Source organism: Copadichromis virginalis, linkage group LG3 (assembly GCF_057382275.1).
Source record: "Copadichromis virginalis isolate Kocher_CV1m ecotype Utaka linkage group LG3, C_Virginalis_male_GT1.1, whole genome shotgun sequence".
Lineage (NCBI taxonomy): Eukaryota > Metazoa > Chordata > Actinopteri > Cichliformes > Cichlidae > Copadichromis > Copadichromis virginalis.
The window spans coordinates 14,085,407-14,157,495 of NC_140620.1; the positions used below are offsets into that span (position 1 = coordinate 14,085,407).

General features: G+C 42.9%; 3 protein-coding genes across 3 annotated transcripts; 1 reads left to right on the forward strand and 2 right to left on the reverse strand.

The window, feature by feature from the left end:
• Window positions 1–18,637: 18,637 nt before the first annotated feature.
• On the reverse strand, window positions 18,638–33,631 carry LOC146712947 (uncharacterized). The gene is made up of 4 exons (XM_085445936.1): window positions 33,407–33,631; window positions 22,178–22,283; window positions 20,370–21,722; window positions 18,638–20,123 (listed from the first exon to the last, which is right to left on the reverse strand). Exons 2-3 carry the CDS (start codon window positions 22,193–22,195, stop codon window positions 20,394–20,396), a joined length of 1,347 nt encoding a protein of 448 aa, XP_085302062.1. The 5' UTR covers window positions 22,196–22,283; window positions 33,407–33,631; the 3' UTR covers window positions 18,638–20,123; window positions 20,370–20,393.
• Window positions 33,632–38,492: 4,861 nt separating this feature from the next.
• LOC146712948 (uncharacterized) lies at window positions 38,493–41,369 on the forward strand. The gene is made up of 2 exons (XM_085437196.1): window positions 38,493–38,506; window positions 39,627–41,369. Exons 1-2 carry the CDS (start codon window positions 38,493–38,495, stop codon window positions 41,335–41,337), a joined length of 1,725 nt encoding a protein of 574 aa, XP_085293322.1. The 3' UTR covers window positions 41,338–41,369.
• Window positions 41,370–60,895: 19,526 nt separating this feature from the next.
• LOC146712949 (uncharacterized) lies at window positions 60,896–68,441 on the reverse strand. The gene is made up of 3 exons (XM_085445950.1): window positions 64,964–68,441; window positions 63,317–63,422; window positions 60,896–62,871 (listed from the first exon to the last, which is right to left on the reverse strand). Exons 2-3 carry the CDS (start codon window positions 63,332–63,334, stop codon window positions 61,705–61,707), a joined length of 1,185 nt encoding a protein of 394 aa, XP_085302076.1. The 5' UTR covers window positions 63,335–63,422; window positions 64,964–68,441; the 3' UTR covers window positions 60,896–61,704.
• Between the last annotated feature and the right edge of the window lie 3,648 nt (window positions 68,442–72,089).

Sequence of the window (72,089 nt, forward strand, 5' to 3'; positions counted from 1 at the left end):
CTATTCCCCCAGATGGAAATGTAATGTCAACCTCTTTCCGGTTGAGTGAACGCTGGCGCGACTGGCGGCCGCTACTCACCGGCCGCCACTCACCACTATCGCTAACGTTAACGCTACTGGACTCTGGACTTTTGGACTTCTGTCCTACTCCTGTTTCTAAGGCCCACCGGTGTCCCTGCCTGGCTGTTCCTGTCCATGATGTGGCCTTTCAGGATCTATGTACTCTCAGTGTGGGTCTGGATCCTTATGTCATCGACCTACCGACTCGGCACTGGACTTCATCAATATACAACTGATGAGCTCCTCCGGCTCCGCTTCTCTTTAGCTGCTCCGCCGTTGGCTGCTCTTCATTTCCACACGGACATTGCCTTCCTCCCTCGCCGAAAGTACGTACATCGAGGCTCCCGTCGGTATTTCCATCAGGATAATTCCAAACCAATTCAGTCCTTCTGGTCCACCTCTGGTCGCTCTCAACGGAACCCCTGCAGGTCTATTGACCACAATGTTCTGACTGGTCTGCCTAGGTCGGCTAACACTCTCATCCAGTCCGACAGTATTCCTGTCAACTTTGGCCTGCTTAATATCCGTTCGCTTACGAACAAAGGACATCTCATCCAGGATCTCCTAACAGACCGTAAGTTTGACTTTTTCTGCTTGACTGAGACATGGCAACAGCCCAATGACTTTTCGCAACTCAACGACTCCACCCCCCCGGGGTCCGGCCGTGGTGGTGGCCTCGCGATAATCTATCGCGAGAACTGGAAAGTCTCGCCGCTGTCCGCCCCTACGTACAGCTCCTTTGAATCTGTTGTTTGTCAACTTTCAGGACCTACCCCAACTGTAATAGCTGTCATCTACCGCCCCCCAAAATTTAATTCTGTTTTTATCAGTGACTTTGCCGATCTGCTGACCAATCTAGCTACTGTCTCCCCTAATATAATATTGCTGGGTGACTTTAACGTTCACGTGGATAATTGCGACCATCCTCTTACCAAGGACCTTCTATCCTGCCTTGACAGCTTCAGCCTTAAACAATACATAAACTTCCCTACCCACATTAAGGGCCACACTTTGGACTTAGTCTGCTGCTCTGGACTTACCCCCTCCATCTGTACAGCTGACGAACTGCCAATTTCGGACCATCTGCTTCTCTCCTTTAATGTTCACATGACCCTCTCTGTAATTAACAACCCCCGTATTATCTCTTTCCGGAATATCAAGAATATAAATCTTGATATCCTTTCCTCTGCTTTTTCTAGCTGCTTGTCTTCTAACAATTTAGCTATTCAAGAGGACCTGGTACTTTTTTATAATCATAGCCTTAGTAGTATTTTAAATTCCCTGGCTCCACAAAAAACCAGAACTGTACTTTTTTCTCGCTCTGCACCCTGGTACACCCCTGAACTCCGGCTACTGAAAGCTAAAGGCCGACAGCTTGAACGTCTCTATAAGAAAACTGGCCTTACTATTCATAAGGATATGTTTAATAACCACGTTCTGTTTTACCAGGAATGTATTAGTCAAACCAAATCTGCTTACTACTCTGCTATTGTCTGCTCAAGTGAGAACTCTACCAAGACCCTTTTCTCACTATTCAATTCTTTTAACAGGCCACCTGATTCTCTCCCTGCTCATCTCTATTCATCTAACTTCTGTGATGCTCTAATGCTATTCTTTATTGATAAAATTCATAAAATACACTTAGACCTGGACCCTAATGCTCAATGTAGCTTCTCTGTCCTAACTCCCCCCCCTTCTCACTTCCTCTCTGTTTTTCAACTTCCATCCTTAGCTGATATTGCTGATCTCATCCATAAATCAAAGCCTTCTACCTGCCAGCTCGATCCTATCCCCACTGTCCTCGTCAAAGCCTGCTTACTCCCTCTCCTTCCCCTCATATCTGCTATTATTCACTCTTCACTCACCACTGGAACTGTTCCTGCTTCCTTCAAAGTTGCTGCTATTACCCCAATCCTGAAAAAAACTGGTCTAGATCCCAACAACTTTAATAATTTTCGTCCTATCTCCAATCTACCATTTCTCTCAAAAATCCTTGAAAAAATAGTTGCTTCACAAGTCCATCTTCACCTAACTGATAATAACCTCTACGAACAGTTCCAGTCCGGCTTTCGTCCTTTACATAGCACTGAAACTGCTCTTATAAAAATAACAAACGACCTTCTTATAGCAGCTGATTCTGGTCTCCTCTCTATCCTTATTCTTCTTGATCTGAGTGCAGCTTTTGACACCATCTCTCATCCCATTCTCCTTAGCAGATTAGCTTCTATTGGTCTCTCTCACACTCCACTAGCCTGGTTTAAATCATATCTATCTGATCGCACTCAGTTCATTCAATTAAAATCCTTCACTTCTCAACTTTCTCCTTTATCCACTGGCGTGCCCCAGGGATCTGTCCTCGGGCCCCTTCTCTTCATCATCTACCTTCTTCCACTCGGATATATTTTTCGTAAATATAATATTCAGTTCCACTGCTACGCCGATGACACCCAGCTCTATCTCTCTACCAAACCTGACTCTACTCTTCCTCCACCCTCCCTTATCCTCTGTCTAGCTGAACTCAATTCTTGGTTCTCCTCCAACTTTCTTAAACTCAACAGCAATAAATCGGAACTTCTTCTGGTTGGCACCAAACGACTGCTATCCAGAATTAACAATTTCTCTCTCACCATCAATAACTCGCTGGTCCCTATCTCTCCTTCTGTGAAAAGCTTGGGTGTCATTCTCGATAGCACATTATCCTTTAACTCGCATATCAATAATATTACACGTGCAGCATATTTCCAACTCCGTAACATTAATCGCCTCCGCCCCTTCCTCACACCTTACGCCACTGCCATTCTCATCCATAATCTTGTTATCTCTAGAATTGACTACTGCAACTCATTATTATTTGGCCTCACACAAAAATCTATCAACAAGCTCCAACGTGTCCAGAACTCTGCTGCCCGTATTATTACTAGGACTTCTTCTACCCACCACATCTCCCCAATCCTGAAGCAACTTCACTGGCTCCCGGTCAAATTTCGCATCCATTTTAAAATAATTCTGTATACATTCAAGGCTATTCACTCTCTCTCTCCACCGTACCTCTCTGACTTATTACAGATGAAGCTCCCATCCCGCTGCCTCAGATCTTCATCTTCTCTTTCTCTCTCTGTTCCCTCTGCTCGTCTGATCACAATGGGAGGGAGGGCCTTTAGTTGCTCTGCCCCTCGACTTTGGAATCCCCTACCCCCGGACCTCAGAAATATTAGCTCATTCTCTCTTTTTAAGTCCACCCTTAAAACTCATTTGTTTAAAATTGCCTATTCTTAAATTTCTGTATGTTTTAACTTTTATCTTCTATTCTTATCATTGTGTATATTTCCAGTTTTTATCTGTTGTACAGTGTCCTTGGGTGCTTTGAAAGGCGCTATTTAAATAAAATGTATTATTATTATTATTATTAATATGCAGTGCCATGTGAAGGGCTCTTGCGCCTCCCCACAGACTGGGTTCTCTGAACAAAGCCTGATGATTAGCCTTCATAAGATCATCCGCTGAGACAGAGAAATAGTGTGTGTATTCATGTGCATGAGCTCAGTGTGAGTGTACAGTTGTTTGTTGGTTTAGTTGTGCATAACTCACTCGTCTCCTCTGTGCCACTCAAGATGCTGGCTGTGAGTGGATAACTACTTCATCTGGAGCTTCATTGGACCTGTTTCATTTGTTATTATGGTATTAGCTTTACTGTCAAGCTGTATTATTAGCCTCCATATTTCGATATCCCGCAGTCAGAAGTATTTCACCAGCATGCAATTTTCCAATGTTATTAACAATATGAAATCAGTAATTTTGGACTAGAGTGCTCACTGCGCATTTTTTTTATTTCTTCCTATCGTCTTTCCTTAGCTCAACCTCATTTTCCTCATGATCACTTTGTACAAGATGATACGCAACTCTTTGGCACTTAAACCTGACTCCAGCCACCCGATAATATTAAGTGAGTTTAAATTATTCAGTGAGACTCACACATTTTCCTTTTTGAAGAAAAAAGAAATTTCAAATTGTCTTAGTATATCTGTGCATTAACTCAGTGTTAGTGAATGCCTCGTTCTCCGCTTCGATCAGGTCCTGGGCACTAGGGCCCATCACTCTGCTCTTCCTACTTGGCTTGACATGGGCCTTTGGCCTCCTCTTCATTAACGAGAATACAGTCATCGTGGCCTACCTTTTCAGCACCTTCAACGCCTTCCAGGGCATGTTCATCTTTATCTTCCACTGTGCCCTGCAGAAGAAGGTAACAATTCCAAACTACATCTTAAACAAACTTTATATAAATTGAATTAATTACGACTAAGCATCTGAAATGTTGTGTAGATGAACAAATGGATGGATGTGCCAGTCTAACTGAAATTCAGTAGACGTGCTCAGAAATATTGGATTTTGTTTCACTTCGCTGTGGCTGTGCGATAAAAGGCTCTGTTGCTCCACATTCAGTTTATATATATATATATATATGTATATATGTATATATATATATATATATATATATATATATATATATATATATATATATATATATATGACCAGTTCTGGGTCCCCAGGCCCCCAATAGAACCGGTCAGTATCTGGTGTGACCACCATTTGCCTCATGCAGTGCAACACATCGTCGCATGGAGTCTATCAGATTGTCAATTGTGGCCTCTGGAATGTTGGTCCACTCCACTTCAATGGCTGTGCGAGGTTGTTGGATATTCGTGGGAACTGGTACACGCTGTCGTATACGCCGGTCAAGCACATCCCGAACATGCTCAATGGGTGACATGTCCGGTGAGTATGCTGGCCATGCAAGAACTGGGACATTCTCAGCTGCCATCTGCCCTGAACAATGTGAACCATGATTCATCCGTGAAGCGCACACCTCTCCAACGTGCCAGACGCCATCGAATGTGAGCATTTGCCCACACAAGTCTGTTACGGCGACGAGCTGGAGTCAGGTCAAGACCCCGATGAGGACGACGGGCATGCAGTTGAGCGTCCCTGAGACGGTTTCTGACAGTTTGTGCAGAAATTGTTTGGTTGTGCAAACCAATTGTTCCAGCAGCTGTCTGGGTGGCTGGTCTCAGACGATCTTGGAGGTGAACCTGCTGGATGTGGAGGTCCTGGGCTGGTGTGGTTACACGAGGTCTGCGGTTGTGAGGCCGGTTGGATGTGCTGCCATATTCTCTGAAACGCCTGTGGAGACGGCTTATGGTTGAGAAATGAACATTCAATGCACGGGCGACAGATCTGGTTGACATTCCTGCTGTCAGCATGCCAATTGCACGCTCCCTCATTGCTTGTGGCATCTGTGGCATTTTGCTGTGAGACAAAACTGCACATTCCAGGGTGGCCTTTTGTTGTGGGCAGTCTGAGGTACACCTGTGCACTACTCATGATGTCAGATCAGCATCCTGATGTGGCACACCTGTGAGGTGGGATGGATTATCTCAATATAGCAGATGTGCCCACTACCACACATTTGGACTGATTTGTGACCACTGTTTGGGAGGGATGGTTATATTGTGTATCTGGAATGAATTTTAGGTCTCTACGTCCATCCCATGGGGAATGGGAGCAGTAACAAAGGTGTTGCGTTTATATTTTTGTTGAGTGTATATATATATATATATAGGTGCGGCTGCAGCAATAGGAGTGACTCAGACATTTACTGTACTCCTTATGGACCTGTAAAGAAAATAACACCACCGGCACAGTGGGCAGGTTTGAGAGTCACTCATAAACACAAACACTTTCGTTTCTATAGGCTAAACTGAATGGCAAATGGCCTGTATTTATATAGCGCTTTGTATATATGTTTATGGACAGGTAGTGTAGTGACAAGGATTGACAAGAACTAATACTGCATAATACTGCACATAAAAACTACTACTAATATGGTGTATTGTAGGCTGCAGGTACTTTGTTGTTGAGTCTGACAACGATTGGAAGGAAAGACCTTCTCCTGGTTCTCTCCTGTCTCCTGAATCTCTCCTGGTTGGGGGTTTGGGGGAGGGTATGTTTGCACAGCAAAAGCAGGAGAACAATGGAGCTTAAGGCCTCTCAGCGGGGTGCTAGGAGGTGTTAGGTTCAGGGGAATTTGCGCAAATTTGAGCAGGGCTAGTAAATGTAGTAGTAGGGACTTGCACCAGGAAAAAAAAGGGGTCAGTAATTCTAGTGTTAAACGCGTCGCTCTCATTGTTCTACATTCTTATGTTTTGTTTTTCTTTACACACACTGAAATTGTGGACTTTGTTTTTGAAAATCTTCAATCCATCTTCCACTATCCTCTATTTGCTGTATCCTTTTTGTCTCTGTTATCTGTTATCACCTTTCACTGCAAACAGCTCTACAATAAAGCAGGTCACCAGTAGAGAAAGAACTTGACCTCATGTCCAAGTCCAATAACTAAAAGTATTAATTTGCTCACAGATTTTGTTTTTCAAGAAAAAAAAAAGCAAAGTTAAGTAAAACTTAACTTAAAATAAAATTTGAATTTTGAATTTGAAAACAAAACACCCACAAATAACCCACCACTCTGACATTTTGCAGCTGTTTTCAATGCTGATTCTGTTCTCTGTCTTTAATCCTGCCCAGAAACAAACAATCTTACATTTGCACTGTAGCCCTAAACCCTTCTACATCTCATAGAGGTTCATATGAAAATATAATCCAACTTTAACCTGCCATCCCCATAGTACAGTATCTATGCTACTGAATTAGCAGATAGCAGTGTGGTGAACAAGTGTGTGTGTTTGTGTGATGTATTTCCAGTAGTCTGAACACATGTGAGGGACTGTTTCTTGCTGTGTTTATACATACGGGAAAGATCAACTGATCAAATGTCCCAACTTGTCCAAAGGTCACATGTGAATGTGTAACGGAGCGGAAAGGCTGAGTTTTATCTTTCTCTTATCTTCTTTCCACAGGTGATTTGTGTTTTTTAAAAGGAAGGAAACCTTCCTCCAAACGGACAGAGCAGTGGAGCCGCCAAGGGAAAGCACACGATTAAAAACTGTATAATTAAAATATAATTTATTATATTTAAATAGTTAAAAATGCAAAATGAATTAAAACAACCTTGGCCAAGGGATAACACAATAAAAATCAATAAAACACAACATTAAAAGTCCAGTGGGATCCACCACAGCATAAAAGTCCCAGGGAGTTAAGAAATCCAGCGAAGTAAAAGGGAAACCCAGCGGAGTCCTCTCCTTCCTTTCCGCATTCGCGTCTTGATATGCTAGAGAAAGGGAGGAGCGGCAGTCACTATTCTTCCGGCAGTTTTTATTCAATAAAAGGGGATAAGTCGAAGACTTACCCCGGGTGGGCAGAGCTCTCAACTCCGCCCGCCGCTTCTTTAAAACTGCAAAGCCACACAGCCGTCCCGAGCCTTCCGCTGGTGCTGTCTCCGCTCTCCCCGCTGGTACTGTCACTCTCTGCACTGGTGCCCTGTGCGCTGGTGCCCTGTGCGCTGGTGCTGTCCGTCCTGTCCTAACGCCCAGCTCCACCAGCCCCTTCGGCTTGCAGGCGCTGCCGCCTGGCACCACTTACTCCTGACCGTCTCTCAAGCCTCTCGGTCGAACCCCTTCCTTTGGTCTGCCAGGCCCTCTTATTGGCCACTCTGGGATCTCTCGCAGGTGTGATCAGTTTATTATCAGGTAGGGGCGGAGTCTTTCCAGGACAATTTGACAGTATAACGAAAACATGCAACAACATAACCACTGCACAAAACATGACCAATACATGCAATATAAAAACCAAGTAAATACACTTCCTATTAAAATATTAAAAAGGTAAAACAACAAAACATGCAAAACTTAAATAACTTGTCCTTTTCCACCCCGTGACAAATGTCCACAGTTTACTCCGTCAACCGTGCATAGAAATTACTCCTCTGCACAGTCTTATTCCTGTCTTATGATAAAATGTTAATTTATCATGTGTATAGAGATTGACAGACCACGTGACTTTCGCGCATTGCTTTGTGGGTACCCGTGGCAACAAAATCAAAACACTGCATCAACCGCTAGCATTTCCAACACCGGTAATCATTAATTCTGCGGTTTTAATCCCTACTTACATTTTATTTGCCCCAAAAACAGTGATGTACAAAACGACGGAGAACACGGCAGGTCCGTACAAAGACAGACTTGATGAAAAGGCAAACAAAAGGACGAGGAAAAAAATCAAAGGATTGAAAGGGTCAGACCCATACGAACATACAGAGTGGAGTAAGGACGTTAGCGTGCTGCCCAACTTTCATAACGCACATATTTATTATTATATGGTCCTAAGTGTGAGTGCATACACTCACAAAATGTTTAGTAACTTCACATCCCTGCAACAAGCCCAGGTCCAGTTTACTTTGGTGATTTGGACTATTCCACTTCACAGCTGTTGTTCCTTTTTTCTTTTATCTCCTGTACAGGCAAACGCATCTATTTGTCGTTTCAGGTTGTAGTATTACACAACATTTTCAGATCTAATAGAAATAGAATGAGTGTTTTGTAATTCATTCAATGTATTGTCTTTATTTATAACTGGCATTATTGTTTCATTCTATTATAGAGTCTTACAAGAAAGAGGCAAAATTGTATTTGATTATGCTTTATCAGCTGCTTTGGTGAAAGACAAATCAACAATGCAACAAAAAAAAAAACATTGCAAAACAACATACTGGAAAACAGTTATTCATCACTTGATTGCTTCAGTACAACACTTGGGCACATATATGTGGGACTTTTCGTGGCTGTTTTGATATCGCTCTCTCTCTTAACCGATCAAATCTCGCTGTTGTAGCAGCTTTAAACTCGGTATGACCCAGGTTGATAGAGGGGGCCCAGTCTGGATCGCATTCCAGCATTTTGTAGGCTGGTTTTCCTACAAAACTCAACAAACTTTAGCCCGCAAAGCCACAGTGAACAAAGCAGCACAGCGCAATGAATTCAATTCAAATTAAGACTTATTTATAACCTACATCAACAATTATGTTATGATAAATTACGTAATAACTACAACAGAAGACTTACCTTTGTGGAAATGCTTGGAGCAGACTAACATGTGAGCTGGAGTGTTCTGAGACGTTATATTTGGTCTTTGAATGGCTGCAATTGAGGCCATTGAGGCTATTTGTTATTTTGGAAACATGGCTTAAACCAGGGGTGTCAAACTCAAATACACAGTGGGCCAAAATTCAAAACTGGAACAAAGTCGCGGGCTAACGTTAATATTTATTGAAATATATTTATTCCTCCAGATATAAGAATGAATCTTTTCTTATGGACTCAAACACGTTTTGCTGAAAAACTGGATATGGAACAAGCAAAGCTTAATACTAAACAATATATATATTAGCCGTATAATACCAGTAGGCCAGCTCTAATAATAATTTGGTATGGCTTCGCGGGCCAAATGTAATTAGGCTGCGGGCCAAATTTGGCCCGCGGGCCAGAGTTTGACACCTATGGCTTAAACAATTTCTCTTCCACGACGGAATCCGATAACAATCTCTTTACCCGTCGGCTTCCCATGGCTGTCATGTGACTATTGCAGTTAATAATACAACAGCTTCTTGCCATTTTTTGTGTTTCTTTTTATCGCTGTGTGACTGTTTTCACGTGAAAGCCTGCGTGCTCTAGTACCGCTTGCCACTTGTACCTACAATTCTTTGTAGTTTTACCCCTGAATGACGTCACATTTTCAATCTCTACAGGCCACTGAACAGAGCATCTGTGGTAGGATGATGGAGTGTTGCCATGGTAATGCACGGGGGGGGGGGGGGGGGGGGCGTCAAACAAAGCACTAAAGGTGGACTTTGTGTGGATGCATATATGCATTCATGTATGCCGAGAGGCCGGGGGCACCCCACCTCCGAAGTGGCCCGAGCGAGCCCCAGGCTCCAGGCCCCGATAAGCGGCCGCCAAGGAGTGAGCCGGCGTGTACCTGGACGCCCATCCCCAGACACAAAGAACCACCAACGCACCGATGTCTGAGGGAGTCCGCCACTGGCAGGGGAAGTGGTGGTGGGGGGAGATAGGCCTCCAAACCTTGGAGGGCCTGAGATGTCCCCAGAGAGGTGGCGTCTGATACCCAACCTGACATATGGACACAGACATACAGGCACACACAGATACAAACATCCATTCCCCCCCTCATGCTCTCATATGCACTTACTCCACACTCAACCAACGTGGAGACAGACATAAAGAGACGCTGTATACACGATCACACTCCCCAAGCGTACTCTACGAACCGGGTCTAGGCACCCTTGCCCCTGGAGGGGGGAACTGCACCCAGACCCAGGTGGTGTTACCCTTTTCCCTGCGGTGGGGAGAGGCAGACTGCCCCGCTGGAAGTCTTTCCAAACACAGGAAACAGATCAGGGAGCAGAGACCCACGTGGTTCACGCTGATCTCAGCTACAATCCAGGAGAGGGTGTGCAGATCGATGCAGACATCGATCCAAACGTTGGTAGTGGTATATGTTCCTGTAAGTTCACTACTTTACTCCCGTTTCATGAAAAAGCAGCTCTCTCTGCTCAACTCTCCTCTCCTGCACAGACACTTTGCGCCGCCTCCTTTTCCGGCTCTGCTGTGATTTGTTGCTGCGAGGTCACGTGACTCAGCGTCACAAGGTAACCACGTGGGGTGTTATTTCAAAAGTAGCGCCTATCTCCTTTTCCTAAACTCTTTTCCTTGGCCTCGATGAAAACTTCATCGTGGGAAGGATATTTGTTAAGGACTCAGGGAAAGAGAGGAGCGATGTGACACCGGATGTCCGCCTGTTGAAACTACATTGTGCAGAAGATGGACTACAAAACAAACATCTTACTTCGTCACAATGTGTTCTAACCCTGTTGTTTTATGGAGGTCATATAAACGAGAACAGCCTGTTAAAAATATCCTTTCATTACAAAGTTTTGAAGAAAATTTTAAAGAAGAAGGAACCTTTAGGGTCAGATTTACTAACATCTGCAGCAGCTCAAAGACATCTTTTGATGTTAAAAAGCTGCTGGATTTACTGAAGAGACTCAGTGTCAGTTTGTGACTCAAAGTTATGACAAATGTGTTTGTAAGAGTTTCACTTCCAAGAGAAGAAGATTTAAATGAGTGACACAAATGTAAATTACAAAGTCTGTGGCGCACAATTTACTACAAATTGCACAAAATCTACCACAGAATCCTGTCTTGTTCCTGCTGTGGTTGTGATAGTGAGGACAGTTTATTGTTTTAGGGGGAGATGTTATCAAAACAAGTCTCTGATCCGCTCAAAGTTGTTATTTCAGTTCCAACAGTTTGGCTCTGTCCTAAAACTCTCCAGTCAGATCTTATACTGATAGTTTTGAGGTGAGCCCCACTTATTGTTCCTTAATAATACAGTTTATGTGAAACCAAGCAGAAATGAATTACGCTTCTTAATTTTTTATAGTGCACACAGCTAACTCTTTCTGCTGAATATGTAAAAAATAAAAGTGTTACTGTGTTACATGCCTGAATGTTGCTCATGGTCTGATGGGAAATAATGTTTTCTGTTCTTTAGCACATCGAACAGTCAACTGTTCACAGAGTTTAGGTTTAAAGGATGAAACAGTTTGCACTGATGCATCTCTCCTCTCCTATCTGAAGAGTATGTAAATATCTGGTTTCAACTGTATATTTGATGATGTTGGTGTTTGGCTTGATTGTCAGAACAAAGAGGGAGAAAGAGGAACAGCGAGAGAGAGAGAGAAACAGAGAGGGAGAGTGTACTTTGGTAGAATTAAAAAAAAGGTGCAGTGCAGGTCTATGATGATTTTTAGTGCTACTATCATCTAGTTCTGATTCTGGTTCTGTCTTGGTTAAATCCTAAGTAGTCCTGATTTTAAACTGTTGCAGTCCAGTTTTAATTCCAGATCAGTTCTGGGTCTGGTTGAATTGGGGTTTAGTCCTCGTGTCTTGATACAGCCCCGACTTTGACCCGAGCAGCACCAATTAGTAGCTGAACGACAGAGTTGTCTATGAAGACTATGAGTGTCTTCATAGTTTTATTTTTGATATTCACCAATTTTTATATACTGCAAAAAAAACAAACAACGAAAATAAGTATTATAATGCAAATTTGCAAAAATAAACAGCATATGCATCAAAATAAACTATTTCCAGCAGTGCAATATGTATCCTAAGCATCCCAGAAACGACACAGAAAGTCATAAAGTCAAACATAACTTTTAAAAACACCAGTATAGGCTTACAAGGCCCTGATGGTAAAGAACTAAATTTCTGTGAAAATGACGTCACTTCCGGTTTTGGGCAGGTCATGGCGCATATGTGATAGTTCGCGCTGATGGACGTAGGAAGTGTTACGAAAAGCTGATCGGATCGGCAAAGCCTGTTTCTGGAATATTATGTTTTTGTTGCTGCAAGTGCTTTTTATGCAATTTTTGCAAAGCTTTATGTGGAAGGAAACTGTGACCGAGGACAAGCTGATGGCATAAGATGTAAGTACAACTCCTCCGGTTTCATATGCAAAAAAAATTATTGCGCTAACTTTCATGGTTCCAGTGCTACTGGGATTTAAAAATAGTTATGCAAAAGGGAGCGTGCCCGCTCCGACCGGCTTTAAAGGGTTAAGGGAGACTGTTGATCGTTTTAAGCCTTCAGGGTCTCCAAATGATGCTGTCCCTCCTCGACTCTTATAAGAGGTGTTACCTACAGTTGGACCTTTGGTTCTCAAGCTGGTAAACCATAGTTTGATGTCAGGTGTAGTCCCTAAAGATTGTAAACATGCTGTAGTCAAACTCCTGATTAAAAACATGTTCTTGATCCTACGAATCTTGCAAATTACAGGCCTATCTTCTAACTACCTTTTCTTTCCAAAATTCTTGAAAAGAGAGTTCACAGTCAATGAATGACCTTCCTGGAAAAGCAAAATGTTTTACAGGTTTTCCAATCTATTTTTAAACCCTTTCATAGCACTGAATCAGCCCTTTTAAAAGTGTTTACTGACATATTGCAGTAATGACACCTGGTTACGCCAATCGGAGGTCACTAAAATCAATATTGAATCGGTATGTAACTTTGCCAAAACAATGTTGGACTCTGTCGTTTTCTCTGGTCCCCTCCCCAGTCAGACCAGGAATGACATGTTTAGCCGCATGTTCTCCTTAAATTGCTGGCTGTCTGAGTGGTGTCCCAGAAACGATGTGGTCTTCATAGATAATTGGCAAACCTTCTGGAGGAAACCTGGTCTTGTTAGGAGAGACGGCATCCGTCCCACTTTGGATGGAGCAGCTCTCATTTCTAGAAATATGGACAAATTTATTAAATCCCCCAAAATATGACTATCCAGAGTTGGGACCAGGAAGCAGAGTTGCAGTCTTACACGCCTCTGCAGCTTCTCTGTTCCTGGATACTGTAGCTCCGGTGAAAACTAAGGTCTCTAATCAGAAGTACCTGACTCTGTGGTATAATTCTCAAACACGTACCCTAAAGCAGATGACTCGTAATCTGGAGAGGAAATGGCGTGTCACAAATTTAGAGGATCATCATTTAGCCTGGAGAAATAGTTTGCTGCTTTATAAGAAAGCCCTCCGCAAAGCCAGAACATCTTACTATTCATCACTGATTGAAGAAAATAAAAACAACCCCAGGTTTCTCTTCAGCACTGTAGCCAGGCTTACAAAAAGTCAGAGCTCTGTTGAGCCAACCATCCCTTTAACGTTAACTAGTAATGACTTCATGAACTTCACAAATAAAATTTTTATCATTAGAGAAAAAATGACCAATAACCATCCCACAGATGTAATATTATCTACAGCTACTCTTAATACCATTGATATTAAGTTTGACTGTTTTTCTCCAATTGATCTTTCTGAGTTAACTTCAATAATTACTTCCTCCAAACCATCAATGTGTCTTTTAGACCCCATTCCTACAAAACTGCTCAAAGAAGTCCTGCCATTAATTAATTCTTCGATCTTAAATATGATCAACCTATCTCTAATAATCAGCTATGTACCACAGGCCTTCAAGCTGGTTGTAGTTAAACCTTTACTTAAAAAGCATCTCTAGACCCAGCAATCTTAGCTAATTATAGGCCAATCTCCAACCTTCCTTTCATATCAAAAATCCTTGAAAGAGTAGTTGTCAAACAGCTAACAGATCATCTGCAGAGGAATGGTTTATTTGAAGAGTTTCAGTCAGGTTTCAGAGCTCAGCACAGCACAGAAACAGCTTTAGTGAAGGTTACAAATGATTTTCTTATAGCCTCTGACAGTGGACTCTTCTCTGTGCTTGTCCTGCTAGACCTTAGCGCAGCGTTCGATGCTGTTGACCATAATATCCTATCAGAACGATTAGAACATGCTGTAGGTATTACAAGTACTGCGCTGCAGTGGTTTGTATCATATCTATCTAATAGACTCCAATTTGTACATGTAAATGGAGAGTCCTCTTCACACACTGAGGTTAATTATGGTGTTCCACAGGGTTCAGTGCTAGGACCAATTCTGTTTACATTATACATGCTTCCCTTAGGCAGTTTCATTAGAAGACATAGCATACCAAATTTCCCCTTGAGGATTATTCTATTCTATATATTTTCACTGGTATGCAGATGACACCCAGCTCTGTCTATCTATGGAGCTAGATAACACATACCAATTACTTAAACTGCAGGAATGTCTTAAAGACATAAAGACCTGGATGGCCGCTGTTGGGGGAAAACTCTGCAAAAGACCCAGGAGAAATAAAGACACAATGAGACAAGATTACTTTTGATGCTTTAACGTGCGCACGGGTAAGCTGTTAAAACAACTCACACCCATGAACAGAGGCTTGGCATTTTTATAGGCACAAATCACAGAGACAGTGAGAACAGGATAAGAAAATAATAAACCGATAAAATAAACAACTCCATATGTGGCGCTAGTCTCGTCAGCAGAGAGCTGGGAGAAAGCTGTGAGAGATAAAACAATCTAAAACAATATGTCCCAAAACAATATGTCTTTGTTGAGAAAGTCTAAAAGGATAATTCTAAACTAATCTAACCATAGGCAAAGGGCAGACAAAGGGCATCTTTGTACATTTAAAAGAAGGTAAAGAAACATAGAATCATTTTCCACTAACAGCTGCTAACTTTCTGCTTCTTAATTCAGATAAAACTGAGGTTATTGTACTCAGCCCTGAAAATCTTAGAACTATGGTATCTAACCAGATTCTTACGCTGGATGGCATTACCTTGGCCTCCAGTAACATTGTGATGAACCTTGGAGTCACTTTTGACCAGGACATGTCCTTCAACGCACATATTAAATAAATATGTAAGACTGCGTTCTTCCATTTGCGCAACATCTCTAAAATTAGAAATATCCTGTCTCAGAGTGATGCTGAAAAGCTAGTTCATGCATTTATTACTTCCAGGCTGGACTACTATAATTCATTATTATCAGGATGTCCAAAAAACTCACTGAAAAGCCTTCAGCTAATCCAAAATGCTGCAGCAAGAGTCCTGACAGGGACTAGAAAGAGAGAGATTTCTTCTGTTTTGGCTTCCCTTCATTGCCTTCCTGTTAAATCCAGAATTGAATTCAAAATCCTGCTCCTCACATACAAGGTCTTAAATAATCAGGCCCCATCTTATCTTAATGACCTTGTAGTACCATATCACCCTGTCGAAAAGGAGTTTTTCCTTCCCACTGTCGCCAAAGTGCTTGCTCATAGGGGGTCATATGATTGTTGGGTTTTTCTCTGTATCTATGAAGCGCCCACGTCTCTCAGATCAGCTGATCAGCTGTTCCTGAATGTACCCAGGACTGAGCATAAACTTAGAGGAGATCGTGCTTTTTCTGCAGCAGCTCCATTTATTCATTCAGTCATTTATTCTATGTATTTTGCCAGAAACGCCAGGCGCTCACAAAACTATTACAATGACCACCAAACAAACAATAAATGAGAGCAAGTGAACAGATTCCACACAAAGACATGAACACAAAGCGCGGACCCAATGCATCAGTGACATGTCGTGTTTCTCACCCGGCGACATGAACACGGACACGCCGTCGGGGCAGAAAGTCAACATCTAACTGATTCTGAGCTGCAGCTTTTGTTCCTCTCTGGCCAAAAGAAAGCTAAATTTTTTCTGCTTAATACATTTTTTCTTTAAATTATGCCAAATTGAAAAATGCTTAGCTTGCTGTTGTTTTGTGTTTTATCCTCAGTTACTTTGAAACACTTACTGAGTCAAAATTGAATTTAATCAAATCAATTATAGAAATCAGTGATGATACCCAGCCCTAGTGAGTAGCCTAAGCCCAACAGAAGTGGAGGCAGCTGTGGGTAATGAGAAAAGATGAAAAGGTTGATAACACATTATATGCAGTAAATACACTGCCCAGGTGTCCCCTCTCCCCACTGCCTGTCAATAAAGAACTTTGTGTTGACAAGATTGTTAGCTAATCATTTACAAATCTATAATATCTGCATGGACAGCATTAACTGATGAGGTTGAAAAATTCAATACTCGAAAGTTTACTCTTCAGCCACCACGCTTCTGCCATCTGCCTTTTTTTTTATTAGCCACAGTAAAGGCTGCGCTATGAATTCTGGGATATGTTGCGCCACGAATGAATAGAATAGAATTCAACTTTATTGTCATTGCACATGCACAGGTACAGGGCAACGAAATGCAGTTTGCATCCATCCAGAAGTGCTTTAGTGATATAGATATATTACAATATATATTAGCAATAATATAGATATGTGAGTATATTACAGAAATGGGTCTATTATGTTATAATGTACATGGTATGAAGTATGTTGTGAATATTCTATAACTATAAGTATGTACAGGCTGTAGTGAGTACAAGCTATGTACAGGCTATGAACAGGATAAAAATATGAAAAACTATACAGAATATGAAATAAACAACTTTACAGAAATCTGAGATATACAGCTATACAGAAATGGGAACTATGCAAGCTGCAAACAGTTGCAGGGTTAAAAATTATCGAATGTACAGAATGATTATTTACACAGAGCTATACAGTAGTGCAGTTAAGATAAGTGAGATATGTGGATAATTCTACAGAGGCTATATAAAGTGCTAGTGGTTGTGAGTGGTGGTTCAGTCCATGTTATTATTGTGTGTTTGAGGGTACAGTTGTCCATTGTGGGTGCGTGTATGTTCAGTCCATGAGTTTAACGTGGGTCAGATGTCAGGAGGCAGAGTTCAGGAGTCTGACAGCTGTGGGGAAGAAGCTGTTCCGGTACCTGGTGGTCTTAGTCCGGAGGCTCCTGTGGCGCCTCCCAGAGGGCAGGAGGGTGAAGAGTCCATGTGATGGGTGACTGGGGTCTTTGATGATTTTCCCAGCCCTTTTCAGACACCGCTTCCTGTAGATGTCTTTTATGGCAGGAAGTGGTGCTCCGGCGATGCGCTGGGCAGTTTTCACGACCCTCTGCAACGCCTTCCGGTCCGAGGCAGAGCAGTTCCCGTACCAGACTGTTATACAGTTGGTCAGGATGCTCTCGATGGTGCAGCGATAGAAGTTCACCAGGATGTCTGAGGACAGGTGGTTCTTCCTCAGAGTCCTCAAGAAGACGAGGCGTTGGTGAGCCTTCTTGACCAGCTTGGAGCAGTTGGTCGTCCAGGTGAGATCCTCGGAGATGTGGACTCCCAGGAACTTGAAGCTGCTCACACGCTCCACAGCCATCCCCTTAATGTGGATGGGTGGATGTGGGTCAGCATTCCTCCTGTAGTCCACGAATGATACACCTGACTCCTTCAAGTCCGGGGAAATGAAGTGCGCATTTCCGGCCGCATTTGGAATTGGGACAGCCTTCATCACGTCGCTGTGGTGTAATCAGCCTCCAAATGGGGTCTCAAAATTGTACCAAAAAACTCTGTACCTCCCTCCAACCACACACTTCTTCGGGTTTGCCATCAGCACTGCCTGCCTCAGGGAATCCAGGACTGTGACCAACCACTGCACATGCTCCACTGAGGTATCACTATGAATGATGACATCATCCAGGTAAGAAACAGCATATGCAGTGTGAGGACACAGCTATCGCTACAGGAAGTGCTGAAAACTGGCCGGGGCTTCAAACAAGCCAAACGGAAGTGTGACGAATTGGTACGAACCACACAGAGTGGAGGAGGCTGTTTTTATCTTTGGACTCTGCAGACAAGGGAATCTGCCAATCAGCTGTGTTTCAAAGTGGTGCTCCATGAGAGTCGTGCACATGGGCAAGGGGGAGAACACATCTGCAAAGCGCTGTTGCAATGCAGGAACATCTGCTTTATTGGAATGTGTGAGATGTTAATCACAATGCATCTTAAACACACGCTCTAAAAGCGTCATGCCCACAGCACGTTTTTGAGAAAAATCAAATATTTTGGTCCTTGAAGATCATTTCAGAGTGTTTAATTAGCTGCAGGAACCCTGTTCTGTGTGAGTGGAGAACAGCCAAGTCGCCTCCTCTGATAAACCTCCACATGTACCACTGAAAACAGTTAAATTAGTTTGAATCTGAAATCATGGCTCAAACTACTTGTTCTGAGACAATTTCTTCATTTTCACACCAAACTGTTTAATAACACAAACTTTACACAGAGTTCATCAAATATAACTAACACTTTAATATTATCAGGATTTCATAATACAAACGTCAAATCAACAGGGAAACAGCTGCAGAACATGTGGATCAAAATGAAGTCATTAAAAAACAACATGTGGACTTCAAGGATACAGTAAATACACTAAAGTGAAAGGAGAAGCCAAAATTTGAAGGAATTTGAATTAAGTAAAAGTAGTCACCTGTGATCTTTAAATTGGTCCTGATGTGTGCTGCTGTTTATAACTTTCAACATTTCTTTGCTGCCACTGTGAATATGAATGTGGTCTTTGCCTAATTAAATAAAGGTTACACTGACTCACTGCTTCATCTTCAGGTACAAACTGGTATTATATGGAAATACAGCCCAAAACCAGTTTAGCTTGAGTTTCTTTTTTCTGGACATAAAGTCACAGCAGGTGTTGTTTCAAAGCTGGTGGACAGATTTAGTTCATTTTGGAGGTTTTAAGAGCAACTGCTGTGAAAACATTTGTAGTTTTGGGAGAAAATTACTTAAGAGAAGATTTTACCACAGCAAAAGATTAAATATGAAGGAAGGATTGAAATTTAACTTAGGTAACACATAAAATGAATACAACTACTAAACACTACTGTGTCCTAATAAACAAAGAATAAAATGTAACAGCGATAACATTTTAGAGAATTAAAATCCCTCAAAGGAAAAAAAAATAAAATTGATATGCATATCTATACATGCAGCTTCCTAAATGTAACATTCAGGATTATTCACTGCAGGTCCAGAAATCAGAGCTACCTCATCAGATCCAAGTGTGACATCAGCTGACACTCTTTACAGGAGATTCCATCTGAACTCTGTGGAGCCTGATCTCAAGGTTTTTAAGTCTGAGCCTGAAACCAGAAGAGGATCTTTCTCTCTCTTCAGATTCATTGTGATCCAGTGATTTCAGTCCTGCATAATCAGGCTGATGTTTGCACAGAGCAGATAATGAAGTGAAGGTTTTTGCACATTGGTAACAGTGAAACAGTTTATTTACAGCGTGGGATCGTTTGTGTTCGGAGTATGAACTGAGATTCCTGAAGCTCTTGTCACACTGGTCACAGCTGAAGTTCACCTCCATGTGTGTACGTTCATGTTTGTTACGATGACCTGATTGTGACCAGCTTTTGTCACAGTGTCTGCACTTGTATGGTGTCTCTCCTGTGTGGATTCCCTTATGCTTTTTCATTGAGCTTATTTCCAGTGGTGAAGGATGACCCACACTGGTCACAGATGTGCTTTTTGACCCCACTGTGGAAGAGTTCATGTATTTTAATGTATTTGGTGTGTGGAAGCCTCTCCCACATTCTTTGCAGTAGTTCATTTTGTCTCCAGTGTGGCTACGTTGATGTGGTTTTTGGTCCCGTTGATGATTGGAAGTTTTTCCACAAAGATCACAGAGAAACTCTTTCCCACCACCACAGTGACGACAGGGTTGAGAAATGGATCCATGTGCGTCGCTCCACTTCTAAACAAAGACATTGTAAGTCAGGGAATTCCTTCAACGTTTTTATCCTGAACGTCGCCTGAAACAAAGAGCATCTCTGCCAACGTCCAATTACATTTTACTGTTTACATTATAACACTCAGCTTACTGAGTGAAAATGAGTCTTCATTTTTCAAAACAGTTCATTCAGTATAACTCCATAAGTTTACTGATCAGACTTGTTCCAAGCAATCAGGTTACAATTACAAGATAAAACTAAATACATACCTCACAGTAACTGCACTTGTAGAGTTACTTCCTTGTGTGGATCTGTTGGTGTTTATTCAGCTGATGTGGAAATTTAAAAGACTTTCCACACAAGTCACAGCTGTAGGCTTTAACTTCACTGTGGATGATTTGGTGGTTTTTTAAGTGTCCAGCATGGGTAAAAGACTTTCCACACAGGTCACAGTTGTACGCTTTAACTCCACTGTGGATGAGTTTGTGTGTTTTTAAGTTTCCAGCCTGGGTAAAAGACTTTCCACACAAGTCACAGTTGTAAGGTTTAAATCCACTGTGGATGAGTTGGTGTGTTTTTAAGCTTCCAGCATGGGTAAAAGACTTTCCACACAGGTCACAGTTGTACGCTTTAACTCCACTGTGGATGAGTTTGTGTGTTTTTAAGTTTCCAGCCTGGGTAAAAGACTTTCCACACAAGTCACAGATGTAAGGTTTAACTCCACTGTGGATGACTTGGTGTTTTTTTAGGCTTAGAGCCCAGGTAAAATCCTTCCCACACAAGTCACAGCTGTAAGGTTTAACTCCAGTGTGGATGAGTTGGTGTGCTTTTAAGTTTCCAGCCTGGGTAAAAGACTTTCCACACAAGTCACAGCTGTATGGTTTAACTCCACTGTGGATGAGTTGGTGTTTTTTTAGGGTTAGAGCCCAGGTAAAATCCTTCCCACACAAGTCACAGTTGTAAGGTTTAACTCCAGTGTGGATGAGTTGGTGTGTTTTTAAGTGTCCAGCCTGGGTAAAAGACTTTCCACACAAGTCACAGTTGTAAGGTTTAACTCCAGTGTGGATGAGTTGGTGTTTTTTTAAGTGTCCAGCCTGGGTAAAAGACTTTCCACACAAGTCACAGCTGTGAGGTTTAACTTCACTGTGGATGAGTTGGTGTTTTTTTAAGTGTCCAGCCTGGGTAAAAGACTTTCCACACAAGTCGCAGCTGTAAGGTTTAAATCCACTGTGGATGAGTTGGTGTTTTTTTAAGTTTCCAGCGTGGGTAAAAGACTTTCCACACAAGTCACAGCTGTAAGGTTTAACTCCACTGTGGATGACTTGGTGTCTTTTTAAGTGTCCAGTCTGGGTAAAAGACTTTCCACACAAGTCGCAGCTGTAAGGTTTAAATCCACTGTGGATGAGTTGGTGTTTTTTTAAGTTTCCAGCGTGGGTAAAAGACTTTCCACACAAGTCACAGCTGTAAGGTTTAACTCCACTGTGGATGACTTGGTGTCTTTTTAAGTCTCCAGCCCGGGTAAAATCCTTCCCGCACTCATCACAGCTGTAGGTTTTCTCTCCCTTTCTTCTGTGAGGTTTGTCGGCCTCCTGAGAGCGCTGACTTCTCGCTCCATGTTGGTCCTGCAGTGACAGAGATACAAACACAGGCAGTGTGTGAAATGCAGTCGTGGAACAAACTGAAACTCCCTCCATTGGTGGAATCAGACATGTCAAAAAAACACATTGTTGGTGTGTTACCACCACCTTCTGGTAATACTATCACATTACAATGATGTGCTACAAAGAGAGTTGTAATGAAAATGACATTATTGAAGAAATATTGATCATCAAAGAAACTCTTTTACTTCAAAAAAAATTCTGAGTTCGACTGATGATATTGTGGTTTCAATGTGTGTAGAGAAAATAAGATCTTTGTATTTTCTTGCAACTTCTGTGGTTTTTGGTTGTGAATGTAGATTCTGTATATATGGAGGAGCCCAGGATGGAAAAGATAAAGCTGCTGTTAACAGGTTTTTAAAAACCAACCAGCTGTGCACGCAGTTTCAATAACAGTGTAACTGTGATGTTTTTCTTACCTTTTGTGTTGAAGACATTGTTTCCTCTGTAGTGGCTGAGCTGAGTCCAAATGGCTGAAATTGTTCCTCTGCTGCACCACCAGACTCTTGTCCTCCTGTTACTCAGCTGGGACACAAAAAGTATATATATGTGTATTTTATCCCTGACAAAAAGAAGCAGAGCAAATAAACATGACTAAACTCCTCAGTGACAACAATACCTATGAAGCTTCAAGGTGAAACCCCAGAAGCAACTACAAAAAGAAAGTCATCAGTTGCCTACAAGAACTTGAAAGGGAAAAACCACTGACCCCCCCTGCACATCACCACCTTTACCCAGGGGATGCTACACCCTGTCTATATGGACTTCCATAGATCCACAAAGATGGAGTCCCGATCAGTCTCAATGGTAGCAGTATAAACTCAGCCACCTACAACATTTCAAGCACCTCATTACCATCCTAGCTCCCCTAGGATGGTAATGAGGACTTTAAAAAACATTTCGAAACTCACTATGTTAATGTGGAATTATTTTACAAATGGATAATTTATTCTACAATTCATTATTCAAGCACAGAATTCTTTATTTTGATGTGCGTGGCTCTTGTTGTCCTCCATATAGGGGTGTCAAAAATCATAGAGGAAGTGGCATGAGGAGGTACATGTTTAAGGTGTTAACAACACACGGTGTGGTTTGCTAGGTTAACTCACAAGCAGAATTTAGCTGTGCTTGACTACAATAGAGACTTTCCTCTTTAGGTGTTTCTGAAACAAGAAGGTGTAGTAAACAGATTTGTTTCAGAAAAAGGCGACAGTAATTAAAATGACATACATAAGCACTAGGGCTGCCACAAATGATTATTTTGATAGTCGACTAGTCACCAATATTTTTTGCGATTAGTCGACTAATCAGATCATGCATCCATTGGACGTAAAACATACAGCTTATTGCACCAGCATGCATCTGCTCTTATATAACTATCATTAGCTTACAGCTTTAAGTGTTTAAAGTATGTGCTAAGTAAAAATAAAGACAAGATGATAGTTTATTACATTTTAATGAAATTTGCAGATTGTTTCGGTGAAGTTTAATAAACTCCTTGCTATCTAAAATATAACGGGACACCGGAGTATATTCTCGAGCATCTCATGCTTCTGATAATCAGCTGTCTGCTTGACGTTTATTCAGCTGTGTAAAAACTATAACTTTAATCTCAGCCAAACCGATTTACTCAGGAACAAATAAAATACTAAAAAAAAGCCAAACAATAACATTTGTAAGTTATCTAAGTGACTTATATATGTTTAACCTGAGTAGTGAAAGACAGCGGTGGGTTTGACAACGATTTGCCGGGAGTCCGGTGCTCTCATGGGCTCTAGTGAGCCTTGAACCCCGGCTAGCTATCGAGCTAGTGGGCAACAGACGTCTCCGAAAATGTCGGAGCGCTTTTGAAAATATGTGGTGTCTTGGTAAACTGAGCAGATACATTCAGTTACATTCTGAAAATATGTTAAACGTTTATTTTGTGACACAGAAAGAATAATAAGAGTAATATTACAACTAGCTGCCACCATTGTTGAAAACTGAGCTGGGCTGCGCTATGAATTCTGGGACAGAGCTACTTCTTCTTCGGGGTTTAACGGCAGCTAGCATCCTTGTGCATGCAGTGCTGCCATCTTCTGTTTCAGTCCATTATTACACTCTTAAATCCTACTACTTATTCCTGCGTCTTTTGTGATCTTACAAAGCTTCAAACGATGCGTCGACTATTAAATCAGTCGTCGACGCTTTTGATAGTCGACGTAATCGTGGCAGCCCTAATAAGCACAGAATGTTTTAATCCTACTAACACATACACACACATGCAATGCAATGAATACCAGATGGTATTTTAAGCCTGTGTTTCTGATTTTATCATCTTGTTCAGCTCACTTAGTAAGATGAGAAGTTTTTAGGAATAATTTTTGATTTACGTCTTAAATTGGACAAGTATGTAAAGAAGATTGCTAAGACGGTCAAGGCTAATCTGAATTGTTTTGAGTTAATTCAGCACTATATACCTGCTTCAGCAGCTCAGTTATTTATGCATTTGTCACGTTCCTGGGTCTTTTGAACCAGTGTTTTGAGTTCTATGTTTAAGTTCTTTAGGTCAGCGAAGTTCATTTGGTTATTAGATTTCTCTTTTATTTTCTTCCCCTGTATTTAAGTTTCCTCACCCTTTGTGTTTCATGCCGAGTGTCTTATGTTATCAAGTTTGTATTGTCATGTCTGTGTCTCATGTTTCCTGTTTTATTTTGAAGGTCTGTCTCCTATGTCAAATCTGTCCGATGGCATCATTTAGGGCTGCACAATTAAATGTTAGAAAATCGCGATCTCAATTCATACTTATGTGCAATCTCATTTCCAAATGACAATGATGTAAGAAAAGAAAAAAAAAGATGACGATTGTACCGCGTTTTGCTCCGGGACATAATCTGCATGAAAACAAGCGCTCACTCTTCATGCTCAACAAATGACAAGGGCAGAGCCTTATACCACGTGATACAGAAGCCAGCTGGAAGGGGAAAAAACAACGAAGAGCACGTGAGAGAAACTGCCGGAGGGGAGAAACCACAATGAGTGCAGAGGAAAAGCTCTGATGGTGGTGAGAATGACAACCCCACTGTAACATTAATTCCAAGAAAAGGTTCTCGTTCCTCCATGTGGAAGGTTTTTGGTTTCAAAGAAGATGAGAGTCAAAAAGATATCATTTGCAAGCTGTGTTTTGCCATAGTAGCAGCACCGCAAGCTAACACTACGAATTTGTATAACCACCTTAAACGTCACCATAAAGTGCAATATGACGAAGCTGTAAAGGCCAAGAAAGTGACAGGAGAAAATCAGTCCCCGTCAACCACCCAAACATCAATAACGGGAACCTTATACAGCACTTCCCCATACCCGTCAAACTCCCCCAGGCACAAAGAAATTACGGAGTAAGTGCAATAAATATTTATATTGGAAAAGAAAATCGTGAGAGAATCGTGATCTCAATTCTAAGCAAAAAAATTGTGATTCTCATTTTATGCAAAATGGTGCAGCCCTGGCATCATTGTCACATTTTAGAGAAACATAATCTACTTAGTTTTAGGAGTTTTAATCATTTGTGTTTGTAGCAAGGGGAATTGCATTTACCTGTGTGTTCCGCCCGGAGTCTTGAGAGTGTAACACCCGAAGGTGAGAAGCAGAGACTCATGACTGTTTATTAAGAGTTTAATAAAAGTTTACCTTGGAGGAGGGAAAGTTCAACCGAGCATCTTGTGAAGTTTAGAGAGAACAAGATGAAACATGGTGGCAGCTGAGGCAAGGGTAACAGTAAGTGAGCTGATGAGAAAAATCGATGAACACTGTAATCCCAAAGTTAATGAGACTGTCGAGAGATACAGATTTTTTGCATGCAATCAGGCTCCAGGAGAAAATATTGATAAATATGTTACGGACCTGAGAATGCTGGCGAGCACCTGCAACTTTGGACAATTAAAAGACTCACTGATCAGAGACAGGATCGTCTGTGGCACGAACAGCTCCAGTTGGAGGGAAAGGTTGCTCAGAGAAGAGAACCTCACATTAGACAGATGTCTAGATATTTGTAGAGCAATGGAGATTTCAAGAGAATACAACAAAACAATAGCGGGACAGGCTGTAGAGGAACTGCATGCAGTAAAACAAAAAGAGAGAGAAAGACTGGATAAAGAGATATCATGCAGATTTTGTGGAAGAGCACATGAAAGACTCAAATCAAAATGCCCAGCATATGGAAAAAAATGCAAAAAATGTGGCAAAGAAAATCATTTTGCATGCAGGAGTAAAAGCAGACAGAGTGAAAATGGAAAAAAGGTCCACACAGTGACGGAGCAGGACTCTGATTCCTGTGAGGACATAATGACTGTCACAGCTATGACACAGACTGCAGTAGAAGTGAACCAGATCAGAGAATCAGACATGAAAAAACGAGAGCAGCTGTTTGCAGGCATGATGATTGGCAACAGCCTGGTCAAGTTTCAAGTTGACTGCAGTGCAACCTGCAACGTTATTCCCATCAACTTGTTGAACCCGAACATCAAAATGGAGCACACAGACAAGGTTCTTGTGATGTACAATAAGTCAAGGCTGTGTCCATTAGGAAAGTGTAAGGTCAAGCTGACAAACCCAAGAAAAAACAAATAGTACAGAGTCGAGTTCCAAGTGGTAGAGGAGGATTGTAAAACACCTCTACTTGGGAGAACAGCTAGTGAAGCGATGAAGCTAATACAAGTTAAATATGATAACATCTGTGCTTTGGACAGCTCAGTGACAACAGCTCCATCAGAGAAAAACGCATGGTTGTTGGAAGAGATAAAGCCTGAGTTTCAGGATGTGTTTACAGGAGATGGATGTTTGCAAAGTGAATATGAGCTGGAAATCGACACAACAGCGCAGCCCGTCAAACTGCCAAAACGCACAGTCCCAGTGTCGATGATGAAACCACTGAAAGAGGAACTGATGAGCCTTGCAGACAGACAAATAATAGCACCGGTGGATTGTAGGACTGATTGGATCAGTGGGATGGTGACAGTGCAGAAGCCAAATGGCAAACCCAGGATATGTATTGACCCAAGACCACTCAACAAAGCTTTGAAGCGTAGTCACTTCCCGTTACCAACAATAGATGACATCTTGCCAGATGTGTCAAAAGCGAAATTTTTCACAGTTTGTGATGTGAAACATGGCTTTTGGCATGTGAAGCTTACAGAAGAGTCAAGCCATCTCACGACATTCGCAACACCATTTGGTCGCTTTCGTTGGCTGAGAATGCCGATGCGGATCAGCCCAGCACCAGAGGTCTTTCAGCGCAAACTGATGCAAGCGTTAGAGAACCTGCCAGGCACATACATCATTGCTGATGACATCCTGATCACTGGAAAAGGAGAGACGACTGAGTTGGCAGAAATGGATCATGACAGAAACCTGAGACTTTTCCTGGAACGCTGCAGAGAGAGAAACATCAAATTAAATGTGGAAAAACTCAAGCTTAGAAGACAGGAAGTACCATACATCGGACATCTACTCACAGCAGAAGGGCTGAGAGCTGACCCAGAGAAGGTACGGGCCATCACAGAGATGCCAGCACCAACTGATATAAAAGGGGTGCAGAGACTAGTTGGAATGGTCAACTATTTATCAAAGTTTTACAAGCATCTGTCAGACAACTGTGAGCCTCTCAGACAACTGACGCACAGAGACAGCCTATGGGAGTGGACAGACGTGCAGGAAGATGCATTTAAAAGACTGAAAGAAAGACTAACACAAGTCCCAGTTTTGAAATATTACAGCCCTGAAGAAGAGCTGACGCTGCAGTGTGATGCCGGCGAGACAGGACTGGGAGCAGCTCTGACTCAACATGGAAAACCAGTGGCATTTGCAAGTTGTGCATTGACGCTCACTGAACGAGGTTATGCACAAATTGAAAAGGAATGCTTAGCTATTGTGTTTGGGATGGAGAAATTCCACCAATATACATATGGTCGTCTTGTGAGAGTGCAATCAGACCACAAGCCACTCGAGAACATTATTAAAAAGCCACTGTTACATGCACCTAAGAGACTGCAAAGGATGTTATTAAGGCTGCAAAAATATGATATAACCATAACATATGTTCCAGGCCGCGACATGCTACTTCCTGATACGCTGAGTAGGGCCTACCTGCAGGATAGCATCAAAAGCCAGACGGAGTTGGAGACAGAATGTGTCAACATGGTGGACTATGTACCTGTTTCAACAGAAAGCATGGACAGAATACGGGCAGGGACAAGAACCGACCACACACTACAAACACTGATAAAAACAATACAAAAGGGGTGGCCGGCCCGTAAGAAAGATGTACCTGTTGAAATAACCCAGTTCCAATCTTTGCAGGATGAACTGAGCTCAAAGGATGGATTGGTCTTCAAGGGAGAGAGAATGGTGATTCCAGAAGCACTGCAGGCAGATATAACACAGGGAATTCACTCAACACACATCGGCACAGAAGGGTGCCTCAGGAGAGCTAGAGACTGTGTCTACTGGCACGGTATGAACGACCACATCAAAAAGTACATCGCTACACGTGACATATGTCGGTCTGTGGATGTAAAACAACAGAAAGAGACACTAAAACCACACGAGCCGACCACTAGACCATGGACCAAAGTTGGGACAGATTTATTCAACTTTGAGGGTAGGGACTACCTAATAACTGTTGATTATTACTCCAACTTTTGGGAGATAGATTATCTACCTGATACCAAGTCGAGTACTGTGATTAGGAAACTAAAGGCTCATTTCGCACGTCAGGGAATCCCAAATATTGTTTTTTCTGACAACGGGCCCCAGTACAGCTCAACAGAGTTTGCCAACTTCAGCTGGAAATGGGAATTTCGACACCATACCTCATCACCTGGCTATCCGCAGAGCAACGGCAAAGCTGAGTCTGCCGTTAAAACTGCCAAACGACTCATGAAAAAGGCAAAATTGGCTGGACAGGATCCATATTTGGCCTTATTGGACCACAGAAACACCCCAACACAAGGTTTAACTACCAGCCCTGCACAGAGACTGTTAAGCAGGAGGACGAGGACACTCCTCCCAATAGGAGACAGATTGTTGCAACCCAAAGTGACTGACAACAAGTTAGCACTGATGAAAAACAGAGAGAGACAAACAAAGTACTACAACAAAACAGCGAAGGACATGGACACATTAAACCCAGGAGACTTGGTGCGAGTCCAACCTTTTGAACCACACAACTTATGGACCAAAGCTAGAGTGTGTAACACTCTGGGAAACAGATCCTATGATGTGGAGTTGGACAACGGCAGAGTCCTCAGAAGAAATCGTCGCCATCTGAGGCGAGCTGTGGAGGTCAAAAAAGACATGTCAGCACATCTCCAGCCTGAGGGACAGAACATTACTGTGCCGACACAGAGCAAAGAGAACACACAAAACAGCACTACCAGGTCAGGACGGGTAGTACAACAACCTGGATATCTGAAGGACTATGTATGCAGTGTGTGAGTTATATGTTGTGATTTGTTTACTGGTCAGAGGAAAGACAAAAGAAAAAAAAACCCATCTGTGAGGACATTTTGAGTTATATGTTGTGATTTGTTTACTGGTTAGAGAACAGAGCAAAACATCTGCGATAATATTTTGAGTTATGGCTTTGTGATCTGTTTACTTGTTTGGAAGGAAAGAAAAAAATAATAAGGAAAAGAGAAAAAAAATGGAAAAAATGAATAAAAGTAACACTAAAAAAAAGTAAGTGGAAGGCAGAATTTTCATTTTTGAAGAAAATGGTGTCCAACAAACAAATGTCATGTCTAAGTTTTGTTCGAGTTGCAAACTGAGTTCTCAACTTATGAATAGTTCATTGTCTTTGTAAAAGAAAAGGGATGTAGCAAGCGGAATTGCTGTGTGTTCCGCCCGGAGTCTTGAGAGTGTAACACCGGAAGGTGAGAAGCAGAGACTCATGACTGTTTATTAAGAGTTTAATAAAAGTTTACCTCAGAGGAGGGAAAGTTCAACCAAGCATCTTGTGAAGTTTATAGAGAGAACAAGATGAAACAGTGTTTTCTTAAATTGAACGCATTTTCCATAGAGGCTTGCAATCTGTGGAACCCACTTCCAACCAAAATCAAATTGATTACAGACATCAGATCCTTTCTATTGAAGGTTAAAGTTTGGTTAAAGGAAAATCAGAGATGTAGTCATTTTATTAATGATTTTATTTTTATTTATTGTCTATTAATTGTAGTTGTATTTACGATGTATTTTGGCTTTATGAAAATGTATGTTTTATGGTAAAATGTATTTATTTTGATTGTAAGCCCAACAAGGGACAATTGTTGAAAATTTGCAATAGCTATAAACTTATGTCCGTTACATCAGTTTCATGTTTTGTACTTGGACTATGTCAAACTGCACTGTCCCTTTTAAATAAATACATTCAAATTCAAATGTGTGAGGGATGCTTTACCATGACATACACCTGGTTACATGGGAATAAACTTATTATCTAATAGGACATTAGGGTTGTGTGAAATGTGTGTGACTGGTGGATGAATGTTTTGGGGATTTATTTGGCGGCTACATTTTTCTTTTACCAAGTGGAACCTGTCAAGACGTTTTGGTTTGATTTATCAGTTTAAGGAGATGAGTATGCTTTGGCAAGTCCTAAAACTAAGACTTTCATATTTTTATATTTTGTAGTATTTTCTTTTTTTTTCCTTTTCATGTTTGAGGAGTGCACTGAGAGTTTTGTTTGAGAGTCTGCTGTCCGTTAAGCAGGCCTGCATGATTGGAACTAAAAGTGCTATACAATAGTGTTGCTGGAAAATGATCGTAAAGTGAGCTTCTCCACATCGCAATGGGGACTTACTGGACTGATAATGGGGACAAATAGTTCACTGACTTGACACTGATACGCAGATTGCACCTACTCCAAGCAGACAAGGAAAGGGTAGATGTATGTATGTTTTTCCAGGAGCAGGAAGATGACAGCAACATCCTAGGGTCGCATGAGCTTGTGGGCCATGCAGACTTAATCTTGTAGTTGTTAATTTCTGTGTGTATTTACCAGCGCTGTTATGCATGTTGCAGTGGCACATTTCCTTTCCTATAAATCATATCACATTAGTAATAGTAATATTATTTCCTCACTTTAGTGTTCACCAGTTGTATGCATGCATGTAGAATGTTATCACCAGTGGGCCCCATGTTATTGCACCCTCACAGTGGACCCATCGTAGACTGGAAGAGCTCCAGACATCCTGCTCTAAGGGAGGTGACGGGTGGTCATAACGTTTCTTAGTGTGGGAGAAGGTCATGGATGAGCTGGACTGAACCTTTAGGTATGCATGATGTGCTGTGGAATGTTCTTTGTTTGAGAGTGTCTGTGATGGTGTATATAAGATATAAGGGTGGTGGCCGAATTTCCGAGATGATCCTTGTGTTGGCTGGCATGTTTCCATTCAAATTGTAAAGTGTTTATTAAACCCACTTCAAATCCAGCTCACAAGGTGTGTTGCAGCTAATTTTGAAATGTTCTATAAGAATGTGGCGTTGTCAAGCAGGATTCCTCAGGTGAGTTTTGCTAAATCACCAGCACGCGATGCCTGGTCATCCTAAGGGAAAATTGCCTCAGTCCGGTGCATTTCAAGGTCCTGTAACCATCCGTCGGTAAACCGTACCTGGGCTTGTTGCAGTGGCCTGAAGTTACTAAACTTCATGAGTGTATGCACTCATGAAGTTTATTAACTTCAGGTCACATTGTTCTCCTTTGTTTTGTACATACCTTTTTTGGGGGGCAAAGAAAAAGAAAGAATTTATTGGAACCGGAGAATGAACGTTTTGCGGTGCTACAAATGCTTGCATTTGATGCGGTACTTGGAATGTTTTGCCATGAGTTCCCGGCATGCAATGCGCAAAAGAAGAGCTGGGCGATAGAACGATAACGATATCTATCGCGATATAACTTTTACTCGATAGAGAAATTAAACTATCGCGATAGACCTCGCCGCTCTTGTCCTCTTTAAAAAAAAAAAAAAAAAAAAAAAAAGAGGTCAGCCAATCCAAATTAAGTAGCGCAGAGCCGAACCAATCACAGCCGCAGCGTCACGTCGCGTGACTTGTTACATACAGCACAAGTGCCAAGCCGTACATTTGTATTTGTTTGGGAAGCAGCCAGCGACCGTAACGCCCGGGTAATGGAGGAAATGAGTGTGCCAACTAGAAAAATCAACCGAGCGTGACCGAAGGTTACCGAAGAGAAAACAGATGATGGTTCCAATGCCGGAGAGATTGTCGAACGGAAGAGCCATAGAAGTTCCGTAGTGTGAAGGTATTTCGGCTATTTCAAGTCTGACAAAAAACAGAGTAGCGTGCACTGTAAATTGTGCCGGAAGCAAGTCTGGAAATACAATAAACTGGTGCATGCGTCACACTGTGCCACGTTATTGTTTCGGTGCAATGAATTTCTACAATACTGTTACTGTTAATTCTACTCGCTGCAGTGTTTAAATGCTTATATATACACACAGTTACTGTCCCTCCACACATACGACTCGGTTCTGCTTCTATGCCCCAGCTTTGTTTACTTTTTCCCACCGAGGCTTCTAGACTTCTGATTGGCCAACATTTCTGCACGATTAGGAATCTAGCTCCACCTGCTGCTTTGGCAAGTTCATAGCAGCGTTTTCCTTCATTTCTACCTTTATGTGTGGACGGGATTATTTTTTAAAACGAAAACGGAAAATCTCCGTTTTCAAAAATACCCGTGTACGTGTGGACGTAACCTCAGTCTCTGACTGGAAGCGCTAATTCGTCATTCGGCTTTTGTCAGACTAAAGTAACTGTTAAAACTTTTTGAAAAGCTCAGCTATACAACAAGGAGAGATTGAGAATTTCCTTTTAGTTCTCAGTTTATTTGATATTGACAAAAGTTAGTCAGTTTTGTCTGTTCTTCTGTAAAACAAACTAAGATTTATTTTTAGAATTAATATTTTGTTTCTAAGTGGAATTGACAATTTAGTAGTCTGTTTCGTTTGTTCTATTTTGAAACTTAAACGCTTTAGCGGCTGCCTTTTGTGTAGTTTGCAATATTTGCCTTTATTTATCTGAAAAAGTCTCATGTTCCTTAAGTACATCTACCCTGTTGAACTTCATCCATCCATTCGCGTCCGCTTAATGGATGAACTTATGGGAAATAAATATATAAATAAAAACAAGCTGCTGATTATTTCACATTTTACTTGTGAGCAATGGCACATTTAAATCTTACAAATATAGTTATTTGGCTTATATCGTGATGGATATCGTTATCGCCTGAAATGAAAAAAACATGTCATGATATGAAAAAATCTTATATCGCCCAGCTCTACGCGAAAGTCACGTGGTCTGTTAATCTTTATTATTCACCCTGGGGTTGCCCTCCCCCAGGCTTGTACCTGTGGCTTCCTGTCCTAGGGGTGGGGGTAGACTGTTCTCCTGCCCTGCAGCCCATCCTTTTGTTCATATACCAAGGCTAATTTTCTATATATATTCTTACCCCCTAGCAACCACCATTTCATAATGTTGCAAGCAATCACAAACTCTACAGTCTGTCTAACTCCAGTGTATACCAAGCAATCTATTATCCTCAACAGAGCTAAACTCAACATAAACGGAACCCACATTAAAGTTAGCTCGGTGCTTACCTTTAGATGAGCCCACAAACCGAGAGAAACAGGAAACAGATCAGTGAGCAGAGACCCACGTGGTTCACGCTGATCTCAGCTACAATCCAGGAGACAAGGGTGTGCAGATCGATGCAGATATCGATCCAAACTTTGGTAGTGGTATATGTTCCAGTAAGTTCACTACTTTACTCCCGTTTCATGAAAAAGCAGCTCTCTCTGCTCGACTCCTCTCCTGCACAGACACTTTGCTCCGCCCCCTTTTCCCGGCTCTGCTGTGATTTGTTGCTGTGCGGTCACGTGACTCAGCTGCACAACGTAACCACGTGAGAGAGTTATTTCAAAAGTAGCGCCTTTCCAGTCCTTTCCTTTCCAGTGATGGTAAATTAGATTCTTTTTACTGAATCGAGATTGAATGAGTCACTCACCAAAGCGAATCGAATTTGAGTAATTTGATTCACTGAGTCAGTTGACCAGAGATTGCAAAATGTATATTTTCACTCAAATTTAATTTGTTTCTCTTTTCATGTAAATCCTACTGCTAAGATGAGTGATTCTAAAAGAAATAAACTCTTTTATAGAGCAAGAATGAGCAAAAACATTTTTAAAATAAAGCAAGTTCCTACCAAAATGTCTTAATAAACATTTATTTTGTTTATTTTTATTTATTTATTTATTTTCTTAAATGTGTCAAATATATATTTTCTCATCTAAATGTCCACTGAGCTGTGAGCCAGGGGGTGGTAATGCGCCTTAACATTGGTTGCCAACCAAGAAGAAGAAAAAGCTGTGAGCCAGGAAGGAGGGGGTGAGTGGCTGTGTTGGCAGAGGTATGAAAATGCGCAGTGAAATCTAACGCACATGGCAAACTTCGCCGACGATATTCTAGGGAGGAAAAAATACACATCAGCCATCGGCCATTTTGATGAACGCATACGCCCCCTAGAGCACGCTAACTTTATTAACAGCCACACAAATGCAAAGCACACATCAAACATAAATAGACTATTTGACTGTCTCCATAATTGAGAGCATTTTCTCTTCTTATTTCAACACCCCCACTTGCTCTCATATTATGATGCTCTTAAGCAAACAAAAAACAACAAACAAAAGGTTTCTTCCTCAGTACTGTATACATGTCCGTATACCATGTTAATGCCCGAACATAAACTTCTCAAACTTGAACAACTTAACTTTTGTTGCAGGCTTTGTCATTACATCTGCAACCATCTCTTCTGTTGAACAATAATCCAGAGTTATTTTTCCTGCACTCACAGTTGACCTCACAAAGTGGTACTTTATGTCAACATGTTTACATCTCTGTCTCGTCACAGGATTCTTCGCCAACGCAATTGCACCCTGATTATCTTCATGAACTTTTGGCGGTGCATATTTTTGTCCATCAATACCTTGTAACAGTTGCATTAGGTACAAAACTTCTTGTAGGGTTGTAGCTAAAGCCATGTACTCCGCTTCACAGGTAGATAATGCAACAGTAGGTTGTCTTTTGGTTTTCCATGAGATTAAAGGACCATCTACAGACAAGCTTATGCAATAACCAGTTGTACTCCGTCTGTCTGTTACATCAGCTGCCCAATCAGCATCGCTGTATGCCCACAACCTCAGTTCTTTGTTGTCACATTTCCTGTAACACAGTTCTTTCTCGGTTGTCCCTTTCAGATACCTCAGTACATGTTTTACTGTAGTCCATTGGTCTTCAGTTGGCTCAGTAAAGTACTGTGAAAGTTTACTGACTATAAAACTCAAGTCTGGTCTTGTGCATGTAGCCAAATAGATCAGACTACCAACTGCCTCTCTGTACCTTTTGACATCACTCATCATTTCTGCATCATCAGCATAGTTCAGTTTTTGCTCACAAGGTGTCTGTCTTTCTTTACAATCCTGCATGTTGAATCTTTCAAGTATTTTTTCCACATATTGTTTTTGTGACATTTTTACACAGTTATCACTCTGGTCAAAATCTATACCAATGAAATGTCTCAGTTTACCCAAATCCTTCATTTTGAATTTTGCTGCAAGCATTTTCTTCACAACAGTTAGTTCACTTTCATCACTAGCAGCAATGATCAGGTCATCCACCCATACTATCAGAATCACCTTCTTATTTTCTGTCATTTTTGTGTAAACACAATGGTCAGCGGGGTTCTGCACAAAGTTGTTCTCACTCAGATATTCATGCAACAACTTGTTCCAATTTCGGCCTGATTGTTTTAGCCCATATAGCGACTTTTTCAACTTGCATACCAGTTTTTCATTTGTGTCGGATTTTACCTCATAACCCTCAGGTTGTTCCATGAATACCTCACAATCTATTGGTGCGTGAAGATAGGCAGCTTTAACATCCATCTGATGTAAAAGCATGTTTTCTTGTGCTGCCTTTTGCATCAACACTCTGATACTAGTCAGGTTAGCAGTAGGGGAAAATGTTTCTTCATAATCCACACCTATCCTCTGACTATATCCTTTAGCAACATAACGTGCCTTGTACTTCTCAGATCCATCAACATTGTTTTTGACTGCGTACACCCATCTACCCCCCACTGTCTTCTTACCCTCAGGCAAAGTGGTTAAGGTAAATGTGTCATTTTTACTTAGTTATTGCATCTCTTCATCCATTGCACTGACCCATTTCTCTGAGTTAGATGAAGTTATTGCTTCCTTGAATGTTTGGGGAATGTTACACATTGCTCTGTAACAATAATCCATGTTTGTAAGTACTTGATCACAATCCTCCTTATCAGTAACATATTCACTTAAATACCCAGGCCTTTTTCTCACTCTGGAAGGATACCTTGCAGCCTCGCAGTCGAGTTCATTCTCCTGTGACTGGCTGCTCATCTCAGACATGCTTACTGGGATCTGTTCCTGAGTATCTGTGTGTTCTGTACTCACATCAGTCTGTTCTCTGGTCTTGGTGGACCTGTTTGGTGTCTCAAAGTCACCCTCATCATCTGGCACCTTGTCAGTCTGTGTTTGTCTCTCTACTCTTGTTTTAGTCTCAAACTTCACTAGTCTATGCTTCTGTACTTTCCCACTGTCTGGGTAGTAGACCATATAAGCTGGACTGTTCTTGTCATAGCCAACAAAAATTCCTTTCTCACACCTTGAGTCTAGTTTTCTCTTGTTCTGCCTGTAGGCATAACACACTGACCCAAATGTCTGCATCCTGGAAAGGTTTGGCCTTCTTCCTGTCAGCATCAAATATGGTGTCTATTCTGTGCGTCTGTTAAAACATCTATTCCTCACTACAGCTGCTGCTTGCACTGCGTAAGTCCACAACTCTTTAGGTAACTGCTTCTCTATTAACATACACCTGGCCATATCAAAAAGAGTGCGCCAATTGCGTTCTGCAGTACCATTTTGGTGTGGTGAGTATGGTGCTGAGGTCTCATGCCTGATTCCATTTTTGCTAAGGAGTGCCTGATACTCATTTCCCATAAACTCTGTTCCATTGTCAGACCTGATACATTTAACTTGCCCATACGGGGCTGTATCAGCCAAAAACTTCTGTGTCGCTTTTGCTGTGTCACTCTTGTTTTTCAGAAAATACACAAACACTGCACTGGAATAGTCATCAGTGAATGATAGTGCAAATCTATATCCATCTCTGGACTCTGGGTCTACTGGACCAGCTAGGTCTGTGTGTACCAGCTCTAAGGCGGTTTTGGCTCGTGCATCAGGGTCCCTGTTTCTAGTTTGAACAAACTTTCCCTGTGTGCACACTTCACAATGCAAGACAGATTTGTCTGTTTTTCCTTTGATTGCCATACCATCAACAACCCCCTGTAATTTCTGAATGTCATCATAATTACAGTGACCGAGAATTTCATGCCATGTTTGCATGTCATAGCAACCCTTACACTGGTCTTTACCTTCAGTGTTTACTGTTTGTAGGTAGTACAGTCTGTTGTACTCATGTATTGGGAACCTTGTACCGTCTTTGTGTCGCAGGGTGTCTTTTCCTTGCTTGAAGATCATAGTTGCCCCATTTGTGGCACTGCCCCCTGCTGTCCATCAAGCAAAACTCTGCCTCCCCTCTTTGCTCTGCAACTCCAGTGCACTTGGTGCCGTCAGCCAACTCTACGTAGTGTGACTTGGGCTGGAAACTGTCGTCAAATCTCCTGAACTTCGTTATATCTGTGACAATATGCGAAGTTGCCCCTGTGTCCACCATCAGACCCTTTTTGTTGATGCCATGCTCTGACTGGAACGCTGCATCCTCGCTGCTTACCCGGAATGCGTAGTCTTTGCTACCCGACTCCTCAGAAACTTTCCGTGCGTTGTCTTGCCGCCGTTTCCGTCTGCATGTTGAGTCCCGATGGGTGGTGCTTTTACACTCGCTGCACCACTGCTTGCGCTGACACGTCCTGGCTTTGTGTCCTTTTAGTCCGCATCTGAAACACACTATGTCTGCGTTGCCGGCCCCACGGTCATTCGATTTTTCAAACGTGGAATTGTCGCTCGGTCTTGCACGTGCTTTCATGATGTTGTCATCTGACGCTGCGGCGCGCATTTTCTCTGTGTCTTCAAAGCTTCGCAGTTTAGTTTTAAATTCAGCAAAAGTCACTTCAACTTCACTTTGTGTGACATGGATAGCAAACGGTTTGAACGATTCTGGCAGTCCCTTCAAAACCATACCAATAGCCCATCACTCAATGTTTCACCAGCATTCCTCAGGGCTGTGATTATTGTCTCTGCTCGTATCACATACTCAGTCACACTCTCACTGCTGGGCTTTTGGAGCGAAGTGAGTTCTGTATACAGGCTAATTATACGAGGTTTTCCTTTACCTGCATAATAGTTTCTTAGAATCCCCAGCGCCTTCCGTCCATCGTCCGCTGCTTCTCGCATAACAAGAGACAAACTTTTGTCATCCAGAAACTGGATCAGCTCCGCGTAGGCCTCTGCATTCTTTGCTCCGTCTTCTTCTCCCTCCACGTCGGTAGGCTGCCTCAAAATAATGTCTCTTAAACCCTGCAAACGAAGGTGGCCCAAAAATTTCGTCTCCCATAGTTCGTAATTCTTTTCGTCTCCATCAAAAACTAGCTGAGCCCAACGGCTATTTGACTCAGCGGCTCGTCGGCTCATGGCGCTAGCATGGTATGCTAATCCTCACCGAGTGCACAGTACGTCGCGGCGTTTCTCTCGGTGGCAAAAAACAGATGGACGCTTTAGGAAAACTTCTTAGCTTCCTGGGCCCATAACCTGTTGGCAGAGGTATGAAAATGCGCAGTGAAATCTAACGCACATGGCAAACTTCGCCGACGATATTCTAGGGAGGAAAAAATACACATCAGCCATCGGCCATTTTGATGAACGCATACGCCCCCTAGAGCACGCTAACTTTATTAACAGCCACACAAATGCAAAGCACACATCAAACATAAATAGACTATTTGACTGTCTCCATAATTGAGAGCATTTTCTCTTCTTATTTCAACAGGCTGTGTCCCAATTCAGGGGCTGTGTCCCAATTCAGGGGCTGCACGCTTGAAGTACGCATTTTAAGTGCGGTTACGTCACCGCCATGCGACCACGGCTGTCCCAATTCGAAGTGTACTTCAAATGCATACTACAAATGCACCGTTGATTTCCCCAAATATCATGCGTGGTCTGTTGTACGTTTCGTGGTCCCATATATCCCACAATTCATAGCGCGGCAGTGGGTGTGGAGAATTTTGCCGCAAAATACGGCAGAAGGGAGCGGCCGAAGAGGTTTTTGTTTTTTTTCGAAACGTTATGGAAATCATAAAGCGAAGAGTCAGACATTCCAGTTCAGTTTGTACAGTAGACATACAAGGCAAATAAGAGTAACAATATACAGTACAATGAAATAAGAAGGATAAATAAATAAAGGATAAAAAAAGAAAAAAGAAAAAAAGGTGGGGGGATGTGACAGACTTCATAACAACTTTGTACTTGAAAGTTGTGACAGCTCATTCGTTAAACATTTCTGAATGAATTTCAATCAATGATAAACCTCTTTTATTGGAAGTTAATTTAAGAGAGTTTAAGTAATATTCAATATATATATATATATATATATATATATATATATATATATATATCCCTGCAAACATTCAGATTAGTGCAGCATAAATTCATTCATGAGGGGAAATTACAGTGAGAACATGTGGAGGCTGTTAGGTGGATAACATGGTGAGTTCAGTGCATTGATGTGACATTGTCCTGAAGGATTTAGTTATTCTTTATGGTCAAGGTCAGGTGTTCGTCAGCCCCCTATCAGAGCCTATATGGATGACCTCACCATTACAACATCATCAGTTCCCGGGTGTAGGTGGATCTTGCAAGGTCTTGAGAGACTCATCTCATGGGCAAGGATGAGTTTTAAACCTTCCAAGTCAAGATCGATGGTACTGAAGAAGGGCAAGGTGACGGACAAGTTCCGGTTCTCAATTTCAGGAACCATTATTCCATCCATAACGGAACAACCAGTTAAGAGCTTGGGGAAACTCTTTGACTCCAGCCTGAAAGACTCTACTGCTATCCAGAAGGCAAATGAGGAGCTGGGAGCGTGGCTTAAGGTGGATAAGTCCGGCTTGCCTGGAAGATTTAAAGCCTGGATCTACCAGCATTCCATCCTGCCCCGAATCCTGTGGCCCTTGCTTGTCTATACAGTTCCAATAACTACTGTGGAATCCCTTGAAAGAAAGATCAGTGGCTTTCTTCGTAAGTGGCTGGGACTTCCCCGCAGTCTCACCAGCGCTGCCTTGTATGGGACAAGCAACAGCGTGCAGTTACCCTTCAGTGGTCTCACAGAAGAGTTCAAGGTGGCTCGCACACGAGAAGCCCTACAGTACAGAGATTCTAACGACTGCAAGGTGGCATCAGCAGGCATTGAGGTAAGGACAGGAAGAAAGTGGAAGGCTGAGAAGGCAGTTGAGGTGGCGGAGTCACGCCTAAGGCAGAAAACACTAATGGGGGTCTTAGCAACAGGGGGAGCAGGCTTGGGGTACGTCCCAAAGGCCCAGGTCAGCAGGGCACAGGGAAAGGAGAGACACCAGCTACTCCAGGAAGAGGTCCGAGCAGGTGTGGAGGAGGAGCGAGTAAGCAGAGCTGTAGGCCTTAAGCGGCAGGGAGCATGGACAAGGTGGGAGAGCACCTTGCAGCGCAAGGTCACCTGGGCAAACATCATGCAGGCAGACTTCCACCGGATCCGATTCCTAGTGCAGGCAGTATACGACACTCTGCCAAGCCCAGCAAACCTCCATCTGTGGGGAAAGACCGAGACACCTGCCTGTCCCCTGTGCTCTGGAAGAGGGACCCTAGAACACCTCCTTAGCAGCTGCCCAAGGGCCCTGGCCGATGGTCGGTATCGTTGGCGGCACGACCAGGTGCTCAGAGTAGTTGCTGAAAAGATTGCCTCAGCAATCAGCACCAGCAAGCATCATCATGCTCCGAGGAAGGCAATCTCTTTTATTAAGGCTGGAGAGAAACCCCAGGTGCGCCCACATTTGACAACTGGCCTTCTCAACACAGCCTCTGATTGGCAGCTACAGGCTGACCTGGGTAAACAACTAAAGTTCCCTCAGAACATTGCAAAAACATCACTCCGGTCAGACTTGATAATTATTTCTGAGGCCTCAAAACAGCTGATCATGCTGGAACTCACAGTGCCCTGGGAAGAGCGGATTGAGGAGGCTAATGAAAGGAAACGAGGAAAATACCAGGAACTAGTGCAAGAGTGCAGGGAAAGGGGCTGGAAGACTTTCTATGAGCCCATAGAAGTGGGTTGTAGGGGCTTTGCAGGACGATCACTCTGCAAAGTCCTAGGCCGGCTGGGCGTGGCTGGGGCAGCCAAGAAGAGGGCCATCCAGGCTGTGAGTGAAGCGGCAGAGAAAGCCACAAGGTGGCTGTGGATTAAGAGGGCTGATCCGTGGGTAGCTACTGGTACGCAAGTTGGGGCCTGATCACCCCCGGCTGGGTCGCCTGGGCGAGGGTGTATGATGTTGTGAGACCCAAAACACCTGATGACCCTAGGATACATCACTGAAGATGCGTACCAGTGCATCCAGGAGATGTGTCTTTATAGTATAGTGAGTTCAGTGCATTGATGTGACATTGTCCTGAAGGATTTAGTTATTCTTTATGATTAAAGAAATTGCACTAATTTATACATATTTATTATAAATAATCCTAATTACACATCTTGCTTCCATGTTTGTATCCTGTGTCACTAATACATTTTATTTTAGTTTTATACTTTGATCAATGACCTGCAGAATCTCCTTATCATATTTACGAACCATGGCTGTTGTGTGTGCCTTCGCTCCCTTTTCACTTGCGCTAGACCCCCAAAATGGCGGATCGGGCCAAAATCCTTTCCACGCCCACACCCGTGACATCACGCTCCAAAGCCCTATACCTTGGCCCAGTATGTTAAGCCAACTGTCACAAACCTGCTGGTCAAAGTGGACTGTGATCTGAAACTTGACAATTAGATCAAAGCAGTGGTAAAAGCTTCTTTCAGCTCAGTCAGCGAGCTAAAATAAAGCCAATTCTTTCACAAAGGCACGTTGACACAGTAATCAATGCCTTTGTTAGCACTCGGTTGGATTACTGTAATGCACTTTATATAGGGGTCAGTGCTTCAAACATCTACAGAGCGTCCAATATCCTGCAGCTTGAAAGTTTGAGCACATTTCCCCTATTTTAGCTTCACTTCACCTGCTGCCCATTTCTTTTTAGGATTCCTTTTAAATTATTTTATTTGCTTTTAAAGCCCTCCATGGCCTAGTCCAATCTTATTTCTCTGAGCTGCTACAGCCGTATATACCCGCCTTTCTCAAGTCAGCTGATCAGCTGTTCCTGAATGTACCCAGGACTGAGCGTAAACGCTTTTTCTGTAGCAGCTCCAAAACTGTGGAACAACATGCCTTTTGAGATAAGACCGACCTCTTCTGTGTTTTTTTTATTTATTCTATGCTGTTTTAATTTTGATGTATTATGTGTTTTATTTTTTTACTGTTTTGTTTTATTCTATCGTTCTTAACCTATTTGCCAACACCCTTAATGACTTTTACTGCCGTTTTGACGAGCCATCAGGCAGCTTTCACGCCTCCAACGGCCCCAACAATAGAGACACTTTGGAGACATTCCCCCACCTCTCCCCCATCACGACCATCAAACACTTCACCTGCAACACCCTCCTCCTCACCCCACACAAAGGAGGATTTCACACCACCTCCTCCCACCAAACTCTTCATATTCATGAAGCAGATGTGAGGAAGCAGTTTAAGAGTCTGAATGCTCGAAAAGCTCCCGGCCCAGACGGTGTGTCTCCTGCCACCCTCAGACACTGTGTAAACGAGCTGGCCCCAGTGTTTTCTGGCATTTTCAACTCCTCACTGCAGGCATGTCATGTGCCTTCAATATTGATTCAATCAATATTGAATCGGTGTGCAACTTTGCCAAAACAATGTCGGACTCTGTAGTTTTCTCTGGTCCCCTCCCCAATCAGACCAGGAGTGACATGTTTAGCCGCACGTTATCCTTAAATTGCTGGCTGTCTGAGTGTTGTCCCAGAAACGATGTGGGCTTCATAGATAATTGGCAAACCTTCTGGAGGAAACCTGGTCTTGTTAGGAGAGATGGCATCCGTCCCACTTTAGATGGAGCAGCTCTCATTTCTAGAAATATGGACAAATTTATTAAACCCCCAAAATATGACTACCCAGAGTTGGGACCAGGAAGCAGAGTTGCAGTCTTACACGCCTCTCTGCAGCTTCTCTCCTCCTGCTACCCACCCAAAAACCCATCTCCATAGAGACTGTGTCAGCTTCCAAAAAGACAAAAAACAAACTAAAAACCAGCAACAAACAACTTAAACATAAACAATTACAAAGAAAGAACAATACAGTATCCACATCTGAACCAAAGAGTAAAACAGTGAAATGTGGATTATTAAATATTAGGTCTCTCTCCTCCAAGTCTCTGTTAGTAGATGACTGTGGCGGAGGTGTGGTCCCGGGCGCGTTAGTACATGACTTAATAATTGATCAACAAATTGATTTACTCTGCCTTACAGAAACCTGGTTGCAGCAGGATGATTATGTTAGTTTAAATGAATCAACACCCCCGAGTCATTCTAACTACCAGAAATCTCGAAGCACAGGCCGAGGGGGCGGTGTGGCAGCAATTTTTCACACCAGCCTATTAATTAATGAAAGACCAAGACAGACTTTTAATTCATTCGAAAGCCTGATGCTTAACATTGTCCACCCCAGCTGTGAAACTCAGAAACCAGTCTTACTTGTTATCATCTATCGTCCACCTGGGCCTTACACAGAGTTTCTGTCTGATTTCTCAGACTTTATATCTGGTTTAGTTCTGAGCTCAGATAAAATAATTATTGTGGGTGATTTTAACATCCATGTAGATGCTAAAAATGACAGCCTCAACATGGCATTTAGTCTGTTATTAGACTCAATTGGTTTCTCTCAAAATGTAAAAGAACCCACCCACCACTTTAATCACACTCTAGATCTTGTTTTAACATATGGCATCGAACCTGAACATTTAACAGTGTTTCCTGAAAACCCTCTCCTGTCTGATCATTTCCTGATAACATTTACATTTACAATAATTGATTACACAGCAGAGGAGAGTAGACTTTATCAAAGTAGATGTCTTTCTGAAAGCACTGTAACTAAGTTTAAGAATATAATCCACCCACTGTTATCATCTCCAATGCCCTGTACCAACACAGAGCAGAGCAGCTATCTGAACGCTAGCCCAACAGAGGTCGATTATCTTGTTAATAATTTCACCTCCTCACTACGTACGACTCTGGATACTGTAGCTCCTGTGAAAACTAAGGCCTCAAATCAGAAGTACCTGACTCCGTGGTATAATTCTCAAACACGTACCCTAAAGCAGATGACTCGTAATCTGGAGAGGAAATGGCGTGTCACAAATCTAGAGGATCATCATTTAGCCTGGAGAAATAGTTTGCTGCTTTATAAGAAAGCTGTCCGCAGAGCCAGAACATCTTACTATTCATCACTGATTGAAGAAAATAAGAACAACCCCAGGTTTCTCTTCAGCACTGTAGCCAGGCTGACAAAAAGTCAGAGCTCTTTTGAGCCAACCATCCCTTTAACGTTAACTAGTAATGACTTCATGAACTTCTTCACAAATAAAATTTTTTTCATTAGAGAAAAAATTACCAATAATCATCCCACAGATGTAATATTATCTACAGTTACTCTTAGTACCATTGATGTTAAGTTTGACTCTTTCTCCAATTGATCTTTCTGAGTTAACTTCAATAATTACTTCCTCCAAACCATCAACGTGTCTTTTAGACCCCATTCCTACAAAACTGCTCAAAGAAGTCCTGCCATTAATTAATTCTTCGATCTTAAATATGATCAACCTATCTCTAATAATCGGCTATGTACCACAGGCCTTCAAGCTGGCTGTAGTTAAACCTTTACTCAAAAAGCCATCTCTAGACCCAGCAATCTTAGCTAATTATAGGTCAATCTCCAACCTTCCTTTCATATCAAAAATCCTTGAAAGAGTAGTTGTCAAACAGCTAACAGATCATCTGGTGAGGAATGGTTTATTTGAAGAGTTTCAGTCAGGTTTCAGAGCTCAGCACAGCACACAAACAGCTTTAGTGAAGGTTACAAATGATCTTCTTATTGCCTCTGACAGTGGACTCATCTCTGTGCTTGTCCTGCTAGACCTCAGTGCAGCGTTCGATACTGTTGACTATAATATCTTATTAGAGCGATTAGAACATGCTGTAGGTATTACAAGTACTGCGCTGCAGTGGTTTGTATCATATCTATCTAATAGACTCCAATTCGTGCATGTAAATGGAGAGTCCTCTTCACACACTGAGGTTAATTATGGAGTTCCACAGGGTTCAGTGCTAGGACCAATTCTGTTTACATTATACATGCTTCCCTTAGGCAGTATCATTAGAAGACATAGCATACATTTTCACTGCTATGCAGATGACACCCAGCTCTATCTGTCCATGAAGCCAGATGACACACACCAATTAGTTAAACTGCAGGAATGTCTTAAAGACATAAAGACCTGGATGGCCGCTAACTTTCTGCTTCTTAATTCAGATAAAACTGAGGTTATTGTACTCGGCCCTGAAAATCTTAGAAATATGGTATCTAACCAGATTCTTAGTCTGGATGGCATTACCTTGGAGGAACCTTGGAGTCATTTTTGACCAGGACATGTCCTTCAACGCACATATTAAACAAATATGTAAGACTGCGTTCTTCCATTTGCGCAACATCTCTTAAATTAGAAATATCCTGTCTCAGAGTGACGCTGAAAAACTAGTTCATGCATTTATTACTTCCAGGCTGGACTACTGTAATTCATTATTATCAGGATGTCCAAAAAACTCCCTGAAAAGCCTTCAGCTAATCCAAAATGCTGCAGCAAGAGTCCTGACAGGGACTAGAAAGAGAGAGCATATTTCTCCTGTTTTGGCTTCCCTTCATTGGCTTCCTGTTAAATCCAGAATTGAATTCAAAATCCTGCTCCTCACATACAAGGTCTTAAATAATCAGGCCCCATCTTATCTTAATGACCTTGTAGTACCTGTTGAAATCTCCCAATTCTTTGAATCTTTGGGCTGAAGGAAGGACAGTACTCGGTGTATAAATGCTCAATCAACAATCATTTGTACTTTCAACAATACAGAGCATTTGAAACGTCCGGACGGGAGAGATGCCTTGCAGAGGGTCAGGAGCATGTCTCAAAATGGTAGAAACTTTCACAGACTTTTATAGCTAGTAACAGCCCCCCTCCTTGTCATAAAAGCTGCATCTTCACAGGTTTTTCTAATTCTTAGCGAGACTGGCTCCTGACCTTGCCTCCCTGTCTTTCTGTGTGAAAGTAGGAAGGGGGGTAAGGAATGTGGTTTTAATCTCCTCTCCCCAGACACCAAGTCTCCTGCTTACAACCTTCTTCATATGATTCAGCAATAAAACATTTCAAGAAAACAGTGTAAGACATTCACAGCCGATCAAGGATACAGAGTGATGCACACTTTATCTAATGAACTAAGAAATGATTATGTTTCTTTTATTCAAGAGTATAATAAAGACTAAACTACATACATAGCACACCATCAGAACTAGAGGATAATATATGGCCTACAGCTGTTAACCTAATTCACTACATTGACTACTGGTCATAAAATGGCATATGTTTAACTACTAGTCTCAACATACCATATCACCCTATTAGAGCGCTCCGCTCTCGCTCTGCAGGCCTACTTGTTGTTCCTAGAGTATTTAAAAGTAGAATGGGAGGGAGAGCCTTCAGTTTTCCGGCCCCTCTTCTGTGGAACCAGCTTCCAGTTTGGATTCAGGAGACAGACACTATCTCTACTTTTAAGATTAGGCTTAAAACTTTCCTTTTTGCTAAAGCATATAGTTAGGGCTGGACCAGGTGACCCTGGATCCTCCCTTAGTTATGCTGCAATAGATGTAGGCTGCCGGGGGATTCCCATGATGCATTGAGTTTTTCCTTTCCAGTCACCTTTCTCACTCACTATGTATTAATAGACCTCTCTGCATTGAATCATATCTGTTATTAACCTCTGTCTCTCTTCCACAGCATGTCTTTATCCTGTCTTCCTTCTCTCACCCCAACCGGTCGCAGCAGATGGCCGCCCTTCCCTGAGCCTGGTTCTGCCGGAGGTTTCTTCCTGTTAAAAGGGAGTTTTTCCTTCCCACTGTTGCCAAAGTGCTTGCTCATAGGGGGTCATATGATTGTTGGGTTTTTCTCTGTATCTATGAAGCGCCTTGAGGCGACTTTTGTTGTGATTTGGCGCTATATAAATAAAATTGAATTGAATTGAATTGAATTGAATTGCTTCAGTCCTCTACCATAATCCCTGTGCCCAAGAAACCTAGGATCACTGGACTAAATGACTACAGACCCGTGGCTCTGACATCTGTGGTCATGAAGTCATTTGAGCGCCCGGTTCTCTCCTATCTCAAGACCCTCACGGCCCCCCTCCTGGACCCCCTGCAGTTTGCATACAGAGCCAACAGGTCTGTAGATGACGCCATCAACATGGCCCTACACTTCATCCTGCAGCATCTGGACTCCCCAGGAACCTACGCCAGGATCCTGTTTGTGAACTTCAGCTCTGCCTTCAACACCATCCTTCCAGACCATCTCCGAGGCAAGCTTTCCCAGATGAATGTGCCTGATCCCATCTGCCGGTGGATCAGGTTAAGTGCGCATGCGCCAACCAGCGTGCAGCCTGTTACAGTCGCTCCTGCTTTTATCTTAGTTTAGCTCTTTTTTCTTACGTATTCTTTTTTTTTTCTGACTTGTATTTTCCTCCGTTTTCTATCTCTTACTCAATCATGTGGATTGAGAGAGTTTTTGTTCTTCTGGTGGCCGTGGAACTGTTACTTTTATCATGGAACGGGACCGCGGCACATCTCCTACACGCACGGACTGTTTACTCCAGAGATCAGCTGATCGCCCTGATGCCGGCCGGCTCGCTGGCCAGGCCCGCAGAAGTGCCCGCAGAAGTACCAGCTGAAATTTGGAGGAAAACACATCGGGGATGCAGAGGTCAAGGACAGAAGAGAAGAAAAAAGGTGACGGTGAGACAGCGGAGGCTCGAAGCGAGGAGGAGGTTTAAACCGTGTCTGCTGTCTATCGTGATGGGAAATGTGCGATCGTTGGCAAGTAAAATCGACGAGCTCTCAGCACTGGTACGGAGTCAGAGGGAATACCGAGAGTGTAGCCTGATGTGTTTCACCGAATCATGGCTGCACCAGGTCATTCCCGATGAGAATGCTTCCGTGGAAGGCTTCCACACTGTTCGGGCGGACAGGGACAGCATCGCTAGCGGTAAGCGTAAAGGAGGTGGGCTTGCTGTTTTAGTTAACAACCGGTGGTGTAACCCTGCCAACATAACAATCAAAGAAAGGATTTGTTGCCCGGACACTGAACTGTGTGCTGTTGGACTCAGGCCGTATTATTTACCCAGGGAATTCTCTCACGTCATCTTGGTGGCTGTTTATGTTCCCCCCTCTGCTAACCCCACAGCTGCATGTGACACTATCCACTCTGCCATAGCTCGGCTACAGACTCAGCACCCGAGTGCCTTTATTGTGATCTCGGGTGACTTCAACCATGTATCACTGGACAATACACTACCAACATTCAAACAATATGTGGACTGTCCCACCAGGGGAGAGAAAACTTTAGACTTACTGTATGCTAACGTCAAGGATGCATACAGCTCCTCCTCCCTCCCCCCACTTGGTAGGTCAGATCATAACCTGATTCACCTCACCCCCCGCTATGTGCCAATTGTGAGGAGGGAACCTGTGACCACCAGGACTGTTAGGAGGTGGTCAGAGGAGGCAATAGCGGAACTACAGGGCTGTTTCGAGGTGACCGACTGGGAAACACTCTGTGAGCCTCACGCCGAGGACATCAATGGGCTTACTGAGTGTATCACAGACTACATAACTTTCTGCACCGACTCCATTGTTCCAGCTCAGACTGTTCATTGTTACCCAAATAACAAGCCGTGGGTGACTAAGGACATCAAAGCCCTCCTCAACAACAAGAAGAGGGCTTTCAGAGGGGGCAACAAAGAGGAGGTGAGGAAGGTCCAGGTGTTACTAAAGGACAAGATCAGAGAGGCTAAGGACAATTACAGGAGGAAGCTGGAGTGGAAACTCCAGCAGAACAGCATGAGAGAGGTGTGGAGGGGCATGAAGACCATCACTGGATTCAGGCCAACCAACAGCAGGGGAGCTGAGGGAGGTGAGAATAGAGCCGACGAGTTGAATCTGTTTTTCAATAGATTCGACACCACAGTGTCTGCTCCCACCCCCACAACCTCACCTGCAGTCAGCCTGGAATCCAGAGCCACACCACTGTGCCAGCCTCTCTCTTCACATGTTGCCTCCTGTGAGATTCCTGACACCCCTCCCCCACCCATCACCTTCACTCAATACCAGGTTGAGATGCAAATGAGGAGACTTCACTCAGGCAAGGCTGCTGGACCAGACGGAGTGAGTCCCCTTGTCCTCAAGGCCTGTGCCCCCCAGCTGTGTGGAGTCTTTCATAAACTGTTTATGCTGAGTCTGAGTCTGCAGAGGGTCCCGGTGATGTGGAAGACATCATGCCTCGTCCCTGTACCAAAGACGCCTCGTCCCAGTGGCCCCCAGGATTACAGGCCCGTGGCACTGACCTCCCACATCATGAAGACCCTGGAAAGGCTCATCCTGGACCAGCTGCGACCCATAGTAAGACCACATCTGGATCCCCTTCAGTTCGCTTATCAGCCTCGTCTCGGAACAGAGGACGCCATCATCTACCTGCTCAATCGTGTCTACACCCATCTGGACCAGCCGGCGAGCACTGTGAGGGTCATGTTTTTTGACTTTTCCAGTGCTTTCAACACCATCAGGCCGACCCTCCTGGGTGATAAGTTAGCAGCGATGCAGGTGGATGCTTCTCTGGTGTCCTGGATTGTTGATTACCTGACAGGAAGACCACAATATGTACGTCTCCCACAGTGTGTGTCTGACAAGGTGATTAGCAACACAGGGGCACCACAGGGGACTGTCCTCTCCCCCTTCCTCTTCACCCTCTACACCACAGACTTCAGCCACTGCACAGAGACCTGCCATCTTCAGAAGTTTTCTGATGACTCTGCGGTGGTTGGATGCATCAGCAGGGATGATGAGACAGAGTACCGGGCTGTGGTCGACTCCTTTGTCACGTGGTGTGAGCAGAATCATCTGCAGCTCAACGTGGCAAAGACCAAGGAACTGATCGTGGACTTCAGGAAGACCAGGAAACACTTGACCCCTGTTTCAATCCAGGGGGTCAGTGTTGACATTGTGGAGGACTATAAATACCTTGGAGTACACATTGACAATAAACTGGACTGGGCTAAAAACACCACAGCACTTTACAGGAAGGGCCAGAGTCGTCTCTATTTTTTGAGGCGACTGAGGTCCTTCAACATCTGCCAGAAAATGCTGAGGATTTTCTATGAGTCTGTGGTGGCCAGTGCGATCCTCTATGCTGTTGCATGCTGGGGGAGCAGGCTGAGGGTCGCAGATGCCAACAGACTTAATAAACTGATCCGTAAGGCCAGCAATGTTGTGGGGATGGAGCTGGACTCCCTCAAGGTGGTGTCGGAGAGGCGGATGCTGTCCAAGATAAAGACAATGTTGGATAACACCTCCCACCCACTCCATGACATGCTGGTCAGTCACAGGAGCTCGTTCAGTGAGAGACTGAGATTACCGAAAAGCACCACTGAACGACACAGGAAATCATTCCTGCCTGTGGCCATCTCCCTGTACAACGCATCCACTTAACACACTGTTTGCTGCTACAACTACACATGTTTCTTTTCCAAATATTTATTTATAAGTGACTTATGTATGTATGTATGTATATATATGTATATATTGTACTATTCTTAGTTAGCGTATTGTCTGTCTTGTCTTAATGTTGGTTTAAAATGGAGCACTGTAACAAAAAATAATTTCCCCCAGGGATCAATAAAGTATTCTGATTCTGATTCTGATTCTGATTCTGATGACTACTGAAACCCTGAACCTTCCTTCCTCCAAAACATGGTCCTCCGAGCCGGAGTAGCGTTAGCGTCATGGATTCACAGCAGCCATTGACTGAAGATTTGAGACGTTCCGGTCATGATAGTCGACCTCCTGCCCACCTGCAGCAGTATGACGTTCAGTATCCTGGAAGTAGAAGTGCTCGATGTGATACAGAGAGTCAAACAGAATGCCAGCATAGTGACACAGACACACATGGGCTGCAGGATCCTGATGGGGAGTCAGGAAGACAACCAGAGACATCGCCTACTCCTTTACCCACCAATCAAGATGAGGTGATGAGGGAACTCCTGATGACAATGAGGGAGATTAGGCAACTCATGATTCAGTTATCTCCTCCCCATTCTCGCAGTTCCTCCAGATCTTCAATTCACATTGTCTCTGATGAAAGCAAATCCTCTGTTTGCAGTTTACAAGCCATTCCCCAAACACATCAGCAACATGAGCAGTTCCCAGTGATTGATCCAGCAACATGTCAATCACCCTCTCAGCCCCCCCCAGGTTAGCCGTCACTCTGGTGCAGTTCTGGCTGCTAGCCCTCCTTTCCCTAATTCAACAATATTAGATGCTGCAGTTCCTTCAAGTGGTTTGCCTAGACCAGTTTTTCCTACACCAGATGAGACTCCTTTTAATTTCCTGGCCACGCCACTGCAAGGTCCCCACCAGATTTCATGTGTTCAACCTGCTGTTCCTCTAGATGAAGACCCCACTCAACCTCTCGTTTGCATTCCAGAACCAAGGCAGCACCCTCCTTTAAAGCAGCAACCAGCTACATTTGATGGTTTGCATGCACAAAAACCTTCGGTACCCATTACTGCTAGTTCTAGTCACCCTGTTAGCACTAGAACACATGTGTATAAACTTGAGGGTCCTTTTTTCCCAGACCTTACCAGAGAAGATGAAATCCAGTATAGGCTGTTACGATTGGCCCTTACTAACCTGCTTGACCCTCATGAGACAGAGCATTTCAAATATCATGTCCTTCTTGATCACCTGAAAGTAGACAAAGCTAAACGGTTAGCTATTTCCTTTTCCTATGCTCCTGACCCATACACTCAAGCCATCAAAGCTCTTGATGAGCGTTATGGGCAACCAAGAGAGCTAGCATTGAAAGAGCTACGGAATATACTTGAGCTTCCTCCTATCAGAGCAGGTGATGGTCGGACTCTGGATTACTTTGCTCTTCGTGTGCAAGCTTTGGTTGGTTTGCTTAGCACTATGGGTGATCAAGGACGGACAGAAGTAAATTGTGGCTCCCATGTCGATCGCCTACTTGAAAAGTTGCCCGCAGAGCATTCCAGTCGCTTCAAACGGCACATTTACAGGGAACAAGGAGATATGATGTATGACTTACCTTTGTTCTCATCCTGGTTGCAAATGGAATGCAAGTGTCAACCAAGAAAGGACAGTCCTGTTTCATCCTTTAACCAGCCACGACCTGCCCATAAGTACACCTCTCCACTCACAACAATATTACATGGGACAAATGCATCCGATCCTGTACAGGCAGCACAACCCATCATAATGACTAAGGCAAGATGTGCATATTGCTGCTCACCTGAACACCACATTAGCAAGTGCCCTGAGTTCATTAACAAGACAAAGGATGAGAAAATAAACTGGATAAAGAGAAACAAACGGTGTTGGCGTTGTGCTAGGACTCATCAGGCCGCAAAGTGTGACCTGAGGAAAGCATGTGCCACCTGTATGGGACTACATCTACAGATCCTATGTGAGGTGAATCAGAGACCTAGAACTGAAACTAATCCTGTAGTGAGGACACTGTACTTTGATAGACCTAGCGATTGTCCCAGTGTACTATTAAAGCTTGTGAAAGTGCTCCTGCGTAATGGCAAAAGAACCCTGGAAACATATGCAATACTTGATGATGGCTCCCAACGTACCATGCTTCTGACATCTGCAGCTAAGCATCTCCACCTAACTGGGAAAGCTGAAAAATTATCACTCAGAACTGTCCATCAAGAAGTTGAAACTATTCAAGGGTCTTGTGTAAGTTTCCAGATTTCTCCCATCGCACATCCAGAGAAAACTTACACAATAATAATAATGCCTTCGCTACAAGTCACTTAGCACTTTCAGACCACACCTACCCCGTATCCTCTCTTCAACGGAGATACAAGCATCTTCAAGGTATCCCATTAACCTTCATTAACAAAGCAGCTCCACTACTGCTCATAGGCTCTGATCATACCCACCTTATTACGCCTATTGCACCAGTTAGACATGGACCATTTGGATCTCCTGCAGCAGTCAAAACCCACTTAGGATGGACACTCCAAGGTCCAATCACAGACTTCCAACCCCAGAGCAGTTCCACACATGCCCAATGTTTGTTCACATCTTCCAGTTCAGGTTCAGGAGAACCGCTCCAGCACATCCTTGTGTCCGCTGATGGCTCGGCTCTGAATTCATTCAGCCACCTCATACTCTACCATCAGCATTACCTATGTCGTCACCGGCAGTGCCACTATCACCAGTTCCACCGCCTGTGGCTGCCATTCCGCCAGTGGTCAGGGCGCTGCCTGCTCCTGCATCACCTGGTCCTGCCTCTGCCAAGCCCCGTACATTGCCCCCAGCACCTGCAAAACTGCCCAACGGTCTGCAGGTCTGGGCCTGCCGCTGCATCCCACGCGGTTGGCATTTGGACCTGCTTTGCCGCCACCGCTGGCTACATGGTCGGCCCCCTGAACTGTCTGGCCTGCATTGTCGACCTCTAGGTCGACCCCCTGAACCTATATTAGACCTGTAGCATGTCTGATTCCTCTGCCCCCGCTTTGTGAACATATTTCTCAGTAGAAATATGGGGGCGGCTGTTGTAAAGGCTCACCTTCTAGCACATTCACTTCACCAGATGCACCTTGTTTCTTTTCCTCACCTTTGATTGGGTGTGGTGCTTCGCCTTAATCGCACTCACCTGTCACTCATTATATAAGGACTGCACTCACCTACCTCTCACTCTTTCTTCACTCCCACATGGGGCGGCAGCTGAGGTGAGTTTCTCTTTGAGTCTCCTGAGTTCATGTATCATTTTGAGTTACTTAAATCATACTTTATGTCCTTTTTAGAGAGAGCAGTCCATGTGTGTCTTTCTTTCCTTTCTCCGTTATACAATAAAACGACAAAACCTGCAAATGATGACTGCTTATTCTCATTCTAATCCGATGAGCCCATAATGATGACTACTGAAACCCTGAACCTTCCTTCCTCCAAAACATGGTCCTCCGAGCCGGAGTAGCGTTAGCGTCATGGATTCACAGCAGCCATTGACTGAAGATTTGAGACGTTCCGGTCATGATAGTCGACCTCCTGCCCACCTGCAGCAGTATGACGTTCAGTATCCTGGAAGTAGAAGTGCTCGATGTGATACAGAGAGTCAAACAGAATGCCAGCATAGTGACACAGACACACATGGGCTGCAGGATCCTGATGGGGAGTCAGGAAGACAACCAGAGACATCGCCTACTCCTTTACCCACCAATCAAGATGAGGTGCGTGTTGTGCGCTCTGCTGAGAAGGTGATTGGCTGCAGACTCCCATCTCTGCAGGACCTGTACACCTCCAGGACACTGCGGCGTGCAGCTCGGATCTCAGCTGACCCTTCTCACCCTGGACACAGTATGTTTGATCTGCTCCCCTCAGGCAGGAGGCTCCGGTCCATTCGCACCAGAACCTCTCGCCATAAGAACAGTTTCTTCCCCTCTGCTGTTGGACACATGAACAATAACCGTATGACTGTTCCCACCACTAACACATGACCCTACGCTGTGTTCACTGCATCATTCCATGTTTGGCACTGATCACCACCTGCACTCATGTATATATCTATCTACTTAGCACTTTTAATTCTTATTCTTGTTTTTTTTCTCATGTCTATTTAAGCGTTATTTATGACAGTATGTTTGCACTAAGCACCGCAGCAATTTCCTTTTTTTTTTTTTTGAATTCAACATTTTTATTTTGCAAATCTTCTCCTTTTCCCCCCTTTACACCAATGAACCTCAAAATGAGACTTCTCCACAATCAAAAATCCAAGGCATATTTTAAAACGTGAACTGATGACAGTCATGATCACATTTTAGTCTCCGCTACAATGAAAACAATGAACGGTGAGAATACACAAGAGGCTGTAGTCACTGTGACCTTTGTAATCCTGAGTGGTCACTTTGATATTGTGAATATTTATTTTTCTGCAATTCACTCACTCTAAACAAATTCCCTGATTCCTTCTTATTGTTTTTGGCAAAATACCTATTGCCATGTTCTAACAAAAATGACAAATCAGCAAATGCACAAAAAGAAATGTGTATGGACACCGAAGATGAAGTACAAAAAACAAGGAACAGTTATTTACAAATGTAACAAGTTAACTGAGTACATAAAGTGTAAAACTGCAAAGCCTTCATATTTATACCCTTACATTTCAACTATATTTGTTTGATGCAAAAAAAACATTCATAAAACCATTCTTATGAGCGTCTGAAAAACTGTTATTGCTCCATTTCAAAAGTGCACAGCTTCAGTTTTGAAAATAAAATACAGACTTTTTTGTTCAGGTACAATTAATATTTTGCTGAAATGTTAGCTTTAACAGAAATTTTTCATGATGACCAAGAGCACGTCAGTTAGAGAGGTAATTTAACTGCAAGTGCCAAAAAGGAAAAAGTTATGCAAATAGTAATAACAACAACAACAACAACAACGCCACAATAAATAGCAGTAATACTTGGAAAGTCAAAGTGATAGAAAACTACTATGAACTAAAGACACCAACTAGTGTAGAAAGAGTGCTACCACAATATCAACAAAAATATAAACTTCTGTTTTTCCACCTTTTTAAGAAGTTATTCCTGAGATGTGTTCAAAAAAATAAAAATAAAAATATAGATTCTGTATAATATCACATTTTCAATCGAACATGCTACACAATTTATATGACAAAGAGCACCCTTTTCAGTAAAAAAAACAAAAAACAACAACAATAGAACATATGGAAATACAATGGGCACAGACCTAAACTGTGGAAGATGAATGGCAGTTTTGACTGGCAGTCAGCTTTAGGTTGAGCGCCACTCCAGGTCCGGGAGTCATGATCTGACTCCACATGTAATTTAAAGAAGGAAATAGGAACTGTGTATTTGCTACTTTGACTGGTCACAAGGTCAGAGGTCAAAGATACTCACAGTGGTCAGCATTTTGTAAACATATTCCCATCACCACAGAGCCTTTATCAGAACGCACAAAGAACAGGAAACCTCTCCCCTTCCAAAACAAGGTGTCACACACACAGCATAACACACAGTTTATTCTTTCCAATGATGCTTCCAAAAGTATCAATAAGTTTCATACACATTGCAACACAGTTTTACTTGGGGCATGTTGTTGCTTGTCTGCACACTCAAATGACCCATTCACTCCAAGCACCAATAAGTTTAGACTCTGTTATACTGAGTGCAGAGGCAGCAATTTCCTAATGTTGTAAACCTGCTCAACATTTGGCAATAAAACCCTTTCTGATTCCGATTTACTGTATAGCACTTTGGTCCTGTGCTGGGTATTTTAAAGTGCTTTATAAATAAAGATGGTTTGGATTGGATAAAATTAAATACATCTTGTTCTCTTAGACTTTATTATTGTGATCCAGTGGAACTCTTTTCCTGCTCCCTGTTATGGATCTCTGTGACTACAATAAAATTCCCTCCATCCATCACTGAACTGCACTGAAGTAAAACGTCATCCTAAACACTGCAGTACACCAAAGGACACCACTAATAAACACTGATTACACTCTGTTCTTCTTGCAGCAACAATTTTTTCTGCAGGTAACAATTTCCCATGTCACCCACAGCTGCAACTCAGCAGTAAGAATGTATTTGTCTCTATTCAAATGATGATTCAGTGAATTTGAATTATCCTGCAGCAGGAGAATGACCCCAAGCATACAGTCAAAGTCATTAAGAACTATCTTCAGTGTAGAGAAGAACAAGAAGTACTGGAAGTGATAGTACAGCCCACCACAGAACCCTGAACATCATCGAGTGTGTCTGGGTTTACATGAAGAGAGAGAAGGATGTGAGGAAGCTGGTAGGAACAACCTACCTTCAAAAACTGTGTGCAAGTGCACCTAGAAGAATTGATGCTGTTTTGAAGGCAAAAGGTGTTTACACCACTTATTGATTTATCTTTTGTTCATTCACTGCATTTTGTTGATTGATGAAAATATGGTGACTTTCAGCTCACAGGGCTCAAATAAGAGAACCAATCAGTCATATTTGTAGGTTATTGTTACGCCCCAGTCTAGGGGTACAGAAACATAACATAAGGGTTGGAAAGGAAGTGACCCCACCCTGGTTCCAAAAACCATAGTCAGAAGCCAATCTTTGAAGTGAGCGGTGGTTCATTTGTATCTACACTGAAAAACTTTACTCTGGGATGAACAAAGCCCGAAATAACAAGCCCCCCCCCCCCCCCCCCCCCCAAAAAAAAAAGCAACAACAAAAAAAAAACAAGCTAAGTCAGGAAAGGAGGTGCTATCTAAACCCTATGTGAAACATAAACCAAACAAAGGACACATGCTACACCTAACTCCCTAACTGAAATAAACAGGAGAATATTAAGGCAGCTCTCCTCTTCTGCTTCAGTGCTTATTTACAGTTTACTCTTTACAAGTGAAAATGTGTCTACATACTATGTCCAAAGCTCTGTAGGTCTTAAGGATCACACACACGAATGTCACAAAGTTTGGAGGCCAAGGATGGGTCTGCTGCTGCTGTCACCTGCTGCCGCCAACAACTGCTGGTGAGGGATGTTTTAAAAACAGCCACATGATGAGGGGACCAATAACCCACCGCCAGCTCTCCTATCAGGAAGGACCTGTAGATACTTAAAGACATAGCACAGAAACAAACTCTAGACGGCCAGGGCCGTAACAGCTATTGCCAATAACCTTCAACTATTAAAATACATTTTGCTAAAGTGACTTTAATGTCCCCTGTATTAGATCAAAATAAGAGAAAACCACTGTTGTGATACCCTTTATCTCTCACCTGGGTTTGTTGGTTTTGTCAAGTCAATTAATACAAAGAAGGACTGGCTTTGTTGAGCTGCCTCAGTTAAATCACTAACACGGGTACACACTTAGCCTGTATTTTTGTAGGAACATTACATTCTGGCAACTTAAGCTCACCATCTGTAAACTTAACATGTGAAGCTCAAGATTACAGAAAACAAACTGAAGCAAAATTAAGAGAAACTCTATATTTGTTTCTTTATCAGTACCTGTGAGAAGACTGTTCATACTGTGTTGTTCTCTCTGCAAAGTTTTCTATCAGTAAATCTCAGAGAGACAAAGTAAACATTTACCGTCAGGTCCCAAGCTACTGCTAAAGATACTGTTACTGTGCCACGTGCATATCTTTGGAAATAATGAATTAGGTGGCAAAATCTGAGAATTAAAATCAGTTAATTAACTAAAAAGATAGAAAACAAGTAGAAAACCAAATTGAAAGGAAATATGTGTCGGTGTGTCTCCTCCTGTGATAAACCTCCACATGTACCACTGAAAACAGTTAAATTAGTTTGAATCAGAAATCAGGGCTCAAACTACTTGTTCTGAGACCATTTCTTCATTTTTCACACCAAACTGTTTGTAGCTGTCGCATTGAAATGTAATTATTATGTAATTGCAATGTTCAACATTTGGTGTTTAATCTGGATTCATGTTGTGTTGTCGCCACCTACTGGTGGGCCTGAGTGTGACGCTTTGTGGTGCGCGTGCTTTGGGGTGATGCTCAATTAAACGCACATGTCACCAGAGACTGAAGGCTCGAGCCAGAAAGAGAATGCTGGCTTGTGTAAAAGGTGGAAATATTGAAGATATGGACTACAATTGCTCATGGATGTTCAGTAGAAAGGCGCAAACAGTGTGTTGGTGCGTTTACTTTGTGTGCATGTTTTATTTGAGTTGTAATTTTTGTTCTCCTGATGTAATATCCGTGTTTTTCATTGATCATTTCACCAGTTTTTCACGGTGTTTGCTGGTGAAAAGAAGATTAAAATACTGGCTGAACATCAGTTGGAGCATGGCCCTTCATTCTACTTCGAACATGAAAAACCTTCAGGAGCAGTTACACTGTTTAAGAAGACAAACGTTACAGAGTTCATCAAATATAACTAATGCTTTAACATGATCAGGATTTCATAATACAAACTCCAACAGGAAAACAGCTGCAGAACATGTGGATCAAAATGAATTCATTAAAAAAACAACATGTGGACTTCAAGGATACAGTAAATACACTAAAGTGAAAGGAGGAGCCAAAATTTGAAGGAATTTGAATTAAGTAAAAGTAGTCACCTGTGATCTTTAAAATGGTCCTGATGTGTGCTGCTGTTTTTAACTTTCAACATTTCTTTGCTGCCTCTGTGAATACGAATGTGGTCTTTGCCTAATTGAATAAAGGTTACACTGACTCACTGGTTCATCTTCTGGTACAAACTGGCATTATATGGAAATACAGCCCAAAACCAGTTCAGCTTGAGTTTCTTTTTTCTGGACATAAAGTCACAGCAGGTGTTGTTTCAAAGCTGGTGGACAGATTTAGTTCATTTTGGAGGTTTTAAGAGCAACTGCTGTGAAAATATTTGTAGTTTTGGGAGAAAATGATTTAAGAGAAGATTTTACCTCAGCAAAAGATTAAATATGAATGAAGGATTGAAATTTAACTTAGGTAACACATAAAATGAATACAACTACTAAACACTACTGTATCCTAAGGAAACAAAGACTAAAATGTAACAGGGATAACATTTTAGAGAATTAAAATCCCTCAAAGGAAAATTAATAAACTTGATATGCATATCTATACATGCAGCTTCCTAAATGTAACATTCAGGATTATTCACTGCAGGTCCAGAAATCAGAGCTACCTCATCAGATCCAAGTGTGACATCAGCTGACACTCTTTACAGGAGATTCCATCTGAACTCTGTGGAGCCTGATCTCAAGGTTTTTAAGTCTGAGCCTGAAACCAGAAGAGGATCTTTCTCTCTCTTCAGATTCATTGTGATCCAGTGTTAAGAAATATACTCTAAAACACTTCTTCAGTAAAGACTCAGAGAAGAGAAACACACAGAACTTCTTGCTAGCAAGGACAGCTTCCAGCACTGAGGCTCGCACTGAGAAACCGCCCTGGTCTTTATTTATACTTCAGGGAGCGTTTGTTCCTTACATTGGAATGTGGAGGTGTGTGTGTGTGTGTGTGTGTGTGTGTGTGGGGGGGGGGGGGGGGGGGGTTCAGAGTGTGGCCCCATAAACGACTTCCCTTAACCTGCTGGTCTGGAAAATCCAACAGTTCATCTATATGTAAAAAAGCATTTAAACTGACATAGCTACGTTAATCCTACCGTAAAACAATAAGACAAGGTACGACCTCTCCCATGCTCCTAGGATGTGGGGGTGAACACCCTAGAATGTTACAGAACTCCTAGGATGAGACATTCTTTCAATATGCCACCAACTATATACTTCTACACACAAATGATTACATGCAGCATTCTACCATATGCAAACTTATATCATTGAAAGACTATACTGACTACTAAGCACAATTTTCCTATTAACATCCAGTGATTTCAGTCCTGCATGATCAGGCTGATGTTTGCACAGAGCAGATAATGAAGTGAAGGTTTTTGCACATTGGTAACAGTGAAACAGTTTATTTACAGCGTGGGATCGTTTGTGTTCGGAGTATGAACTGAGATTCCTGAAGCTCTTGTCACACTTGTCACAGCTGAAGTTCACTTCCATGTGTGTACGTTCATGTTTGTTACGATGACCTGATTGTGAGAAGCTTTTGTCACAGTGTCTGCACTTGTATGGTGTCTCTCCTGTGTGGATTCCCTTATGCTTTTTCATTGAGCTCACGTCCAGTGGTGAAGGATGACCCACACTGGTCACAGATGTGCTTTTTGACCCCACTGTGGAAGAGGTCATGTATTTTAATGTACTTGGTGTGTGGAAGCCTCTCCCACATTCTTTGCAGTAGTTCATTTTGTCTCCAGTGTGGCTACGTTGATGTGGTTTTAGGTCCCGTTGATGATTGGAAGTTTTTCCACAAAGATCACAGAGAAACTCTTTCCCACCACCACAGTGACAACAGGGTTGAGAAATGGATCCATGTGCGTCGCTCCACTTCTAAACAAAGACATTGTATGTCAGGGAATTCCTTCAACGTTTTTATCCTGAACGTCGCCTGAAATAAAAAGCATCTCTGCCAATGTCCAATTACATTTTACTGTTTACATTACAACACTCAGCTTACTGAAAGAAAATGAGTCTTCATTTTTCCAAAGAGTTCATTCAGTATAACTCCATAAATTTACTGATCAGACTTGTTCCAAACAATCAGGTTAAAATTACAAGATAAAAAACTACACTCAACAAAAATATAAATGCAACACCTTTGTTTCTGCTCCGATTTGACATGGGATGGACATAAAGACCTAAAAGTCACTCAGATACACAATATTACCATCTTCATCTTTGTTACTATGACCTAATTGTGACCAGCTTTTGTCACAGTGTCTGCACTTGTATGGTGTCTCTCCTGTGTGGATTCCCTTATGACTGCTCTCTGGGGGGGTTTAAGTGTTTAATCCACTGTGAATGATTTGGTGTCTTTTTAAGTTTCCAGCCTTGGTAAAAGCCTTTCCACACAACTCACAGCTGTAAGGTTTAACTCCAATGTGGATGACTTGGTGTGTTCTTAAGGTTTGTGCCAGGGTAAAAGACTTTCCACACAAGTCACAGCTATAAGGTTTAAATCCACTGTGGATGATTTGGTGTCTTTTTAAGTCTCCAGCCTGGGTAAAAGACTTTCCACACAAGTCACAGCTATAAGGTTTAAATCCACTGTGGATGATTTGGTGTCTTTTTAAGTCTCCAGCCTGGGTAAAAGACTTTCCACACAAGTCACAACTGTACGCTTTAACTCCACTGTGGATGAGTTGGTGAGTTTTTAAGCCCCCAGCCTGGGTAAAAGACTTTCCACACAACTCACAGCTGTAAGGTTTAACTCCACTGTGGATGACTTGGTGAGTTTTTAAGCCCCCAGCCTGGGTAAAAGACTTTCCACAAAACTCACAGCTGTAAGGTTTAAATCCACTGTGGATGAGTTGGTGTGTTTCTAAGTGTCCAGCCAAGGTAAAAGACTTTCCACACAACTCACAGCTGTAAGGTTTAACTCCACTGTGGATGATTTGGTGTCTTTTTAAGTCTCCAGCCTGTGTAAAAGACTTTCCACAGAAGTCACAACTGTACGCTTTAACTCCACTGTGGATGAGTTGGTGAGTTTTTAAGCCCCCAGCCTGGGTAAAAGACTTTCCACACAACTCACAGCTGTAAGGTTTAACTCCACTGTGGATGAGTTGGTGAGTTTTTAAGCCCCCAGCCTGGGTAAAAGACTTTCCACAAAACTCACAGCTGTAAGGTTTAAATCCACCGTGGATGAGTTGGTGTGTTTTTAAGTGTCCAGCCAAGGTAAAAGACTTTCCACAAAACTCACAGCTGTAAGGTTTAACTCCACTGTGAGTGAGTTGGTGTGTTTTTAAGGTTTGAGCCAGTGTAAAAGACTTTCCACACAAGTCACAACTGTACGCTTTAACTCCACTGTGGATGATTTGGTGTTGTTTTAAGTCTCCAGCCCGGGTAAAATCCTTCCCACACTCATCACAGCTGTAAGTTTCCTCTCCCTTTCTTCTGTGAGGTTTGTCGGCCTCCTGAGAGCGCTGACTTCTTGCTCCATGTTGGTCCTGCAGTGACAGAGATACAAACACAGGCAGTGAGTGAAATGCAGTCGTGGAACAAACTGAAATTGGTGGAATCAGACATGTCAAAAAAAACACATTGTTGGTGTGTTACCACCACCTTCTGGTGATAGTATCACATTACAATGATGTCCTACAATGAGAGTTGTACAAAATGACAATATTGAAGAAATATTGATCATCAAAGAATCTATATAACTTCAGAAATTTTTTTCAGTTCAACTGATGATATTGTTGTTTCAATGTGTGTAGAGAAAATAAGATCTTTGTATTTTCTTGCAACTTCTGTGGTTTTTGGTTGTGAATGTAGATTCTGTATATATGGAGGAGCCCAGGATGGAAAAGATAAAGCTGCTGTTAACAGGTTTTTAAAAACCAACCAGCTGTACACACAGTTTCAATAACAGTGTAACTGTGATGTGTTTCTTACCTTTTGTGTTGAAGACATTGTTTCCTCTGTAGTGGCTGAGCTGAGTCCAAATGGCTGAAATTGTTCCTCTGCTGCACCACCAGACTCTTCTCCTCCTGTTACTCAGCTGGGACACAAAAAGTATATATATGTATATTTTATCCCTGACAAAAAGAAGCAGATCAAATAAACATGACTAAACTCCTCAGTGACAACAATACCTTTGAAGCTTCAAGGTGAAACCCCAGAAGCAACTACAAAAAGAAAGTCATCAGTCGCCTACAAGAACTTGAAAGGGAAAAACCCCTGACCCCCCTGCAGATCACCACCTTTACCCAGGGGATGCTACACCCTGTATATATGGACTTCCATAGATCCACAAAGACGGAGTCCCGATCAGTCTCAATGGTAGCAGTATAAACTCAGCCACCTACAACATTTCAAGCACCTCATTACCATCCTAGCGCCCCTAGGATGGTAATGGTTGAAATGTAATGAGGTTTTTAAAAAACATTTCGAAACTCACTTTGTTAATGTGGAATTCTAAAATTATTTTACAAATGGAGAATTTATTTATTTATCAAAATTTATCAAAATAATAATTTTGATTTACTCATGAAAGTGGCCACTTTCATGAGTAAATCATATAAGTTTTTACTATTTCTTTTCCATATGGGTTGTATCTGCTTGACGCATGAGGGGGCATCATAAATAATACCGTGATGCTATAAAAACAACTGCTTGTGTATTATTGGGCGGAGATTGACGCTGAGTGTGTGACAGTGTTCATCCCCCCACACGTGTGTTTATTAAAATCATCGTTTGTCCCAACCCTCCTGGACAAGTGTTGTGATTTTGAATCCCTCCTGTATTCCTCCTCAATATTTGAACGCTTAACAGTGTCCACGTCACACAGCTCCATGGATTTTGGATTATCTTCTCTGCTCAAGGGGAGGAGGTGGAGAAAGAATCTATTCGGGTCCAGCTATGTCGGATTATTGCTGCCAACCTGTTTTTTGTGGAGCGCTTATCGGAGCAGCACAAAGACTTTTTTTGGCTACAACTGGAGGAGTTTCCCATTCACTGCCAAAGCAGCAAGTCCCTCAGCATGCAGACCGAATCACTCCAGCCCCTGTGTGATGCAGCTCTCCCTACACCAGATACAGGAATTAAAGTTGGCGTGTTGAGCCTCCCGCCTGTCTCCAGGTCCATGTCGATGCAGCAGCAGACAAGTGCTGCATTTTCCTGGACACAACCAGTGGCTGCTTCTAGCACCACATTCACCTCAGCCATGGCAGCGCCAGCTTCCACAACCGTGGCTTCCAGGAGGAGGCGGTGTCCACGTCATCACCGCGGCTTACAGCAGCATGAGGTGGGTGACTATCAACACAGATTTGCTAGTTCATTGGCCCGGTTATGAAGAGACTGTTCATGTTCATGAAAGGACTAAGACTGACAAGTTACTGCCCAAGTCTTCCACAGAACATCTTATCGCTTTGCACAATTATCTAGCATCTCTGTGTATTGATCATGCCACGACCCATTTTTCTAAGAAGTCAGGCTTCGAGACTGTTTTCACTGGAGATGCTAGCCGTGAGGCTCAGCAAAGCCCCTGTGGGACTGAGACCCAGGCCAGCTTGGATCCAGAGGCTGATTTGGAGGACTAACTTTGCTCCGGACCTCCCGAAGAGCCTGTTTCTGCTTCCATGGGGGTCACTGAGCAGTTTGTGTAGACTCTTCTAGTGTCTGCTGGGGGTTCAGGCGAACCACCCCAGCACTCCACAGCTCCCGCTCCGCCATCAGTTCCTGCTGAGTGCTCTGGAGAGCCCGCCCTGCCGTCTGTGGTTGCTATGCCGTCACCTGCCATGCCTCAGCCAGAGGTTTTCGCACCTGCTCGCCCTGCCACGCCAGCTGGATGTTCAGCCGAGCCCATCCAGCATCCTGCCATTGTAGCAGATGTGAAATGGTCGACTGCGTTGTGACAACAGACACGGACTGGCTGGAAACAGGGTTTATTCCTATAAAACAGAGTGCAGCAGCAAAATCAGTGTCACACAGCGGCAGCAGGCTTCTCCTCACCCAGTGTGGAGTCCGTACAGCTCTGCTTGCATCATATAAAAGAAAATACAACTTATCAAAATAATAATTTTCACAACCGCCACTTCAAAATCAAATATTACAGTGGGGTAAAACAGAGACAATTATGGAATCACTAACAATAACGTATAACATTCAAATTCCCATTAAAATAGGTCAATTGCATAATACATATTCAAACAACTTTTTAACTCTTCCCAACATGGCTGAAGATACTGCTCAGAGCACAGCCTCGGGACATGAGCTCATTATACACATAAAACAAAAACTACACATTTACACATACCTATAAAACAGAGTGCAGCAGCAAAATCAGTGTCACACAGCGGCAGCAGGCTTCTCCTCACCCTGTTTAACACAAGTCAGTTCCACACAAACGGATGATACAACAGATAAAGCGCAGTTCCAAATATCATTTTTCTCACTCAAAGCGATTGAAAACACTTTGAGAGCTTTTAACCCTAGGAGCCAATACTTAACAAAGACAAATACACCGAATTTTTATGGATAATTTAGTACAGGGAGAAGAGCTACAGAAAGCGTGCCTCACCAGTGTGGAGTCCGTACAGCTCTGGCTAGGAAACCCCACACCCGCAATGTGGCCGCAGGTGGCGTTACACTGATTAATGTCCCACTTCAACAATAACACACGGAACCTTAGTTCCACAAAAATAAAGTTCACACAATAAAAAAGTATAACCTATGTACAATACAGTTTTGAGAATGTTCACAATTCGTACATTATATCTCAGCTACACCATGACAGCTAGAGGTTCAGCTGAGCCCGTCCAGCATCCCGCAGCTTCCACGTCTGGTTCTGTCTTGTTACTGATCAAAAAATCGTAAAGTGAGCTTCTCCACATTACAGTGGGCACTGGAGAACATCATCTATGTGGGACACGATTAGATAGTAAGTCCTAAGTCCCTTGTCTAAAAGGATTCAGCAAGGTAATCCATTCTAAATTCTTCTTGATGCATGCTCAATCATTCAGGTAAGTAAATCTCGAAAAGTTGATTCTGTTCATCTGGACGTAGCGTTTTCAGTGGGAGAAACGTTTCGTCACTCATCCAAGTGACTTCTTCAGTCTCAGCTGACTGCAGGTTTCCCCAATCTTATAAACAGTAACTAGAACCACTGAAGGAACAATGGGCTGGTAGGTCAGTTCCTTCATCATAATTATGTAAATTCTCATGACCACTGATCAATGGCCATGAGTACCATTCACAGAGAGTTGGAGAATGGCTGCAATCACAGCATTGTAAGATGGCAAAAGATGTCCCCTTAGTCCCCCTCCGCGATTCAGGGATGGTCTTTCCCTTCTCATGTAGATGGCCTCATTGACGCCACGCTCAAACTGGCGTTCCTCCCTGTCCAGGATGTGTACATCCTCATCAGTGAAAGAGTGTCCACTGGCCTGTAGGTGTTGTGGAGGCAGATTTTTCTTCTCATGTATTAATCACATATTTAATCATATCACATTAGTTATAGAAATATCACTCTCACTTTACTATAGTAAGAGCACTGAGCTCAGCAGTACAGCCGGGATCCAGGTTTTGATTGCATGATTTTTTTTTCCTCTTTCAGAAATATGGAACAGAAAACATGGAGTATGAAGTGTGTAGAAACTGAGGAATGCAGTAAAGAGAAGTGTGTTTGTGTGTGTCTGTAAGAAGTGATGGAAAGAGATGTGTTAAAATGTGGATAGAAGAATAAGAGAGGGAAAGTGTTATTGAGCAGTGATGAAAATGATATTATAAGTGTCTCAGTCTGTTATTACAGGTGACTACGGAACTGGATCAATGTCCACCACGGCACAGCAGCCAGAACAAAATATATATTAACAATGCTTGGTGCATGAACTCCACTACTACTGAGAGTCACTGCTCACCTAATGCAGAGTTTTTAATGGTCAAATGCAGACCTTATTATCTCCCCAGAGAACTCACTTCGATCATACTCACTGCCGTGTATATACCCCCCGACGCTAATGCTAGGTTGGCCATGAAAGAACTTTCTGCAGCCATTAACAAACACCAGAATAAACACCCCAAGGCTGCTTTTATTGTTGCTGGCGACTTCAACCACACCAACTTAAAGACAGTCCTCCCCAGATTCCACCAACATGTCTCCTGCCACACCAGAGGAGACAAGACTTTAGACCATGTGTATTCCAACCTGGCTGGAGCCTACAAAGCCACACCCCTCCCCCACATTGGACAATCGGACCATCTCTCCTTGTTCCTCACACCTAGGTATTCACCACTCATCCAACGTGTGAAACCTGCTGTGAGGACAATTAAAGTGTGGCCAGAGGGGACAGAGGCAGTGCTCCAGGACAGATTTAAAAACACAGACTGGAATATGTTCACCCACACAGACCTGGACCAGTACGCCTCATCTGTACTGGATTACATCTCCGAAACCACAGACAGTGTCACCACCCAGAAACGGATCACCATGTACCCCAACCAGAAGCCTTGGATGAACCGGGATGTTCGTCTCCTCCTGAAGGCCCGCAACCCCGCCTTTAGGTCAGCAGATGCACACGCCTACAGCACAGCCAGGGCTAATCTAAAGAAGGGCATCAAAAAAGCCAAACACCATTACAAAAAGAAGGTAGAAGAACACTTCTCCAACTCCAACCCCCGATGCATGTGGCAAGGACTCCAGACCATTACAGACTACAGGACCACCAAACCCTCCCCCGCATCCTCTGATGTCTCCTTTCTCAACGAATTCAACAACTTTTATGCTCGTTTTGAGCGAGGGAACCCCACAACCACAACCAAAGCAGACATGACGCCAGACCACCAACCTCTGACTCTCTCCCCCACCGATGTAGGAGCGGTGCTGAGCAGGATCAATGTCCACAAGGCTGCAGGTCCTGATGACATCCCCGGGCGTGTTCTCAGAGCGTGTTCTGGGGAGCTTGCAGGAGTGCTCACAGACATATTCAATCTGTCCAAGGACGCTGCTTCAAATCCACCTCCATCGTCCCGATACCCAAAAACTCCAACCCATCTTGCCTCAATGACTAGTAGCACTCACCCCCATCATCACTAAGTGCTTAGAGCAGCTGGTCCTAGCACACTTCAAATTCTGTCTCCCCCACACCCTGGACCACCACCAATTCGCATACCGCCAGAACAGGAGCACAGAGGATGCAGTCTCCATCGCACTGCACTCTGTCCTCTCACACCTGGACAACAACAACACCTACGCCAGAATGCTGTTTATAGACTTCAGTTCAGCATTCAATACAATCCACCCCTCACAACTCATCAGGAAACTGACAGATCTGGGCATCAGTTCCCTCATCTGCAAATGGTTACTGGACTTCCTGACCAACCGCCCCCAACATGTCCGGCTGGATAACCACTGCTCATCTACCATCACAATGACCACAAGGCTGTGTGATGAGCCCTTTCTCACCTGGACGACCAACTGCTCCAAGCTGGTCAAGAAGGCTCACCAGCGCCTCTTCTTCTTGAGGACTCTGAGGAAGAACCACCTGTCCTCAGTAGGGATGGGTATCGAAAACTGGTTCTTGTTGAGAACCGGTTCCCACTGTTTCAATTCCTTGGAATCGTTTGCCATTTTTGCAAACGATTCCCTTATCGATTCCAGTCGCCCCGAATGACGTCACCACGTTGCGGAGCGTCATTTACCTGGCAGGAAACACGGCGCCTAAGCGGCTCAAATGCTCAAAAGTTTGATTATACTTTATGAGAACCGATGACAACAGGGCAACTTGCAAAGTAGATATTTCATTTAAGGGAGGAAACACTACGAATATGCAAAAGCATTTGCTCACAAAACACGCGATGACACGCGTTTTTAATTCCGCTCCGGACTCGTGACTCTCAACCCAGCAGCAGCGCTAACGTTTGCACGTCCTCTCCCGTTAATGCGGCAGGTAAATAATCAACGAACAGTGCATATTATGTTAGCGCAATCTGCCTTATTACAAGACCTGCCATTACTGTACATGTAGGTGACCATGATGAGAGAGACAGACAGAGTCTGGCTGGCGCTCGCTGGCAGTTCTCGCTGCAGTCTACCGGTAGCGTCTCCTTTCAGGCCAGGATAGACGAATGTCACCGAGCAGTGACTAAGTTTGTGGTCAAAGGCTTGAACCCATTTGCCACAGCAGATGCCCCGATTTTAGGTAAGTGAATGTGTTTAATTGTGGGCAGGGACATTACTGGATATTCTTGTGTAATTGCCACAGAACAATTTATGTTATACTTTGTTATTGCTACAGAAGAATATTTATTTTATTATTTTACATTTACAATTTTTTTTCCTGGGGACCCTGTGACACCCCATTGAAGAGCCGTAGGCTGGATCTCTTAAGATCTCACTGTTGGGTTTGTAAGGCCATGTTACTCCTAAATTTCTATCTTGTTCAAAGAGAAGATATAAAACAAAAAGTTCTAAGTGTTCTCCTTTAAAAAAAAAAAAAAAAAAGAATCGATAAGAGAATCGATAAAGAATCGAATCGTTAAACAGAATCGAAAATGGAATCGGAATCGTTAAAATCTTATCAATACCCATCCCTAGTCCTCAGACATCCTGGTGAACTTCTATCGTTGCACCATCGAGAGCATCCTGACCAACTGTATAACAGTCTGGTACGGGAACTGCTCTGCCTCGGACCGGAAGGCGTTGCAGAGGGTCGTGAAAACTGCCCAGCGCACCGCCGGAGCACCACTTCCTGCCATAAAAGACATCTACAGGAAGCGGTGTCTGAAAAGGGCTGGGAAAATCATCAAAGACCCCAGTCACCCATCACATGGACTCTTCACCCTCCTGCCCTCTGGGAGGCGCCACAGGAGCCTCCGGACTAAGACCACCAGATACCGGAACAGCTTCTTCCCCACAGCTGTCAGACCCCTGAACTCTGCCTCCTGACATCTGACCCACGTTAAACTCATGGACTGAACATACACACCCCCACAATGGACAACTGTACCCTCAAACACACAATAATAACATGGACTGAACCACCACTCACAACCACTAGCACTTTATATAGCCTCTGTAGAAACTATCTACACCCTCACTTATCTTAACTGCACTACTGTATAGCTCTGTGTAAATAATCATTCTGTACATTCAATAATCTTTAATCCTACAACTGTTTACAACTTGCACAGTTCCCATTTCTGTATAGCTGTATATCTCAGATTTCTGTAAAGTTATTTATTTCATATTCTGTATAGTTTTTCATATTTATATCCTGTTCATAGCCTGTACATAGCTTGTACTCACTACAGCCTGTACATACTTAGTTATAGAATATTCACAACATACTTCATAATGTGTACATTATAACATACCACAATAGACCCATTTCTGTAATATACTTACATATCTATACTATTGCTAATATATATTGTAATATACCTATATCACTAAAGCACTTCTGGATGGATGCAAACTGCATTTCGTTGCCCTGTACCTGTGCATGTGCAATGACAATAAAGTTGAATTCTATTCTATTCTATTCTAAAATGATAGATTAACATAATTGGAACCACACCGAGCCTGTGTTTTGGTTGAATATTATTCAGCTTCATCCCCATGTATATCTTACACTAAAGAACAAGCTTCGAGGACAATCAATGTATCCCAGAAGACAAATGCAGTTCGAGAGCAAAGGTGTCGGTTTCAAGAGTCAACAAGGTGAACAGACAGCAGCACTGCCCTAAATCTTAAACCTTAAAGTGTTCAGCAGCACGTACAAATGTCATCGTAGACGGGAGCGTACGCTCCCAATCACAAGCCGAGAGGTTCACCAAATTCAAATCAAATTCAAATTTTATTTGTCACATACACAGTCATACACGGTACGATATGCAGTGAAATGCTTAGACAACTGCTCGTAACCTAAAGAAAAAAAGACTATGAAGACTTTTCCAGCTTTGTGTGTCTGTTAAAATGCTTTTTACAAATCCTGCTGGAATATGTCTGGTTACATCTGCAGTCAAAGTAAGATGGAAATAATTGAACAAGCGAGCAAACCATCAACTTCTCCCAGCATGCTGAGCTAATGATTAGTTGGTGTTTTTTTCCAAACACCCTCTCAACCTTCTCTCAACGTGATCACAATAAACTGTGAACAGACACCGAGGAGAGCAGCCGAAGACTTCATTCAGGAGCTGTTGAAGTACGTCGACTTCGGGGGCGCTACCTAGCCGACAATGGAGTTAGGCATGTTGAACTGGGCTCACGCCTGTCTAGCTTATATTTTAACAATTCCAAGCCCCTTTTAAAGGATAATTTAAACGAACTATCACTCCCCCTAACACCTGTGACCGACGGGGAAAAACGGACCAGTGGTTACAACCGGAAGGGCATCTAAACCCGAGGGGCCGGCATACTTATACTTAAGCAAGTGGGAGCTCGTCGCCTAGCTTGTCGCCTAGCTCGCAGTCAGGAAACGCAATGGAGTATGAAGGTCTGAAATCGGACATCCTCTCCTCTCTGAAAGATGATATCTCCACGATTATCAGGTGAGTACTGACAAGTCCGCTTGCAGAGGATTTCAACTACCTCAAGTACAAACTAAGAGAAGTTAAGACGGAGATTGCTAACAACACAGCAGCAGTCCGCTCAGAAATTAACAATGTCAAGTCCGCTACTAGCCACCTGAAAGAGGGTTTATCATTATGGTCGGACAAGGTTGTCAGC